A 72,089-nucleotide genomic window follows, 5' to 3' on the forward strand; every position below is an offset into this window, starting at 1 on the left:
CCATTCTTTGTTTTGTTTTGTGATAATTAGCAAATGCTGACATGCTAACATTACAAACTAAGACGGTGAACATGGGGAACATGATTCCTGATGCCAAAACATCCGCTCGTTAACATTCTCACCTTGAGTACAAATATTACAAAAATAATAATTGAAAATAAAATAAATACTTTCTGCATAGTTATAACCACTTTGTTAGTTTAAGCAGAATAATTATAAAGTTACAGACTTAAATACGTTTAATTACAAAGTAATTCCATTTGGTAGATAAATTAATAAAAAAACATTTTTTTGTATGTTCAAGCAATGAATGAATGATGGCTTCCATAAACACTGCACAGTTCACACGATAAAGTTCTGAGTCTTCAGAGACGCTGAATGCCGTCGCGCTCTCCTGAAGTTCATGTTGATGTTGAAGAGAAGAAGCTGACCTCGCTACACCTGTCCAGTTGCCATGGTGACCCTGGAGAGAGACGGACAGCAGTGAGGTCAATGACATCATCTTTTGTGAAACCAGAGACGGAGCATGTCTTTCACACCCTACTTAAACTGAGACAAGGAGGGCTTTGTTACGAGGAAGGAAGAGCTGAGGAGTCACTCTGAAATAAGTCGAACCGCTTCCTGTAAGTTGACTCTCATTTGAGAGACGGAGAGTTGATTTGCGTCGATGTTTAGCTGCTTGACTCTGAAGGAGCATCACCAGAAAGAAAAAATTGGGATGTGAAATTGGATGCTGCAGAGTAGTAGCCTCAGATGGTAACAGCTTCATCCCCTTTATTTTGCATTAATAAGCAGATTAAAGATGAGCAGTACATTGTTTTTAACAAATAGTTGTACAGCAAGAAGGACAGTTTCATGTGAATATTGAAGCTGAAAAGGACTCTTTGACAATTTGTACTGAGAAGCAACATGTATATAAAGAGTTAACATTATTCATATTTAAAAGGAATAGCCAGATATTCTGGGAAATACATGTTAAGAGTGAGATGATAAGATTGATGCCACCTGCAAAGGAGATAAGCAGCTGAGGCTCGTTGGCTTAACTAACTTATCACGAACAGAAAGAAAGTGAGTAGACGTATTTCCTAAAACTATTCTTTTAATCCAGTGACTTGATTTTTCCCAGAGCTTTCAGTAACATAGTGATAGTGATTTCCAAGCATTCATTAACTGTTTTAAATGCTTCACAAATATAGTTGTTGACAAATACATTAACAATAACTTAAAAATGGCCTTATGCCAACTTACAGCTAAATTAATGTGTGATATAAATGATGTAATTGTTTGTATACTTAGCAATATGACATAGGTGGGCTAAACGAGTCACCGGAGTGAGAGTAGGTGTGATGAAGGCAGTGACCTTACCGGGGTCTACCTGCGGCCCTCAGAGGGGCAGCAGGGGCCACAGCTCTGGTTCAGATCCTTCTCCCCTTCAGAAGTGAGCGTGGTCTGAATGAGCTCTCTGCCGGCTCCCGGAGTCAGACACCTAAACACAAAACACACACACAAATATATATAAACACACCCTCGTGCCTATTAAACACATACACTTTATAAAACATTCATAAACACACACCAGAACACACACACCACACCTTGCAGGCCTGCCTGCAGACACTGAAAGACACGCACACACACACACACACACAGACACACACACGCAGGGCCACAATGAGGTGTATTTACACTCTGACGCATGTGTTCCGGCCTGTGTTTGCATTAATGGGAAGGTGTTTGGCACCTTTGATAAGGACGGTGAGTTGATCATTGCCGTGTGGCACAGTGTTCGCCGGCATGGTCGGCATCGAGGTGTCTATAAGACGTGCTCTTCTGACCTCTAGTGCTGGAACGTGGTGCCGTTTTTCCTTATAAACATTGTTTTGTGGTAAGTTACCAAGCACTTTACACTTGTCAGGGACTTACATACAATATTGAGGTACTTTCACGGTTAGGCCGAAGACGTCATGAGGGTTTCTGTTAGTGGGTCACTGTGAGTATCTAAGTGGTAGTTCTTTGAAAGATCTTTGAGCAGTCTTGGATATGCAATTTGTCTATCACCTTGTACTTCTGACTCTGCTCCTTCCTTGCAACGAATAAATGTTCCTGTTTTAATGATTTTACTCTGAGGGGTCGAGTGAACTTTTCTAACAAATGTCTTGTAAATATTACTTAACATGTAAGCTTTTATGTATTATCTTATCTTTAAAAGCTCATTTTATCGTTGTAAAAGTGTTGAATGTCTATTGGATATCACATGTAGCTCATCTGTAACATTAAAGCGCATGAAACCACACCAGAGAGTTCTTCTTATACTTCTTGTATCTACTATACATATTTACCAGGATACTCCTGTATCAGCTGATATGTATTATGAGCTGTGGTATTCTTTTTTTAATTCTTTTTTATACTTGACATTTTATTTAATTATTTCTACAACAGAAACAACAACAAGCAGGTAAATGGGTAAAACAAATAAGATATAATAATAAACCAAAACAATCTTAACAACCGATGAAATAACTTATTAAAGAGTTTAAAAAATATATTAGTTTTGTGTTACATTTGCAATGTAATGTATTTATTTACTATTTTTTTAATTAAAGGAATAGTTAGACATTTTGACACATTTTTTTATTTGCCTTTATTGAGAGAGTTTGATTAATGCCAATCCAATATCTAAATGTTATTAAATATAAAACTACAGCCGGAAGCTACTTAACTTAGCTCAGCAGAAAGTCTGGAAACATCCTGGCTCTGCCGATGGAAACAAATGGACTAAAACGTCTTAATCTCACTAATTAGCACAGGTTGTTGTTTAATTCCTACAAAATAAAACAATTTGAAATAACAATTTCTGATTTTACTGTTCATTAAATACTAAAGACGTTAGCTGTCAACGTAACCGTGAATGCTTTCCCCCTCAACTGTATCCCATCAGAGCTGAACCGGTTTTACCTTTGGACAAAGTGGGTACCAGTTGAAGCGCTGGGAGTCCTTGTCCTCAAATCTCCAGCCGTCCAGCGGGACGAGGACCTCACCAAGAAACACCTTCCTTCTCAGGGTTTCTGAATGCCACACAGAGACCTGCAGTCTCTTTCCAAACAGCAGGTGGCTCTCTATGTGATGCTTTCAAGAACAAGACAAAGACCTGTGTTCAATTTGAGCACGATGTGACACAAATGGATTGTCACAACAGCTGAAGTAAATGAATGTGTCTCTTTACCTTTAAAACTTCATTATAAACGGGATCCGTTGTGTTTTTCTTCACTGTCGTCTTCATTTTGCCGCTCTTTCCCGGCATGATGTAGAGTTTGACATATCTACACAAAGAATTAACACGGTGCTGAGGTTTTGATGGAGAATCCTTCAACAAAAAAAGGTTATACTAAACAAGACGCAGATAGTTATGTTTATTATCCTTACGGGTGACACTTCCTTCTCTTGGTGTCTCCGTAGGAGAGATTTCTGCAGGCGCCGACAGTGATTTCTAGACAGGAGGCGTTGGTGTTGAAGGCCAGAGCCAATTCCAGCTCTCCTGCTATGCTGATGCTCTCGAAGAGCCCGCAGTCGGTGCTGATGCTGCTACCGCTGCTGCCCTGAAGGGGTGACATGTTCAAATTAGATTTTTAAAAGGGCAGACAGACACTATCTTAGGGGCATTCACAGGAGCACACAACAGAACAAGAGATTTAGTCTTTGCAGCTCAGATGCTGAAATGATCTTAAAATAAATCATGGTTCAGTACTCGCACTTTTGACTATATCCTGCCTTTTTACTTAAATGCTATGACTTACTTAACTATGAGTAATCTATAACACTGTCATATTTCACACGACACAGGATGCTGCTTGGGGACTTATTTTATAGTCTATCTCAGAATCAGCTTCTTCTTACTCTCTTTCCTCCAGAGTACTCAGAACCGCAGGACGTTTCTTCTTCCGCCCCGGTGGAGGAGCCTTCATGGTCACTGTCTTTGCTTTTCTTAAACAGGTTTGGAAGACTGGGTCCTTTGAAGAGCTGGAAAAAAAGGATTATTTCTTAACTGAAAGTTATTTCCTCGAAGCACCCATGGGGATAAATATAATTCTTAGATGACTTTAAGCTCCTTTGATAGCCTTGGTCAGTGGTCTCATCGGCCTATTTGGATTATGAAAAAGTTCATCTCGACTCAGTTAAAAGCAGAATAATTAAGGTGAGGGATTTAGGTCGTGTTTGTTGCAACATGCTTGTAAGTACTTAACAAGATTTGTTGGACATTAAAGGTGGAAAGGCCTCTTTAAGACCCGAGTGCTGAAGGATTCATTTTGTAGTTGCAGCTGACTTACATAACAAGATTTCTTGATGTCAGTGTCAGAGAGGCTCTTTTGGGTGCTGTAGTTGAAGCCCGACGCTCTCTGGTTGTTGTCCACTCTCAGCCGGTCTCCTCGCACATCGCTCTGAGACGTGGAAATCTCTGCAGTGAGAAAAGAGAAGTCAAGCACTATTCTCAGAGGGCAAAAAAATAACACAAAGAAAGAAACACAAAAATCTATTTTGAGAAAGCATGTCCGTCCACTGCTTGGACAATTTGAAAAGCTACAAAGTTAGTTTTTTGCAATGTTGCTACCTGTGACTATGAACATGCACAACTCCTGCTGGTGCAGTCAGGGTTGTGAGCTAGTACATTTCCACTGTGGTTATTATTGCGTGTGTTATGACCTCATCGTATATGCTGTGATTACATCCAGAGGAAGTCATGCTGCTACTTCTAAGAAATGCCTCACCAAGACGCACACCGGCAATACTTGAAGTTTAGTGTTGTTGAGCAATCCTGATCAAAGTCAATCATTAGTGAAAAGAGAACACAATGACGCATACACTTACTTCTAATATGGCTGGTGAAGGACATCATTAGATTTTCCATAGATTTATTTAAAATTTTTGAGTTTTTGAAATCCTGCAGATTAAAACACAACTTTAATCAAAGCTCAGTTGATGTATTTTTACACTTTTTACTATAATAATAATAATAATAATCATAATAATAATAATGCTGGATACATGACAGTATTTACCCCAGATCTGCTCAAACACTGAAACTCCAAGAAGGGTGGAGGAGTGGGAGGAACAACTGATATATGACTGAAAAATATGAAGCAAAATGATTGTTTTGAACGCTTGATAAAGATACTTGAACATAAAACACAAAGCAACAAACATGTTAAGATTACTCGTACCTCAGCACGTTGTAGGTCTTTAATATTTTCTCCCCAACCATCTCATATTTGTCTGTAAAGAACATTCAAATCATTAATAAAACATAGTAACACACGTGAAAGCCAAACGTTTCCAAACTGTCACAGAGATGTTTGGAGGACAAGTCGTACAGTTAACTTCCCTGTGACTGTGAACAAAGAAAGTCTTTAAACACGCTCTAATGTGGCCAAATGTGACACATGAGAGAGTATGATGTAAAGATGATAAAACACATTGGAGCATTTAAATGTAAGATTTCCAGACACAGAAAATTGCTTCTTATAATAATTTACCACATTGTCAATACTGAATAATTCAATAACTTGTAATCCCCAAATATAAACAGCTTCAACAAACACCAACCGGATCATCTATATTTTATGAACAAATGCAGTTAAACTGGATAATATCAAGGGAGCATCAATATTTAATAACAATGAATTTTATTTAAAAAAGGAGACTACAAGTAAATACAGGAGTGGAAACAAACCCGTGGTGACTGGAAACTTCTTGGCCCTCTGCTCCAGGAACCACTCTCCGGACCTGAACTTCACGTCCCTGTGAAGAAGAGAAATACATGATTACATATTTACATTGTTAGCTTCCACACTTACTTCATTCATATTAACATATCGCACGCACAGCTATGTTCATGACTGTATTATCATTTTAAGGTTACAGTATCTCTTTTTGCTTGAGTTTTCTTCAGATATTCTATGTCATTTGAGAAGGATGACAGACTTGTTTTGTGTATTAAACCTGAAATAACTGGATGTTTTGGCTAATTGAGGCAGCAGAAACAAGTTATAAACACAACATTAGCATCTTTTAAGTTGATATGATGAACATTGTAAAAAACAGTTGCTTATGTACAGATCTGGAGCATATAGATCACTCATTTGAAGTTGATATGATTCTGAGTCCATTATTCACTTTCTTTTAGCTCGGATTTTAGTCTCCACCAACATCTGATGGTAAAGTCCGCATACAGGTGTTGGTGGAGCTAATGCTCCACCATGCTCACCAGATAGTCTCTAACTGTGCCTGTCTGCTGCTTGGTGCATTGTTGTTGCTGAAAACAGCTGTTTACTGCATTGGAAAAGCTGCAGAGAGTGAACCAAAACATTAAAGCTACAGAGATTCATAAACCCATATGGAGCCTCAGATTCAGCTAATAATGATATGAGGGTGTCCACATTTGATACTTTGTTGTAATAAATATATTGACAATAAATCCACTTCAAATAAACGTAGTTCAAAGTGGCCACATGCATACCTCTCCACAGTTTTAAACACAGCGTAAGCCAGAAAGTGAGTGTTAACAACTGGAGACAGAAGGCATCTTGTCCAGTGATCTGAGCGCCATTAAGTCACACATCTCTTAGGTCACGCAGAGTGGGGAGCTCTCACCTGTAGGCGTGGCAGACCGTGCACTTCCAGCCCGTCGCTCCCACGCCCACGCGGCACTTGCTGCAGATGCGGTGGCTGCAGCCGAGACACACGGCGCCGCAGTTCCACCACTTCCCCAGCGGCCTCTGGCAGCGCGCGCAGGTCCGCTCGCTGTACTGCCGGGAGAGCCTCTTAGCGCCTCTCCTGCGCAGCTCCTGCAGCTCATACTTCATCCTCCTGAGGTGCAGATGGAGGGCAGCGCACGGGTTAAAGATATTTTCAATTTGCAAAAAATCCTTTCTTTACAATTTGATATCCAGACTATAATTTACTGAAAGACTCAGTGGAACCCAAATGCTTTTCTTAAAGGAAATTATATATATATATATATATATATATATATATATATATATATATATATATATATATATATATATATATATATATATATATATATATATATAATATATAATATTCTTTTTGACAAATACTAGTAATAGTAAGACAGATGTTTTTCTTCACCTAGTTTTTTGTTGGTCTCATGATGATTGATAAGTAGTTAGTAAGTAGCTATGGACGTGGTATTTAAAAAAGACTCACCTTATCCTGTCCTCTTCAATAGTACGCAGCTGTTTGTCTCTCCGGAGAACCTCCAGGACTCTTTCTCTCTCCAGAGCTTCAAGCGAACTTAAATCCATCTTTAAAAATCGGTCTCAGTCTGATCGTCTGTGTCACTCTCACAGGTCCTCTTCTCTCTGCCTCTCGCTGCTTCACCGGCTGCTTTTGGGTTCCTGTCTCCGCCTCCTGTCCTCTTTAACCCTCCCCTCACTGGACCCAGACCTCCTCTTTAAGTCCTCCGGAGCTGAGACACTAATCATAAAAAACAGTAAGATTGTAAATGTTATTCAACAGTGAGTCCTGTTCTTGATTATTATCTCCACGGAGAACCCCGTCCACGTCAGAGCCGGATATAGACCTCCGGATCAGATAGTTGTAGTCTTTTCACTTGAGTGAAACTGTGGGGAAACCCTCTTCTGATATTCTTTTCTCCAGAGGCGAGTTAAAAACTACAAGTTTGCAGTTTGCGACCTGATGACGCAGACAGTTAGTCTGCCAGAATAATATCAGTTGTGATGACATTTGAAACAATATACCCGGAAATACTTATGAACAATATGTTAAAATCCAAATCCTGATTTTCTCAAACTACTCATGTCCTTATCTTGACTTCCTGTCAGCATCACAAGGTTTGTTTCCCCTCATTATTCAGCATCTCTCCTGGCAAATCACCACCCATTCCTCAGCTGCAAGGGGAGCAGTGATGCTTCACTGATGGCAGAGCTGCACACCAAACCAAATGCCAAGCCTTGCATTATTGATGGCTGACGTGCGTCTGTGTTCTAGTTTCCTCCTTTCCTGTTTTTTTGCAGGTCAGTAGACTTCAGTTCTTATTTGGCTTCAGTCATCACCTGAAGTCAAACATTTTGTGAATAATAAATTCGGTCTGTTTTTGCACAGTGTAAATCCAGATCTGAATTCTTTATTTTAGAGGTATAGTTTGGACTTTTTCTTTTGAACCAATTAGAAGAGAACATTAAGACTACTCTCCCATAATAATGGTATCAACCTTTCCTTTCCTCATGACAAAAAAATCTAATAAATGTGTTTCCCAAAATGTCAAACTCCTATTGACGTCATAAGAGGGACTCATTTTCAAACATCTTAATTGAGGCCACACCGCTTTTCCTTTCAGCAGCAGACTAGTGAAGCGTGGTGGGGAGGAGAGGAAGCGGCCAGCTGAATAGCTGGATGCCAGCCTGTGTTGATAGATAAGAGCCCGTCCTTGTTACTGTCCAGAGCTGCCGGGAGGCTGGAGAAAACAATCAGCGTCAGCTGTAATTACGCCTCGTGGCTCGCAGAGGGACACAGCTGTTATCGGCCCTCTGCTGACGTGCACCATGCCTGAAGGGATTCTCTCAAGTTGTAAATAGAAATGAGCGAAGATGTGAAATATGCTCACAGAGGAAGCGTGTGATGCAGTGGACATTTCATTGTATTTCATTTGAAGTAGCAACGGCTCTCTGTTTGACAGTTTCGTAAGAGGCTTTTACTTGTATAGAAAAGCATCATCACTGCAAGCTATTTCCCACACGCCTGTGCCTGCAAGCATGATAATACAGACGGTGGTTTAGTGGAGACTGGGTTCACATCCGAGAAGCGAGGGTGGGAGCCCATATCAGCTCGTCGCGGCAGTGACAGCAATAGACACCTGACTGATTATTACATTGGGACCCAAATATGGAGTCTGAAAGTCGTGAGAAAGCCCAAACCAGTCACAAGGTCTCTGATACGTTTCCCATCCAGAGCACAGTTTCCTGGAAGACCTGTGTGAGCGGCTGCATACCTCAAGTCAGCTCTGGCAGCGTGTCACATGCAGGCTCATCACCACAAGCAAATTCCAAATTAAAACTCAACGACTGTCATTGTCACCACATGACTGAGGTCCTATACTTAAGAGGAAATTACCTGCTCTTCCGAAACTTGATGAGGTCACACAAACCACCGGTTTGAGCATATGAGTCTCAAACAACCTTGCAGCAATTTCTTGTCATGGTTTTGACTTCTGTAAAACTCTTAAAGCCCCATAGTGGGTTTCCAAGTTCTCGCCAGCACATCACGAACATTTCACATCATGCAAGTCAAAAACGGAAACGTTTCATTTCATTCTCGCTGTCGCGCTGCATGAAAGATGGATGCAATCACACATGAAACAAATAAAGTTATCTAACAAGACCTCAAGTTTTCCTCCACATGTCCAGATGTGTATGTCTCTCAGTCAACATGTGACAGAACAATGCAGAATATCAATACACCTCACACAGTCAGCAACAGAGACGAGGAACTTAGTTTCCTCATTACAGCGACAGTCACTGTGGACTTTTCCTTTGACGATGACTTAACTGTGCGCTGCGATTACAAAACATTGACTCAACACTACCACGTTGTTGCTAAATCTCAACTGGAACATCACTTGATAAAAACCAAATAAACCCCAAAGGGAAGTCATGTCCAGTTTGTGACCTGAGAAGGTCACGACAGAGTTGAAGTGGTGCAGAGCAGAGAGCTGCAGGATCTTACCTTCAGTACCAAAGTGGTCAACATGAGGAAGTGGCAGATTTTATCCACATAGGAACCCATCTAGAGCGTGGTTTCCTTCCTTTTTGAGTTCACTCGACAGCTGAAATCTAGGGCGGGCCAACAGAGAACCTGCTGGTTGGTTATTTCTCACATTTTGTTAGATACTTTATACAGAAAGTGTTTTTGTGCAGCCCTGATCTCTGTGTGGTGGGTAAGGAATAAATAATACAAGTCACAAGGTCAGTGGAGAAGAGTTTTTATAGGAAATTGTGTATTTGACCGTGGTTGTGATTTCCTACAATACCAAAAACCAACCTGGAATACATGATGGAGATGACAACATGTGTTGAAGGTTTTTTTATTTTCCTCAAACTACCTGCTGACCTTAAACTTTTGTTGTAAAGATAAAAAGATTGAACAGAATTGGTGTTGATCCCAGAAATAATTTCATCTTCACACATGCACACAAGCACACGCACACACACACACACACACACACACACACACACACACACACACACACACACACACACACACACACACACACACACACACACACTACTGGGCCCAGACCGCTCTCCTCTTGTCCAGCATAAAGTAAATATTAAAGTCCAGCAGCAGCTTTTCAACCAACAGCTACAACTAATTCACGTGCAGAATGATACGAAGAGCAAAACGGCCACGAAAGAATGCCGAATTACCAGAAATAAGACATTAATAGCTACAAAGAGACATTAGAAATGAAAAAAAGGTGAAAAAAAACAACCTTTAAATTGAAAACAAGCACAGAATTACTCAAAACAACCTCAAAACGATGCAGTTTGCAGTCATTTAGTCTCTTTCAGTTTGGGGGCATTGCTCCTATGTACGAGAGGCGGAAGGCCTGTAACATGTCAGTACATAGGGGCAAACATGTGTTATCATCCATCCAAGCATCCAGTTAACACACACACTCAAAACTGTGTAATTATCCAAAAAATGGCATTAACCAAAAATTCAAATAAAATTTAAAAAAAATCACAAAATACTAAAAATAACATTGGTGTCATATAAAGAAAATACTAAAATAACAACCATGAACAAAGGATGACAACATCTGGCAGGCTTCTTTTTGTATAGCAGGAGTGATTTTTTAATTCTTAGGTGTTTTTGAGGCTGCTACATGCAGCTGTCCAGATGTTGTGCCAGCAGACACAACTGTTTCCAGATTGTCGTATGTTTCTTGATGTGCCCCTGCCAATAAAAGCAATTGTAGTATAAATAGATTTGTCTTTCATCAATAAATGTTTCTTTTCCCTTTTATTTTGTTCCCATCTGAGGAAACACTTTGGAGCCACTCAGCAGATGTGACGCCATCTTTGGTTAAGAGCTGCAGAGCTCGAAAGCTATAAAACCATCCATGAAAAAAACATCCACAAAAACAAATATACAGCTATCACACATTAACTAATTATACATTTTGGGGAATCAGACATATCACAAAAAACCCAGATGGACTCAATTTGGTTTGAACACAAGGAACTTTTACCAGCGAGGCACCCGTTAACTGTGTCCACGTGGACTGAGGCCTGTGGCGCAGACCAATATGGCTTCCATTGGAAATTAAAGCTTCATTTGATAATGTCTCCGATTTTACGCAGTCTGTAGCAACGTCTTGAGCTGTAGCGTCTCTTCCACTGATAACCGGTCGTGGTAGAAGCTCAGTCCTGCCAGGAGCTCGATGTCTCGGACCCGCGCTGTGTGAAACTGCAGCCAATCTTCCACCCACGTCAAGTCTGACCCGCTCTGAGAGGAAAGTAGAAAAAAAGTAGAAAATCAGAACAAATAAAATGATCAATGTGTTTTTTCCTCTGTAGGGTCTGTCGGTGTGTTTCTACAGACGTAGCTGATGTGTATGAACGTGTAGGATAAAAGTGTGTAACTCACAGCACAGCTCTCAGTGTGGTCAGGTCTGTGAGGCAGGATGAAGGACTTGGCCTGCAGGGGACCCTCGCAGTCAACGGGGCCGAAGGTCGAGTTCCCACAGCCGGTCAGGATCAGGAAGTAATGTGTCGGGACGCGCACTTTATTCCTGAAAACATGAGATTTCTGTTTTTTAAAAACTCCTTTACAGTAAATATTCATTTTAAGTCATGTGTGTGTTTATATGCAGCTTAAGCGGAAGTTCATTCATTCATAATCTCTCAGAGTTATCACAGGGAGAAATAAAGACTGTCAGCTGATTGTGGGCTTTTAATTTAAATGAACCAACCAGATTCTGCGTCGTTTCCTGAAGCCCATCCCATTGTTGCTGTCAAACTTAAAAAATCAACTCCTCTCTGCTGCTGCCAGTTGTCATTTCAGCTCAAATTGGATGCTCGGCAAGGCAAGTTTATCCTAGTTTCACCTCCAGTCTGCTCCTCATGCATCAGAGTAGGATTGCAGCAACTCCCTTCATCATCACCACCACTAGTGTCTGGAATTGTTCCTTATCTGACCTCATCATCGCTGCCACTCGATTATCTTATCAGATGTAATGCATATGTTACACATTATTGTTAAACTCTGATGAAGTATCTCCTGATTGAAATGACGTCACTACTATTTTTGGATGCATCCCGAATCGATCACCTGACGTGTGTGCTGACTCACCCTGAGACTGCTATGAGCGCATCAACATTTCCATCAAAGTCTTCATCAAATATCGGCCCGCTCATGACGTTAACTCCGTTCAGCTGTTGTGAATATTTTGGAAGAAGGACATCATGGACATGGATCCAAACATCTGGGAAATTAAACACAAGAACCTTTCCTTTATCCAAAGTCACCACACAACCGATGATACTGTCGTCATTAGAGAGAAGCTCTAAATTTAAAACAATAAACCTATCGGCTTATTAACAAGTGTTTTATTGTTTGTTTCATCTTTACTAAACACAACTGTAAAAACAAGACCAAACCTCATAGAGGTTCACATAGTGTAGGCACAGGGATGAGCCACCAGGGGGCAGCATCGGTTAGCTAATTCATATATCGGCCTCAATAGTACATGGACAGGATTTTCCTCCCAATGGGACCTCACACTAGTGAGAGAGAGTTTCCATCTATAGCGTGGGTGGTCCCAGTGGAAACCCGACCAGAGCTGTGGTGTCTGAAACACTCTTATTTTTATATATTAATCACTTAACACAATCTACAAGTCACGACAGCAGACCACCTTAAAAGTGAATCTTAATGTGAAGAAAACTTCAGGGCCTACAGTCAGAGGGCAGAAGTATTAACTCTTGAAATGTTCCTCTAAACAAACCCTTTGGTTATGCTTTTGACTAAGAGCTTGACTAAATTAAAGTACAGTAGTGCCATATAATCACAGTGGTCAGATCTTCAGACTCCTTTTGTGTCTTTTTAAGAACCAAAAGTATAGCCTGTTTTTAAAAAAAAAGTATAATATTGAGCAATACAAATGTCTCAAGAGAACTGAACAAACCACAATACCTGCACTCGGAAAATAAGAGCAAACTAAACAGAGCATGACATAATGTCTAGTTGTGATCCAGACAATCTCTTCAAGTTCACTAGTTAATTAAATTGTTCAGCTCTCATTCAGTTGGCAAATGAACCCTTCTGACAATCCTGGAATTCAACATTAACTCGTGCATCACCGTGATTCCCATCTAAATCTAGAAAACAGGAGCAGATAGAGGTTTGGAAGACTGACTCACCTTTAAATGCAGGGAACATTGGTGCCATGTTGCTAGTGATTAGAGAGTCTGCCTCGGGTCCGTTGGCACTTAGATCTAAAGAGAGAAAATGAGAAGTGAAGTAAAATTTAATGTGTTTGCAATTTGGGTAAAGACTTAAAACATTCAGTGGATGTTGTAAAAGTCTGATGTGTTCTGTGAAGAGAAGCACTAAAGATACTTCACATGTTGGTGGAGATAAATATAAAGAGGTAAAGTCATTCACAGCTGAAACTAATGTTTCTTTGCATTAAGTGTTAACCTACCTGATTATATTCAATCATTCTGTTCATGGATTTTCTCTAAATATGTCAAGAAACACTGAAAAATCACATCACACGAATTTCCGTAATCGTCACAACTCAAATTTCCTTTAACTGCACAAATCTGAGCTATAAGGAAAATATAAAGCTAATTGTGGTAAATCCAACTTTCTCACAGCTGTTTCAGAGCTTTTACTTCTCTCTTTCAGTCAGTCACTTCCTTTTGTGGAGTTACCTGAAGCCTGAATTACATACAAAACATGCGGTGAGTCTACAGCGTCTCGATACGGGGGATGGGACTCTCTCTACTGTTGCAGACAGAAAAAACGGCTGCATTTTTACATGAGAATGTGGCTCTGAAACACGTCAACTTGAATTCAACACCCAGCCGGGGACGGCGTGCTATGACCCCCCTCCACCACTTTCATACATACATAGTCACTAAAGCACACACATGCACACACACGCACACACACGCACACACACACACACACACACTCACTGGGGGGATGCAGCAGGCCGAAGGACAGAACTTGGTTGTTTGTGTCGCTACACGGGCTGGCGGACGATGGGATGCGCACGTCAGCACGAAGACATTCCTCCAACGCCGGGCTCAGGGGTCGCACTCTGGTCTGAGAGAGAGGATCAGTGAGAGGTTGACGCTTGGGAGTGTTGCGCAAGATCACTTGGCTTGGTTTTGCTTCGTCAGTGTCAGCGAGGACACTGTTTCTGTTTACAGAGAGTTCCTGATTGTCTAAAGACAATCTCAGCTGACTCTCTATGACATGTCATAGAAGAAAATTACATTATAAATAAATAAAATGTCCAATTGATAGTGCTGAATGAAAGGTCACATGTCCTAATTTATTAGTGTTCATACTCTGAGGAAAATAAAATATTTAAAAAAAAAAAACGTCCACTTGTTGTTGAGATATTTTACTCTGGACCGAAGTGGTGGTGGCATGGTTAAAAATGTAAAAAATAGTTTACAGGCGGGCATACTATTTCAAATCAATGGGGAATAAATCACTATCCAGTGATACACTAAGATTTATGTGTGTTTAAATGGAGAGTTTATTCAAAGGACATTGCCACTCTAAATGCTATCAGTTTATATACAGTAGCTCTTTACAGGAAACTTGTGTAAAAATATAAGAAAATCAGAGACAACGTATCCGATTACAGGCAGAAAAATAAAGCATGAAAAGAACTGCATATTTACAAACATCCTATATTTGGAAGAATATAAATGGAGCATGGCCTCACGCTTTTCATTGACCAATTGATTTTCTAGTGGGCAAATTAGCTTGAAGCTAGTCTCATATAGAGTTGTTAACTCTGACAAGCTGTGAAATTGAAATTTTTCGTGGGAGTACCAGTGGGTTGAGCAAAATACAGATTAAAAAACAACAATCTAAACCATGATTACTTCAAGACAAAATGAAAGCTTGAGTACAACCCTATTCAATTTGTACTCTGCCTGGATGAAAACAAATCCTCAGTAGCTCCATCATTTAGGTGGCATAGTGCAAACACTGTAAACTCTCCCGGGAATGTGCCACTCTGCCTGAAGTCATGATTTACACTGAACCTCAACCGCATAATGAGAAAGACAAGAAGAATTTGAGCCAACAAGAGCACAGAAGATGAGTCACAGCTGCTTATAGAGAAAGGGTTGAGATCCTCAGAAACAATCTCCTGCCATGCCTCAACCACAGATGAAATACAGCCGGGATCGCTCCACTGTACATGCTATGTTTAGAGATAAAAGACTCACCAGAGGCCGGATGGTGTACGACACCCACAGGGGCATGATGCGGTCTTTGCTGTATCCGTTGAGGTAGTTGGATTGGTGGAGGAGACAAAAGCTGGCGCCTGGTTGGACGACTCGAGGGGTACCAAAGGGATGGTGGAGGCGACGTAAACTGGCTTTGACACCTAAAAAGGGACAATGCATAAACATCACGCAAAGTTTTCTAAAAAAAAAATGAAGAAAAAAAAAAACAATACTCACTGGAATCAGTTGATATGAGAGCTCTGTTCAATTCGGTCTCCTACAAATAAATTATTGTCAGTATGCTTTTGGTAAATACATTCAAATCAACACTTTCACTCTACAGTGTATAAAGCCCGGCACGTTTTTAAATATCTGCACTAGGAAGGATCTGATCTGAGTATTTGTCAACTTGAGGGTAGCATAAGTGTAACTGGTAACTTGACTTTGAGAGAAATTAATACTAATTTATGTATTTTATTTCACTACATTTTAAATCATCTGCATCAATAAAAGCCCACGGAGAGGGAAGTATTAACTGTAACAGGAAAAATGTTACGAAATGAGTCCACAGCCATGTAAGCGGTTCTGTGAGGCAATACATGGTGGATACACTGTGGTTTGAGCTTAATGCTAACATCAGCACATGCTAACTTGCTGACATGTATTTTTTTTGCAAGAAAATAAAAGGCCATCTTCGAACAGCATAAAAAAAATCACTCTGGCCATGCTGACGTGATGTTACGAAAGCAATGTTCAACATATTAGCATGCTAACTTTTCCTAATTAGAACACAACACAAAAAACATCGTTAGCTTTGTAGGTATTTAGTATCAAAACATTTTGAACTGATAAAGCACTTTAAAAAATAAATAAATTACAATTCATCCTGACGGGATAATGAATGTGTGTATTTCTGTATTCCTGATAGGAGCTGAGATATTTACACCGGATAAATGAAAACTCAGCATCATTTATCCTCTGGGATCATTAATATCTTCATCAAATGTCATGATAATGCATTCAAAAGCTTTTGACAAGCACCGCCATGACCCCACTAATGTGTTGGTACATACCGCTGTCTTGTTCCGGGACGTACAGGAGCACTGCAGGTCGTCAGCGGGGACAGGGTCGATGGCCTCACAGAGCATGTCATGGGAGAGCTGTGCTGGGTGGACCGGCTGGTGGACGGGACTCTTCAGAAGGTGGTTCAGACTGCCGTGAGTGCCATTGTTTGGAGCGGGACGAATACCGAGAAGATCTAGAGGAGAATGAGAGAACAACTGTACATTATTTTTGACAACCTTTTCATGAACTTAGTCATCTTTACTGACAGTTAAAATAATACTTAATGATATCATTATAAAGTCACAATACAAGGATTTGGTGACACCACTACAATGATGGAACAAGTAACATGAGCGATCACACCAATTTCAAAGCACTATATTAAAGCTAAACAAAGCAAGAAAGTTGTCTTTATATAAGGTTTCGTAAGTCACACGTAACGGCCTATAATTTAATCATATTATCTGAACAAATTACTTGGAAGGGAAACTGTGTACAATGATCATCATCTGTCTTTTGCTAACATGTAACCTACTAGATTTTGGAGAGCTTCTGTACTCGGTGCTACTTTGACCTTGTCGTCCATGTTCTGTGTGTTACTTTGTGGCTTGAACACCTGGGTTCAACTGATCGTCATCAGATTGTGTTAGTTCCTCTTTTTGAGGACATCTGGTTGATGTGGCTGCTCTTTATTTTCTGTTGCTCTTTTTTTCCAAGGCACCAAACAAACTGAAATTCGCTGGAATTCGGGGAAGAACACCTGTTTCCTTCTCTGAACTGTTTTTACAGCGTTGGAAGATTTCAGCAATTGGATGGCAAATCATTTACCTCCAAGTTCCATGAGGCTGTGATTATCCTCAAGATCCCAACAGGTCATTTTATCCAGTGACGTAAAGTGTAAACAAATGTGAAATGGCTGCTATGGGCACGAGCATCATCACACACAATTGTACTTTAACTCACTCCACTCAGAAGGTTCTCAGTCTTGGAAAAAGCATAATTTGGGTATGACAGGAAAACTGTTCAATGTGCTGTCATATTAAAATAAACAATTTAGGTGGGAGACTCGTGGGTAAATATATAACCCATTTTATTTTATAAAGTATTCATTTAAATATGAATAGAAAAGACTAAAGAAGGGATAAAGTACTCTTTCCTTACCACACATGAGGTTATATATTTCAATGCTTTCAAAAGGAGGCACAACGGTGTTTTCTTTAAATCCTGGACCATAACCAATGAAGATTGCCTGAAAAAAAAGTAGATACACATTACCATATTGACATTTATGCATTTATTTGGAGACATTTGCAAATGAGAAAGTACAGAAGACCATTGTGCCCGCCAAGGCAAGCTTGATTTAATCAAGCAAAACTCGTTCTTTAAATAACACGATGTCAAACACGTAAATATTTGAAATGAACTAAAGTGAAGTGACCTTATACAACCTTGAACATTATTCTAGGAAACATGTTGGTTGGGTGGGTTTGGGGATATTTGCAGGTGAGTAAACTCACACTTTTCCCAGATCTTTTTCTTAGAAAAGTCAGCACCTCTTAAGCTAATTTAACCAGGTCAAACTCCACAGTAAACGATATACGGAAACATCCACCGACGCCTTGTGATGACTAAAATGAAGGCGGACAGACACGGACACATTTCCAAATTAGGCCAACTCCATTCATAGCAGAGAATGTGAAGGAGGAAAGTGACTTCTAAAAACAACAGTAACTACTGTGCTCAAGTAGAGTTTTAGAGCTCCACAGTATTTGTACAGCAAATACAGAAATGTATCTTTTATTTAGACTCAACATTAACTCCAAAATCCAGTGACACCAGTGGTCAATCTGCTGCACCCTTGTTGTAGAGCATCTAGTATAATAAATACACTTTCTCCTCTGCTAAGGTCTCTGATCTGAACTACATCTGAAACACTTGTTCTTGAGTAAAATATCTTCATACTCTTTAATGTATCTCTGTTTTCTGGAGTTTACGTCCGACAAGTTAACAACTAAAGCTTCAGGCCTTTCAGACCCTCTTGTTTTTCAGGATTTGGGATATTTTGAAAAGCATGCACATCACGGATGAACACATGCGTCTTTCCTTCCTCTGACCTGCATGTTGTCGAAGAGGTTATCTGAGCCGTGGAATCCACCGGTGCAATACTTGAGTTCCTGCCGGTTACTGTCGAGATAGAACAGAAACATTTTATCTGAGGAGTTAAAGTGGAAGGAATAAAGGGTCAAAGCCACCAAAACACTGACAGTTCTTGACAAGTGTTTTCCTCGAATATTCGACTTCATGGTCAGGCGAATCAAAATCTATATAAGCTGAAGAGCAGGCCATATCGCATGCAGACTGCATTCTTCAGCCTGAAACAATTTCCAATGATTACATGGTTGCTATCCATCAAACGAGTTGTACAACTCTTCTCCAACATAAACGCCTCATTCATTATAAATGATGACTAACACTAATTACTGTAAATGCTTTAACTTCTGTGTGGTCAAAGAACACTTTTTTCTCCAAACCCCAAACATTTACATTCATAAACACACTCTGGAAACTTCCAGTGCATATAAACTGTTAACCGTGTTAACTGTGAGATGTGATGACAAGCACCGTGGCTTTATGTTTATATTATTTAATCTTTGCATTTTAGTCTTCTCCCAAGCTAAATAAATAGTCTCAGGTCATCCTTTGTTTACTAACTTTGTCCTTAAATTTTAAGATTGCCATTCAATTAAATGTGCGCTAAAGGTAGGTTTGCAAGCCTGCTGCACTTTAAATTATCATAAAAAATGTAATTAATGGAACACAAATAACCCGTTAGTTATTAAAAGTTACTTTTCTTCCTTGCAGTCAGTCAGAAAGCGTTTTTTTGCTGACAGGCCCTTCTTGCCACTAAATACAGAGTATTGCATTGTATGTTTTGAAAACAATAAAAGAACCGTGTAATCTTAAAAATAAATCAGATGGGTCAGCTCTCTGGCATTTCAGCTATTTTTCGGCTATTTGTATGCTCCAGTTAGACGTTTTCAGCTTCTTTATGCCATCCCTGACAAAGTTTGACAACCTCACAGTGAACTCTGCGGCCTGATGGGTGACTTACAGCGCAGCCTGCCACCCCTGCTTCATGTAGAGGTGTCCTCTCTCTATGCGTTTGTTGTTAGCAAAGTGCATCCTTTTGGGGAGGTTTTCTTTGAGGTACGGCCTCATCGGTTGGTCAGCGGTCCTGCACTTCAGAACAGACACAGCAGAGGACAGTCAACCCACAGCACAGGGGGAAGGCGATTGTTTGACGTGAGGCCAAGCAAGCAGATAATTTTTCTTTCTTCTTATAAACACAAAAGTCACATGTGGAATACTTTGCATACCGACAGTTTCTTCATCAGACCATCGTAGTCAACTGAGGAGGGAAACACAGGGAAATGGTCAGCCACACTGGTTACAGACAAACTGACACTGAGTGATTCTGCAAAGCTGCAAGAAGAGGAAGTTGGGCGTTATCGTCATTCACTTACAGGAATAGAAATCCTCTGGGAGGCGACGGGGTCTGATGCGAGCAGCCGCGCCTTGGATGACGGCAAAGTCATCGGTTTTGTTCAAGTAGGTCGACACATATGCTGCCTTCTCACATGAAGCCTCCTCCATGCCTGTGAAAAATACATTATTTTGTCCTCAATCTTTCTATTCATATATATGGTGAAGCTTTGTGTTTACATATGTAAAGACTTGACAAATCTAGCCGTGAAATATGTGAAGTTGAGCACCAAAATCCATGCTTCTGTTGTTTCATGCTAATGTTTTTCCTTGGAGGGACACACATGTTCATCAAGTCAGAAATGCACTTCATTTTTCAAATATGTGAACACTAATAAGTCCTCCTTGTTCCTTGTGCTAAACTACACTCGAAACAGCACAACAAAATGAATAGCTTCTTTTTGAAATGATGTCTTTGATGAAGATAACTGGGCATCGCCCCTGAACCACGCATTCCAGCACATTTTTCTTTAATATACCTAATTACAAGACTAACATATGGTCTCCAGATGTCCAGAGAAACTTCTTGTCACAGAATATCCTGCTTACATAACACTGAGAACAGTTTTTACCAGTTTACTCACATATAACACTCTAGTTTACTGGAGTTTACTCATATAGACCAAGCAATTGAAGTCTCTAAAGTCCTCCTCACTGGCACGAGCTTTAAAACGGTGATACATCGCACTACTCTGTAAACACAGATATCTAGAAGGGATGACCTGAGTCTGTGTGGATGCAAATGCATAGCTTTAAAAACACACACAAAGAAAAAGACTGAAAGGGACAGAACATACATGTTCCTCTAAATTGCTTAATGTTTTGTCATTGTACATTTTAAGGAATGTAAGGAAATGTATGGAGTTCACTTTTATATTGATGATCGTTTAGTCAACTTTTTGAGAAAACTGTATTGTGAGACGACGCTCTGAAGTGTCTCATAGCATGTGTGCAGGCTCACCGTGGTCTGATAGGATTATAATGTTGACACAGTGGTGCAGGTTTCTCGTCGTCAGGCCATCCATCAGCATGCCCATAATCTTGTCCACATTTTCCAAGGCCTCAACGACCTGAAGGCACAACAGCATTTACAGCGCTCACAGATGTCTCCGGCCCGAGAACAATAGTCAGGGAAACTGTAGGTCCATCCTGTAAACACCTCAACAATAACTTGCTTCACCAAATAAATAATAAGCACATTCAATGGACTAAAACGACTTTGTCAGCATGGTTCATAATATTAATTTTGTCCGGCTATTGTTTCCAAGGATGAAGTATCACCTTCATAGATGTACTTGTTCTGGTAATCAACAACCAGCTTATAGTTGCAGGTTTAATGTTTAGCGACAGACTAACCTGCCTGCTTACGGGTCCATAGAGATGTCCTGTTGTGTCAGGTTCATCCAGGTACAACGTGTAGAAGTCTGGTCTAAAATTACACAGACAACAGTTCAGTGAGATGTTCACTGGGTTTTGATGGCGACTCACAACATCACATGTTTCAATGATAATGAAGAACGTGTGATACCTTTCTCCTTGGGGTAAACTCAGCCATTCAAACAGGGTTGTCACTCTCTGCTCAAAATTAATCTTCCTGTTTACAAAAAAAACACAATATTATGTATGAACATATTAAAACGCCACTATACTAAAGTATGCTATTGATATTCTTGTCATGACTTTAGAACAAACCGGCATCACTCTTACTTGTCATACTGCTTGTATAAGTCTGGGAAAGTGCCGTTGATTCTTACATCCGAGCCCGGCCAGAAGAAGGTTCCTGCTTTTAGTTTCTGACGCATGGCAGTGATCCAGACCTGAGAGGAGGAGAGAGGGGAGGAGACGAGAGAGAAGGAGAGGAGAAGAGGAGAGGAGGAGATAAAATAATAGAAAAGAGATGGAAGGGAAGGGTAGAATGGAAAAAAGAAAGAAAATTAGAAGCGATAAGAGGAAAGGAGAGGATATGAAAGGAAAAGTGATAAAGTAAGTGGAGAGGAGGTGAAAAAAGAGGACATGGGAGAAAAGAAAAGGAGAATAAATGAAAAGGAAAGGAGAGGATATGAAAGAAAAAAGATATGAAAGAAGAGGAGACAAAAGAAAAGGAGAGGAAAATAAAATAAAAGAATAAATACAAAACAAGATGAGATGAGGGACTAAACTGTAGCAGACTAATACCTCATTCATAAATCTCATCACAACAGTGTTAGTCCATTAGGATAAAAGAGTAATCACTCACAGCCCAGCCAAGACTGATGGAAATATAACTGCATATGTTGATGTTTAATCAATACCAATACTCATTACTGATTTGCAGGTAGAAGTGTTGTAAACATGCGTTGGCTGATGCACTTAGTTGTGTTGGTTCATTATGAAAGAACTCATTCCTGGAGTCATCACTCATTTTTTTTCTCCTTGACTCCTGGAAAGTCATGCGGCTGCTGCATGGATTATTTTCTAGAGGCCTGTCACTCAGTTGAGGAATGAGATTTAAGAGACCTCCCATTTAAACTGGAACCATAACACATCTAAACAATCACAAGCTGTCATTTTGCCCCAGCATAATCCATAATTATATCCAGAGACTCATTCCTGCACATGGGGGAGCAGAATCTCAGCGATGAAAATCTATCCACAGTGCTTTATATGCTTTACTCAAGACAAGTGCCTCCTCCTGATTCATGTTTAGGTTTTCCACAAAATTAGGGTGTGTTATATTTTACAGAAAAATACTTTCTGGCTCAGAATCTCCATGAACTGCCGGCTGTGGCCCTGATGAAGAAACACTTAATTTCACTAATGGGGTGTTATTAGGTGACAGTTTTGGACCAATATTCACTGAACAGTACATTTCCACCCTTGCACACAATATCAAGGTTGCACATATTTACTTACAGGTTCTCCTTGGTACCATTTTGGGTTGTATTTCTCATCAGTTTTCAAGCTGAAGAAAGTGTTTTGAGTCACATCGTACATCTTGTTGTCCACAATTCCATGAGACTCAGGATAAAGACCCTGAAGGAAAAAAAAAGTCAAGGTAAGATGTTTCTATTTTGTGGCGGAGAGGATTTAAAGTGTTTGCGTCCCTTATCTTATGTAAAACTGGTAACAAGCTGGATATTTAAATTGCATGGTTTGTTTTCGACCAAGAGAGGTAAAAGCCGCTCTGTAAGTCCCTCAGCTCTGCTGCTGCTCTTCACCAGAAGCAAACATAAGCCATTAAACCTCCACTGTAACTTCTGCGTACTGTGAAGAGACACTGAAGGAAATGCACCAATTTCACTTAAGTTTCTTTTTTATTTACTTTCCAAATTGGCATATTGCACATTCTACCTGACATTATGTATTTGTCAGCTGTAGTTATTTTTCAGGTTGGAATTTTACATTAAATATATAAGATAAGCTTGTACAATGCATTACATTGTTAAAGGTTAAAACAATGGTTTCCAACCATTTTTGACTTGTGAGCTCTTACAGAAGAAGCAGTTTCTACTAGTTTTGTTTGTTGAGTCAATGAAATGCAGCAGAAAACCTTGGTGTTCCTCAGCTGCCTTATGAACAAAACAACGAGAAACAGTCATGGCTGCTCGTGATGGAGGCATGAAAGATGAATGCAGATGGGGAAGCTGCCCGTGGATGAAGCCACACTCGAAACAGCTGTGATCTCTCATTTAGAAACAGTCAATACAATTCAGTAAATATCCATGTATTTATATTCACACCATAAATAAACAAATGTCAATTGGATGGTATTTTGGATGAGAAATAATGAAAAATATATACTTAATTGGTTTCATAATCATTACGAAACCACCATAAGAGGCCTCAACTTTAATTAAAATAGGCTTCAACACGTCCAATAAATCAACCGCCGACTCCGTGACCAGAACAGACTTACAGTCACGATGCTGTAGTGGTTGGGGAACGTCTTTGTGGGATAAACAGCCCTTAAGTATGGCGTCGATGTTCCGTTGTTTCCTGCAACACGGTAAAGTTCAGTCACACGGGATGCTTCGTCAACCGTGACGGACTGAGGAGTCAACACTGTCTGTGACTTACGTAACTTGTCCATGACAGGAAGGTGGCTTTTGTGATCATTAAGGTACTGCGACCTGAAACCGTCCAAGGACACCAGGATGAGCGGTGGCCTGGAGAAACTGTGTGGGAAGACCGAGAGGAAGAAAGATGCTTTAAGTGGACACTGAGGTGCTTTTGTGAATGGGGAAACAGAATAATTACTCAGCAGGAGACACGGATATCTTTGGCACCAGGAGTGTAGCAGCGGTGTTGTACAGTAGGTCTGTGTAGAGAATACAAAGCAGCTCTTTGACTGAACGGGCAAGAGGAAGAAAAGTTAAGTCACCGACCACACAAACACACAGAGGAGGAAAACAGGAAGAGACTACAGATGCTCAATAAAAGACTAAGAGATGTCTGTTGCATGGCCCTTCTCATTGGGAGCACTATGCACTACAGTAATGTAATTATCTGCAAGAGTTATAGGTTAATACGTTACAATGTGTGATTAGTTATACAACTATATAAGGTTAGGTATTGAATATCAACCAGAAGTATCGAGTCAAGTGATGCAGGATGTCGTGAAATGATGTGTCATGTCGATACACACAAAGATTGTCGATATAGATATCTAATTGGAGCATGAAACCATAACAGAATTTATATAATTATATAATAATACACAATAAATGTGTACAAAAGTGTGCTTTATCAACAGCAACAGAGACAAACTTAAGACAGTGAGTGACGTTGAGATGAAAATACAGACATTTATTTTGTTAAAGTTACTTTTAAACCCCAAATAGCTTCGATGGAGCCACAGGTTTTCTTTTCCATAGTGTAATGGGTCTGTCTGGGGTGACTCCCTTACCAAAGCAGAAGCACACACACACACACACACACACACACACACACACCAACACATGCTCGATTACTCAGAGTCATAAGCCTGGTTTCCATAGAAACTGTTTTTTTCTCCCAAAAACCAAGATCGTCATAAATAAAAGAATCATGTGTTTGGGTTATTGACACGCTGCTAAAAGACAGACAGTGACAGACAAGCCTTTTTATTTTTCTCTGTGGTCAGTTTAACTTCCACTACTGGGAACAATGGGCTCAACTCAGGAAAACTGTGGGAGTTACAGATGAAAAGCTTCATTCTCAGCACCAAAACATGCTGGGAGAGCAGCGGAGCTGCTGTAATCCAAACTAGGCCAGCTGAGATTTGAGGTATTGTTCTCTCTAAAACCCCATCGGGTCTCACAGAGTACACAGAACAAGAGTATTGTCTTACCCAGGTGGACACCGTGGATGTTGAAGTTCCTGATCTGCTGCCTGCAGCCAGAGCTCACCGTCAGCTGGAAAAGAGGAGTGTTCAGTCAATAAAAGAGGCACATTATTAAGAAGAATATTTATTCTGACCTGGATCTGGAGTAACACACAACACTGAAAGCAGGGGAAAAAGTGGTCCTTGGGTTACTGTCAGACCGGCCCACTCAATCATGGCACGTTGCCCACTCAATACATCGCACCAATTTGCCTGGAGGGACACATGGAATAAAATCATACTGGCTATTGCAACACTCCAAGGTAGGTATAGTTTGGTAGAATAATATGCTTAACTCTGGGCTACTATCAGATGGTTATACATTTAACTACAGAGCCTTAAGGAATGAACTTCAGCAAAGAAAGACCACACCATAAAGAAACTGGAAACAGAGGGTTTAATTAGTATGAACTATAATGTAGAAATCAACAGAACAGAACATATGATAGGGTGTGAACAGTGGTATCAATAGTGTTGCATGTTGGGTGTGTGTGTGTGTGTGTGTGTGTGTGTGTGTGTGTGTGTGTGTGTGTGCGTGTGTGTTTGGTGTTGAAGATGCACAACACCTTGCGGCTTTGTCGGCAAGCTAGTGGCGCAAGTGTTGACGGTCTAGAGTGATTGACATTTAATAACACATAAAACAAAGTTAGACTGATGGAAGAGATTAGATGAATAGAGAAGATGAAAAACCATGAGTGTGACTACAGATCACGAGGAGTAGTGTAAGTGTCAATCTGTGATTAGTGACTTTAGGTATTAGAGTACATTTTCACATTAACGTGTAGTGGGCCGGTATTGGACAGGCCCGAACCCGTCGGCCCACTCGCTGTGGCCAGCCCACCCTGACTGAAACACCAGCCTTAAAAAAGACGAAAGAACCAGACTGTTGGAAGACAAAGGGTGTTAGGACTGAGCCGAGACACATTATAGGCCGCGGAAAATATCCAATCATTTTTTGAAAAACCTTTATTTTATCAGGATATTTTCCCACTGAGATTCAAAATGTCTTCAGGACCAAGACGTCAGCATAACAAGTTTCAAACAACATACTTCAAACAAAACAGTAAAACATTAACAGCATATGCCAAGACTTATATAAGTGATTAGTGTACAATGGCAAAAAAAAATCATATGTATTTCCTCTTAAAAGAAAAAAAGGGCAACTTGCTAACGTGAAAACGCTCTCTAAATGGCTCATTATGGCCTTTTAAAAGTTCCTCTGTCGACCCTGTTTTGATGAAAAACTCATCAGCCGTTTACACTTCAAACAAGTTAAAAAGGCGAAGACAAAAAGCTGTTAATTTAAACGTTGGCAGAAGATCTTGTCGATTCAACAGAGAAAATATGTTTTCAAGGTCATTATTGCCAAATCAAATTGGATTATTAGGTCGTTCCAGTGGATTACAAGAGGAAGCGAAAGCAGCAATGCCACATTGTCGTCAACAGTTTCGTCCCAGAAAGAGACTGAATGTTTCCTCTGTGCTTTGTGGCCAGTGAAGTATTTCCACTGTTTTTGGAAGGAGAAGAGAGCAAAATTCTGCGAACCACATGAATATGTTGCATAAAAGCATAAATGGATAACACACACAGACAGACTCCATGAACACAGACTACACACTGGACATCACATTTTTTACATCAGATTGTGTGCTTGAGAGGATTGTTTTCATGCAACAAAACCTGGAGAAAAAACAGTAAAACTGCTTCTTTTTTTTTTAAAGGTGTGACCGCTTCAAATTTATCAATTGAGGTCATCACTATCTTTGACTCATTTAAGAAACCTAATCAGAATTACAGCACCTAATGTACATATCCTTTTTAACCAACAGTACACATCCAGCAGATGCACCAGCACTTATCTGGGGTCGTGCTTCTGACAACATTACAAATGTAAAGCCAATATTTACTCTTCTTTTAGCTCTTCACCGAGAAAATATCTGGCTCTCAAGCTGCCAAAAACTCCACTAAGTTTGCTAGCGAGGTGTTAACAGTGTCAGCCTGCAGAGTCAGTGGTGTTTGGTTAATCGCTTCACAAAATGTCTCTTTTCTCTTTCTGTAAATCCTGAATTATATTTTTTGTTAACTGAACTTTAACGGTTACCTAAATGTTTACGGTCAACTGTGAGTTTGGGCGGCCAGCTGACCCCATTTATCATGTGCAACACTACCTGATCATTAACTCTGTGAGGAGCTAGCACAGCAATACCATAGTGAGTTCAGAGTTCACTGGACAAAACCTTTGTTTCCAAAGAATGAGGTCTGAATCATGCATTTAACCTTTATCCTCCTCGTGATTTAACAACATGGTGAAGGTGAACAGTTTATATAGTCCACAGCTCACTATATTAAGACATATCCAGAAAAAAGAAACACAACATTTTGGATGTAAGGAGGATGCTGTGTTTTTGGTGACTATCATATATAAAACTAGTGCTTCTGCATTAAAGTGTGATTTCAAAGTAAATCTTCAAGTATTTGTTAGTACTTGGAACACAAACCTAATACAAATATTATTATTACTATTATTTTCTCCAGAGCAGAAACAGACTCAAGAACATTCCCACTGTAAAAGTAAGTTTCCTGTAAGCAGGAAGCTTTCCAGCAACTGTTCTCCAAAAACAATCCGTCAACTCTGCTGCTAACTGGACACATGGCAGAGGGAGTCTTAGCATGTCGGTGAGAAAGCTCCTCCTCGCTGCCTCTCGAGGCCAGCAGTGTGGTTTGGACCGAACTCAGGGATGCTCCGTCTCAGGAGACAAGTTGCTGTGGTCTGTAATCCACGGGAAAACCCACTTTCAGCAATTTATACAACCTACTGCGAGCCTCTAGGAAGAAGTAGAGTCCTGGGTTATTTTCATCTCTTTTAATCTGCATCCAAAGGCCTGACCAAGAAAGCGGCGTTAAGATGTACGTTCCAACAAAGCTGCATATGTGAAAAACAGCTAAATAAGAGTCAGGGTGAGGGCAGAGTCAAGATTTATTCTTCCCATATGGCTTTCATGTTCGCTGGGTGGGAAATATAAGTTAAAGGGGAATGCCACAGCAGAGAGCACACCCCGCCCAGGCTGGCGACAGTTACCCACACACAGTCACCACCGCTGCCCCCGAAATGGAAGAGGCGTGTTTCAGCACAGCGGTTTGCAACAAAGAGCATACTGCACCGCTGCCCACGTCCAACCAGAGGGAATGTATAGCTGCAGAAGACATGCCAACCTCGGGTGAACATTCCTTTCTCGCTTAAATGTGTGTTTACGACAGTGGGTAAAAAAAAAACAACCTGGATTGCACCAGCCTGACAGAAACACATCCTGTGAGCAACTCATGGTTTCAGTAGATATAACATTCACCGTTGTAGCTCTCTTTCCCCCGACTGGCTGCCTGGTAACATGACCCTCCTTCACTGCTGCTCTAAATACTTCCAGATCTGTGTACACTTTCTGGGAGCTTAAACAGCAGGGCCGTCCCGTCACTGTGAGGCTCGCAATGACAGGACAACTTCCAACTTGTGTTTTCAGCAGCCTTTCCTGAATAGGGGCTCCAAAATATAACCCGAGTGAGTTATTTCTGTCTGCCTCTCTTGTTGCAACCAACATATCTTCATTCACTCTCTGTGTGTTGTGAATGAAGATCATGGTTCAAAGAAAGCTCAGTCAGAAAATATAATGTGTTAATATTAAAGTGAATGTTTTAAAATGAATGTTTTTAGATTTGGGTATAAAATTGTATCTCTGAGATTAGCAATCTATGTGAATGGGGCTCAACAGTGTGTACCTATTTATTGGACAGATTTATAAGGCCCACATTTGTATGTTGTTATATGATTAACTTCACAGTCATTTAGATGGCAGTTTTATTTCTCTTCTGAAAAACAAGATAATCCTGATGGAAAGTGCTTTCTAGTGTCCATCGATCAGACCAGTTAGATTAATGTTTAACAGCAGAGTGCTCAACAACATCACCATAAATCAAGAACTAAAGACAATAAAATGTATGTGACACACATTCATAATAAAGGCTTGCTGTCTAACAAGGGGGGCGCCAAATTCAGAACTATAAAACATCTGGATTGTAGTAATAATTTAATGTATTTTTTGTATTTCTCACAAAAGATCACCTTGAGGATCCTTTTTGTCTAAAAATGGCTTCATTGCACTTCTTAAATTAGACTAAATAACATTAATTTTCAAAACAGATTAAAACACATGGTCTCGTTGTAAAATCAAGACAGTGAAATATGAATCAGTGCTTACCATTTCCATCACTGCTCTTTCTCCGTGAAAGCACCACGGCCAGGATGACCACCAGTAAGCACAGCAGCAACACCTGAAACCCAGAGAACAAATGTCAGGATGTTTGTTGAAGTTCCCCAAGATAACAGTCCATAATTAACATGGAGCTGGACTGTCAGCAAACATGACCACACATGTTTAAATTGAACTTTGACAAAACTCCATAATCGAGTCTCTTTGTTGCATAATGATCAACAATTTTCTTAAAATAATGAGCTATTGTTACAAATGATCGCCAACCAACATTTTACCCGGCAGCTGTTATTACCTTCAAATGTAATGGAAGTGAAAACTGAATAATCAATCTTTAAATGATGCATCGAAAACGGCTCATTCTACAGGCACTCTTTCCTTGTGACCATAATGCAAACACACTGCAACCGACTTCTGGCTCCTTGACAGAAGCCACAAATCAGCAAATTTAGAGGGAACAACAACAGAAAGCTTGCTCTAAGTGTTTAGTTTTTTTTTAATCCACCCTGTCATTACTGTTTAGGGATGGACAATGTTTGTTGCTCGGTCCATACTGAAATATTTCAACAGCTATTAGATGATTTGCCATAAAATTCAGGATGAAATTCCACGTCGCAGGAGTCGCTAATGCCCATCCCAGCTGTCACCCTGGACAGGTCACCAGTTTAGTGCAGGGCACATATAGAGACAGACGACCATTCACACCTACGGGGAATTCTTTAGAGTCTCCAACGCTGCCCGGGGACAACATGCTGACTCCTCACAGAAGGACCGCCGGGGGTCAAACCCAGGCGGTCCTGGCAGTGAGGTGACAGTGCTAGTCACTAATGTAATTCGCATAATCCTCAGACGAGCTTTTTGCTTACTAGGTAGCAAATGCAAAAATGATAATCTGAGATGCTGACCATGGCAAAACATTAACATTAGTAAACATCAGCTTGTGAGCATCTTAGCATGCTGTTGTTAGCATTTCGCTCAAAGCACCAGTGTGGCTCACGGCCTCTCAGAGCCAGGAACAAGACTTTTAGTGTTATTTATTTTATTTGTCCATTCTTTGATTCATTCATTATTTGTACTTGTTTTTCGGGGAGAGTTCAAGATGGACTCCATATTCCTCGCTCGGTCTTGCAGCGCTGAGCGAGGGTGGAACTGTAATTTATTTCTAGAACCCTGTCCAGTGTAAACAAATCATTTCCACCTTCCCCCATACTCCATCTTCCACTGTCCAAATGTTGGTCTTGGCCATCTGTAATTGAAAAGTGAAAGAAGGACGTATGTCTAGCTGCTTCTTCATCAGATGTTTGACTCCTATCTGCTCACGGGTAAGAAGGGTTTGTAGCTTGAGGGCTGTTTCAAAGAAGTCAGTGTCTGTGTATTTAGAGAGGTGGGTGTTCAGTGGCTGCTTATTTTGAAGCCCTCTGCAACACCTACACCCGGCCTTCAGCGGTTAACATGGTCGTTTAATTAGTGTGGAGTTTGAAGGCAGTGCTTTGAAAAAGTGTTTAATCAATCTTACCATCTTGTGAACCCTCATTTTTATCCTGGCACCACTTACTGGGTCCCGACCGGATGACTACGAGCTGATTCAGAAAGTGGAACTGTAAACGCTTCCTCGTCACATGACATTGACTCCTCTCCTCTCTTTTTACATAAACATTTTAAAAATAAAATTGTTTTATTATCAATGTAATTGTGCTAATAGCTCAATATATCATTTCATCATGATGAAATATTATTATTTCATATCATATAAAATGATTGCCTAGACACACTTAAAATGTATTTATAACAAAGCATATTTATCTTTTCTGCCCTCCTCTTTTCACTCGTGTTGAAATATATTGGTTTCCACTTAAACATGCAGAATACAAATCCAACAGATACTCACTTCTTGTTGTTGATATACACAGGGAACACGTTATGTTGTGGCTTATATGTCCTTCTTTTAAGACAAATCTATCCTATGACTTAACAATAGATTACATACGTTCAAGATGTACTCATTCATGTCATTTAATTTAAAGATTAGTAGTATAATCTGTAGTAGTGCAGCAGTCAGTCTTAAAAGCAGGATTCACCCTTGAGTAATCCATTTAGTTTAATCCACATAAACAATAATTCCTAGATGGGTATGAAGATATGCTGCTACGTGTGCGTGGAGTCTGTGCATTATTTTCTCCAGCTTTAGATGGAGAGAGAGAGGCCTGGATTGGACAAGGCACTTGGGAAAGACGTGGTTTTCGTGGGTTGTGAAAGTAAACAGTCTGTCTGGTGGAAAACCTTCTCGTCTGACTACCTTCAGTTTTGTCTCTATTGTCGACACAGTAAAGACCTGATCAGACGGCTGGGAGTCTAAATGAAACTAAGACAGCACAACAACGTCCACACGACAAATAAAGGCATACAAAATGTCTTTGACGAGTCTGAAAAACAAATGAGTCGTCCTGATGTTTGAGTAAAAAGAGTTGTGCTTTCTTTTCTGTCTTTAGCCCCAAGATGTTGCTAACATCCATTCGTAATATCTTAAACAACTGCAGTGCATCTAGTCCCAACATTGCAACTACAAACAGCTGTACAGTGGCTGATGTATGGCAGGAAAGAGTATATTATTGTCTAGACTTTCCTACATGTGTATTTAATTAGTGCCAAGCAGACAGCAGCTGTAAATAGTGCCTGTGGTTTTAGCTGCAGTTTGCTAGTAAATAGTTTAAAAGGTGTGTTAACTGTCTGATGACTTCTGTCTGTACAGGTTATATTTTAGCGGATCAATCCTTTATTGTCATTTTTTTTTACTGTAAAGTAACATGTTTTTTTTCTTCAAATACAGCCCTGACCACAGCCAATTAAAGGCAACATATACTACATACACTGAGTTATTGAATTATGCTTTTAGTCTCCCTGCAAAGCCCCAAATGTATCCCAGATTTACTTCCTCTGTGGAGTATTTGTAGTTTGTCTCGATGCGTCAAGGAGCTGTGCACAGACAATGAAGGCCGCTGTTGTCTCTGAGACTTTTTCCTCTGTGACAAGAATAAAATACGTCATTCCACTTTCCAAGCTGATTCTCATCCACGAGCTGGATAGAGACAGGAAATGAGAAGACTGACTTTCAGTATTTGCTTCTGAAATCCTCGGCTGGCTGTAGGGTGGACACGTTTATCCAAATAACCTTAAAGTGTCAAAGATATTTGCTATATTACTTTTTCTGCTAGTATATTACCTTAGCGCTGGGTAACAATGTTACAACAGACAAAAACTGCAACGTCCAGTTCATTAGCCAATAAAAATAAAATCTATTAGTCGTTAACATTTTTGAAGCCAAAATGCCAAAAGTGTCATGGTTCAGGGGTTTTCTGCTTGTCTTAGTCTTAAATTAGAGTAAATTGAACATTTTGGGGCTTTGAACACGAACAAGCTGTTAGAGGAAAACATCTTGGGCTGTTGGATATAGTTATCGACATTTTTTCATTGTTCTGACATTTTATAAATATATATTGCTTATAAAACAATTAATTATTAATCCAAAAAATAATGAGGATACTAGTGAGTAATGTAAATTATCCAGTTGCATCTCTAAAACTTAACTTTCCCTTTCCTTCCATTCCTCTGAATTCCTGCCAGTTAACTATTGCATTGCTCTCAGACTGTCAGCTGAAACTTTGCTTTGGTCGTAAAGCTCCATGTTGAATATTAATAACTCTGATCATCTCCACCTGCAGAGACACTTCTGGCCTCTGTCTTCTTGCACTGGAGTGAAAACATTTGGTTTGCACACTCACACTGGCAGTCTCCACTCTCTGACAGCTGTGGATTACACGAAGAGTAAACAATGTGGACCTGCGACTGTGTGTTTGGACGCCCGGTGATTAATGACCTCTTTAGTCTATGTCAAAATAAATGTGGAAAAACTTCCCATTCAAACCAAATCGACATCTTCAAAAGTCTTATTTGGTGTTACTCCAAAACTGAAAGATTTGCAGTGTACAATCATATTTGACAAAGAAAATCAGCAACTTTTTTTAATTTAAGAGACTGGTGAATAGAAAATGTTTAGCACTTTTTCAATATGTTTTATTGAAATATGACTGAAACCATGAATTAATTATCAAATTAATATGTTTTGTTGGTGATCGACTAATCGTCCCAGCTCTAACATCCACTATAAACTCTAAATATAATAAAGTTTATAGACCCATTTCAAGTTTATAGACACATTTTATGGTCCTACAGTAACACCATAATGCCTTTTAAAGATACAAATAGCACTAAGATGAACATATAAAGTTGACTGAGCACAGCACAGGCACTAGAAAGCTGATTTTCATAATAAAGGTAAAAGGTGCGGCAAGATAAAAAAAACAAAAAAAAAACAAGCTGCAACGTTGTACTGTAAAAGTGTGAAAGTGAATAACAACATGTGGCCTTCAAATACTATTTGCAGTGTAGAGTTAGAGAAGAGTTAGGTGGCCAGACATGCAGGTATGTATGGAGGTATAGCTTCATTGAACGTACCCCAGTAATGACTTTACACTTATTCCTCTTCTTTCCCCGTTCAGTGTTTCTCCCTTGACTCTCCAGCTCTGGTGCCCCAAACAAAGACGCAGCCTGTTCAGCAGAGGGGTCCTCTCCTTTGGTTACGTCCATGCTGCTGAGCGCGGAGAACTCCTGCCAGTGTTTTCCAGCAGGGACTGAAGGGCAGGCAGAGCTTCACCCTGCTGAGGAGCATGTGCTGCTGTGCGGGATATGACCCCTCGGGCTCAAGTGTGGCACCGCCTCGTTTCTTGACGTCTCCAAGTTTACAAAGCAGCAGCGTGATTGATCTAAGAGAGACTCAGTGGCTGCGAGACTGATTTAAAAAAAAAAAAAAGAAAAAAAAAGAAGCAGAGCTGACCTCAACAGTCTGCTATTTTGGCTGAAGTGTAATTTTTTTTTCTCCAGTGAATTCTGCTGTTCATTAACTTTTTCGAAGGGAGTCAGAGCTACAATAGAAGAAGACAAAACCAAGACAAACTCATTCAGGATATTTGTGCCTCAAAAGTGTGAATCACGTTGTGATTTCTGAGCTGCGAGATGAGAACACAGTAAGTTAAAATCAGTCAAATAGCTGTTTCGGAACTTCAATAAAAACGGACTGTGGAGCGGCTGGATGCTACCGCCACCTGGTGGTCAGACCTGAGAGGTGCGCTGCAGGATCCGACCGAGTGCACAGGTCAATAAGGTCTTGCTTGGACAGTTGAGTCGCAATAAAAAATGAATTTAGCACAGTCTGAGCTAGAGAGCAAATGAATCAATTGTGAGTACACAGAAAAAAAGTTAATCCACCTCCATCTATGAAGCTCACTGATTGACACTTAATATCTAGTTTGTGTAATTCACAACGGCATTATTATTCACGACATTTTATTGGGGTTATATGTAAGATATTTAGTTGTATGTCACATAAGAAGAGAAGAGAAGGAGTCCATTAGGGAAGTTGGAATCAATTAATATAGCACTTTTACAAGAAAAACCCCCATAAAAAAAACATCATTATCATTATTTTCATCATATTATAATCATCAAAACGGTTAATTTTCTTTCTGTTAATTATATATAATTGAACAGTTTGATCTGTAATTTACATTGTGTTATCATATCCTGCAGGTAGCCTTCATATCCATAGGCTTACAAAGTATTAATAGTTGTATTACAATCCATCAACATTGAGTTTCAGTCTAGTTGCCTACTTTGATGCTAATGGTTGAACAAATAGTTTGATCAACTGACAGAAATACCAGCATGACATCGCTACAACGCTTCTAAACTATATCAACCATATATAACAGTTTTGAGCTTCAAGTCATATTTCCAGCAGCTTTTCTATACCCTTAGAAAATGTCAAGTTGTTATCATGAACAATATTGAAGGCAGAGCACTGACACTTAACATCAATTATGAATATGTATGAAGTTTGCTTCTTTTCTGTCAGTTATTATAAAAGTGATATCTCATTTTAATGCACAAGCCTACTCAGTTCTGCAAAAAACTTTATGTTAAAGCTTCATATAGTCTTTTGAACTTTCTGCGAGGAAAAAACAGGTTTTCATGCTTCACACCCTCAACCAGTTACTTGGTAATCTAGTGTGTGTTCTTCCTGGCTAGTTCTGACAATTTAGATTAAAGTGAGTTCTTGATCTTTGGTGCCTTTCTTGTTGCTGGATGCCTCTATAAGAAGCAGCTGTAGCTTTTGAACTGTTTGTTTGGTTTTTAATTTACTTGTATTAATGTATTCCTACTGGGAATTCCATGATTTACTTCTGTTGCTAACTGTTGGCCTACGATGAGGAAACATGTCAGTGCTAACCTTCTCTGAGAGTCACTCGTGTTACTCAATGTCACAAAACTAGTCAATTCCTAATTATTTGACCTTTCCCCCATGTCTACTTGTCTGCCACACAATACATCTTATGACCTATGTGAATGTATATCTTGTTTGACAATGTGCTGTTTCTGTCTAAATGTTAGACGTTTGTATACATGATCCATAAATCAGGAGACATCCGTGTCGGTGATATTTCAAACGTCATTAAAACATCTTTGCATTCTGTAAGTTTGCAGTACAAAAGCATCCACAAGATGGTAATGTTGTGACACCAATAAAGTAACGATAACTCCCTCTAGAGATATTTTCCTGAAGCTAGAAATGCTATTAATATAACATAATACTGCTCCTGGTCCCTGACAGCTTTAACACAGGCGTATTTCAGCTCTGTGAGGTCCAGGTTCCCTTCAGATGCAGTTGTGTCATGTGGTGTGATAATGGAGATCACATGTGGCTGGAACTCCTGACCTCTACCCTCTGCTCTGTCCTCAACCCATAAACAGCCCAGGGTCAACTCTCTTTCTCTCCCTGTGAATGTGTGTCTGCATATCTGCCTGTATTATATATGTTTGTGTGCCTGAATATGAAAATAAACCCGTTTTTTTGTTGTTATTGCAAGGCTGTCAGTGCTTGTCTGTGTGTTTTTGTTTCTGGTTGCGGTTATAGTGACTGTGGGACACAGTGTGTGTGTGTGTGTGTGTGTGTGTGTGTGTGTGTGTGTGTGTGTGTGTGCGCGCGCTGCTCAGTGAACTGCGTGTAGCTCGGCAGAGTGTCTCCCTACAGCTGTCCCCAACACAGCTGGACTTCCCAGTATGACCTTTTAATGTTGACTTACACATGTAGCACTTACTGTCCTCATCAAATCTTCATCCTGACTTCTTCAAAGGTCCGTCTTTGCATGAGAGTGTCATGAAAAGTGACAAAGAAAGTATAAAAAAAGATATACTATATATGAGGAGAACAAAACCCTCACAATGCCCCTACCCAGTTTCCCCCAGGGCGCTTCAAAGTAAAATAACACAAGTTTGTCCTCACAGTATATGACATATATACTGTTTCATATATATGTAGCATATTCTGCTTCTGCTTGTTTCAGCACTGCTTGTTCCAGGCTGGCTATTATTTATGGTAAAGTCCAGAAAATGTCCATTAATAAACAAAGCACCCAAAACAAACACTTAATATTGAACCTGTTTTTATGTGCAACAAGTGACAGCAACAATTGAAGCATTCTTTAGCAGTAATACAGTCTTCCCTCTGAGTCTGGCGCTTTAAAATCCCCATGATTCAAAGCCCTCAAAGCAACATTTGAAGTGAAGTACAGTTGCTTGAACCCAGACGGAGCCACGTCTTATGAATAATAGATTTCATCAGCTGACAGTCGTCCCCATGAGATTTACTGTAGGTGCTTGTAAATCTGCCATGCATTATTTATGAAACATGACACAACCCTCAGCACATTGTATTGAAGGCTTCTGTCGTCTCAGACATAACTGTCACTGGCTATCTGTCTGCTGGGATTAACAGTAAAGCTGAATGTCTTTGTTCCATTTGCTTTTGTTTTTGTGCTGAAATAATGAGCACCTTTCAAAGTTAGACGTCCACTCACCCACAACAGGAAGAAAACATAGTGCTGTGTATGTGCTGATTGTTTCCAGTGAGATCTTGTTTTAAGGATGTGTGTGACAGTGAAACATTCATGCCTTTTGACAAATGCAAAGGTTTGTTTTATGTTTGTTATATTTGTTTGGAACAGCACAAATCTGACCTGCGTGTTTTATAAATATTTTTTCAGTTACTGTGCTGCATGATGTGAAAAGAAGTCCCGACAAAGCGTATTCACGCCTACATCAGTCTGTTCAGAAACATAATGGGGGAGTGTATTCTGGTACGTTATTCCTGCTAATGATGCTGTGAATATGCTGAGGTGGCGTTTGACAGTTGCTTCTCAGTTTACTTGGAATGTGAATAGTTTGGTGCCAAAATTAGATATCATTTTGTGTTTGTATCCTTTGTCATGTATCCGTTTTTGGCATAGCATCTTGTTTGTGTTGTGAGGGAAAGCAAAATACCCTTAAACCTGAGATTAATGAAACACACATTTGGATGTCATAAAACACTTGTCAACAAGAAAGGGAATAGATTCCCCTCAAACAATCAGGACACGTTGTGTGAAAAGGTAACAACTGCACACTGGTCAAGTGATATAGCACTTACACACATTGTGTTTTTCTGGCTTGATTATTGTTTGGATTGCATATTGTCTAGTGTGTAGTGTGATACATATACTGTTTTGTGACAGAATAAAATGAAGCCCGCCTCCTTGTTTTATTTATATGTATCTATCTATTTTTAGAAATGTCCCCCAGTGTGCAGCGAGCAGCAGGACCCCACATCCCCGCAGTGGAGTGACAGTGTGGGGCCCGTACTGGCAGACAGAGTTGACCACGTCTCTCCACACATGAATATCAGTGGAGGAGTTCTGGTCAGTGCGTCTGCTGCAAACATCTTCAATCCGGGATTAAATTCTATCACGCGGCCTGCCGACCCTGATCAGGAGTAATACCTGTAACCTTTTTTGTTTTATTTTTCCTACTACGGCTTCTTCAGTCCTCTTTGTTCCTAACCTGCATTTGGTTTAAGCCAAATGATTCCATCCCATCGGCTTTTCCCAAAAGCAGCAGTAGTCTTAAGGTCGCGTGAAGGTTTTACAGCCTGGAATGACGAACCAACCTGACTGTGTAGCTACACAAGGATATTTGTTGGGATACAGTTTAAAGAGGTGTTTCTTTAACGTGACCTCTGAATATTTTGTGATGCTATTTAAAAAAAAGCAGCATGCTGAACTTGTTTGCCATGAGAGGGAAAACAGGACAGCAGTGCAATCACTTGCAAACAGAAATCAAGCCAAAAAATGTGGCTCAATACAATCCCCTGTGACCAGTGCAATGCATGTGGAATATCTCAGTAAAAGTATGTGAAACGTAGAGAACGTGGAAGGAAATTGACAGCCAGACTGTGGGAACAGAGGTCAATAAAAACACAGGCTATCCCACCTCTAAACATAAAGCCAGTATCAAACTACCAGGCTTAGATTTTACAGAAAAACTAATCGGGTTTGTGTCTTATCCTCCTTTTTTTCCAAACCTAACTGAGTAATTTTGTTCCCTAAACCGAACCAAACTGATTCTGAAAAGAGATAAATAATATTTAAAAAAGTTTCCAGAAGATAATAAGTTAACTAAGTGAAAACATTTGTTTCTCACAGAACTCTAACCCCAATCTCTTGGGTAAAAGTCCTGCATTTGCCCCATTCATCAACCACTACTACACTTTTTTCTTCTTCTATACAACTAGTACTATTACTACTAAATCTAGTAGTAATAGTACTATTACTACTAGATCTAGTACTATAACTACTAAATCTAGTAGTAATAGTACTAACTAAATACTAAATCGCTTTGGCTCGCTGACTATTGCTAAATCAAGTAGCATATTCAACTTGGATGGGTGGATAGTCGAATAACTACAGTGTGACTCATCCCATGCAGTTCAAATAGACACGCAATATTCAATTTCACATTCATTGGAAAAACAAAGTGTGTGTGAAGGAGACAGAAGTTGTTTTTCTGTTGGATTAAGAGTAGACTGCATGACAAGTATCTTTCAGAATAATGTGGAAATGAGCACTGCAGTGAAACAGCTGACTTTACAATGTTTTCTAAAATTCAGCACACTGTTGGAAACATAAACATTATGAAAATATAAGCGTATTCAACTTGAAACCAACTCTTTAAGCTTCCTCTTTTTCATCTGATTTTTAAGCCAAATCAGTTATGAAAACTCTGGGTTTAATGTGGTGGTTGAATCAGAAATGCATGAGTAACTACATATATATATATATATTTAATACAATATATATGTTTGTTGTTGAACAGCAAGGAAACAGTAATAAAACAATATGGAGACAATAACTTGCTTGCTTTGGGGAGCGTTTCTCTACACTTCATCAACTTCTCAGCAACAACACTTGTGATTTGAGCCAGTACAGCTGGACACAAGACAAACAAATAATCATTAGCATCCATCAATATTAGCGATTATCAATCAAATCTTTTTAAATTTAGCAATATTAAACTTCATTTTTATATGTAAAAAAGATTGAGAGCATTGTCTTCAAACTGAGAACTAGATTGTAGGTTTCAAAAAGTGGAAAAGATAATGGCTTCCTCATATATATGAAACACATACATTATTGCTAATAATCTGTACTTTTAACATATATAGTTATTTCTTTCCAAATTGAAACTGTATTCCAACCATTCATTTACATAGATGCAATATGAACTCTGCATGTTTGGGTCAGCGTTTCAAACAAGAACAATTTGATTTACAGATATATAATAATAAGAGCCGAAGATCAAACTGTCGACGACGACCAGCTTTATCCATACAATTCTCATATTATTGTACATCTAAATGATAGCAAAGCAATAATCCCTGTTGTAATTTTCATAGCCATGAATTATATATCTAATTGTAAAATGAGGTATGTTCATGTTAGTATTTCCCTGACACAGTTTATTGTTGTGCCCTCTGAAGGTGTCCTTATTGGCCCATTATTTATAAGTATATGGTGTTTTATGTGCCATAAATCCGTGACCTCTCTCACTTTAGGTACGATGAAGGTCATGCTGTCAATGTTGATTTCAGGTCCACGGGAGGAAAAGCTGGTGACAGGGTCGGTAATCACTGCTGAAATATTCTTATAGAGAGACACGTGTTATGTAATATCACAACAGCCATGTGACAGTGTTCATTAGAGTAGATGGTGTTATTGCAGGCAGCAGCGACGACAGAGACTGAGACAGACTGTGGATGACAGGTCACAAGTAGATGTATTCGTCTCACTCTGTGGAACAAATGTGTCCTTGGAGCAGCAGAGGAGTGGATGTTGACAAAATTCAACCGGCATTTATTTTGATAATCAATCGTTTAAGGGATTTTTAAAAAGCAAAATATCTGCACCTTATCTAGTGTCACTTCTGAATTGTGAGGATTTTCTCCTTTTCTTTGTCTCATGTGATAGTTAACAATAAATCTTTGGATATTGGATTGTTGATCAGACCAAACAAGACATTTGAAGACGTCCTCTTCGGCTCTGTGCAATAGAAAACTACCAATTTAATGGAAATTTATATTTGGAAGCCACTTGCTCAATAATACTAGACATATTTGTATACTGCATAAATTACAGGGGTACATTTTGTATTGGTGCACATGGAATTGGCAACATTTAGAAAAATATTAATAATAACTATGGTTTGAGTATGTAGATGGAAAAAAAGTGAAATAAAAAGTATACCTTATACATACTACAATTGTAATTCTTTAGTAACACGTTGATGGACTGGCTGTAAAAGCAGTGATACAGTAGAAAGAGTCTCCAGCTCGCTCCAGTATCAGATCTGCCAGGTTGCACTGAGTGCTTGGGGCTAAATGCTACATCAGCATGGTAACTGTTATGAAATAGACGTAGTCTCTGTAACGTGACACATAGGTTTCTGAAGAGCAGTCGTAGATGGCTCTGGCCGTCGCCATCTTGGCAGTGACGAGCCAGTCTTATCCTATAAGAAAGGGTATTGCTTTCTTTTATTTTTGTTTATTTGACAATAGCTCTATTGATATCTATCCATCCACATTTTCCATGAGAATGAAATGAATATTTGACATCTTTCTTATATGTTGCCTGTTTAAAAAAGGTCCATCACCATAAGTAAATACAGTATTTTGCTGTTAGGATACAGTATATTACAGTATAAAATCAGCACTGGGATACTTAGCAAGCCATAGTTTGACAGGTTTATCATTTCTCTAATTAGACAAAAATGTATTTGTAACCTCTCAGATACACATATTAAATTCTGAAATTAGCCAATTTCATGAATAATGATTTTAAGTTTGACCCCTCACTCACATGGTCCAGTGGCACAACTCAACTGTATCAACATGGCCAAATGTCCTACAGGTGAAGACACATGAACCAGAACCAACCAGTCGGGTTACCACTCTCACTGCTCTCTTACTTTCCCAGTAACATCTTTGTTACTGTACTTCACCGTCGGCCATCCTCTCATCCTGAGAAGCAGGTGTGTCGCACTCATCGGGATGCCGAAGCAAAGAAACAGATTCACCGCTAATTGGAGGGATGTTTGGAATAATTATCAAATGACAGCAGGAGCAGCAGCTGAGTAACAGAGGCAAATGTTGTGAAAATGAAAGACTTTAATTGAATGTCAGCAGGAATCTAGAGGCCACATGGAACCTTGTGTAATGAGATGTAAGCAGCTGAAGGGCACCCCTCTCAGGATGCAGAGGGTGGGGTGCAGACTGGGGGAGATGGTGGGAGGGATGGGATGACCCCTGTCTCCCTGGAATTGCCTTAATGATGTCCTCATATCACGGCTTTATGTAATGTGCTCTCCAGTAATGTTTAGTCAGCCTTAAACACCTCAAGCCCTGCCGACGGTGCAAGACATGACATGACACTGTGTGAGTGTTTGTACTTTGTATCAACTGTGTGTACATGTATACATACTGTATATGTTGGAGTTATTTTTTCCCTGGGTCGTCTCAAAATCAATGTATGTTTTATAGGATGGTACTTTCAGTTTGCTACACTGAGGAAAATGAACTGTGAATTTGTAAGCGGGACATTCATGACAGAGCGAGTCACAATATGATTGATCAATTATCAGGGATACAGATACAGATTTATTTAGCAGAAGAAAAAACTAGATTTGTTCATAGTATTTGAGGACATTTGCATATTTTCACTTTTTTCTTCAAGCTCAGTTAGAGTCACACATGGTGCCTGGTGACCTGCTGTATCTATTGTTTCTCTCCTCTTGTTTGCTGACTGTCTGCATAGCCCAGTGGACACATTTTAGAAGAGTGAGTTATAAAACCAAAGGCCAGTTCATATGAGAGGCGATGAATCACAGCAAAAAACATAGTTTAGAGATGCACAAGTATTGATTGATACTTATTATGTCTGCTGGGTTTCCCGTCTTCTTGACTCATGTACTCTCAGATGAAAGTCTCAAGTCAAATCTATGTTTAGTTTCCAGACAACTATTTGAAAGCTACAGCGCATGAATAAAACCACCTTCATTGTATTTTTCCACAGTGGGTAGTGCACTTTTGGGAACTTTAGTTATGCAGCAGTGGACTTTTCGGAGGTTTTCAATATAGGTACAAAGTACATTAAAGCTTTGACTTCAATGTGGACTTACCAGGATCTCCAAAATTGCAGTAATGAGGGTTTAGGTTCAATCCCCAGTTCAAACAGCCGGGGGTCTGAACCTGCCACCGGAGAATTGTGTCTGATGGTCCAGTGGCTTGCTGGATGTTTTTGCGCTCGTAAGGATGTAACGGTGATTAGTTACACAGCGGAGGATACTCAACGAACTGACCGGCCTCCAGCTGATGCCCTGCAGACCAAAGGCCAACACAAAACACACACATGTGGGTCCCGGTGTTTCTTCGATGCACAGGGGACCGAACGATCACTTGAGAGTTACATGAAGCCAAAGTCACAGCTGGATTCTGTTTCTATTCTATGCGGAAAACATTTTTCTCATGAAGTGGTTCATCCTTTGTATTGAGGGCAGCTTGTTCATCATGAGAGTAATATCTTTTAGAGTGTCACCACTGGAACTGTAGAATTTAAAAGGAAGGTTTTAATATGTTTCTTGATCTTATTAAACTTAAAAAAAACAACAACAATGAATAACACCTATCGCCTTAGCTAAAGCCTTATATATCTTATTTCTCCAAAGAGCTTTAATGTTGTTCAAAACCATCCAGCATGCACTGTTCATGCATTATGATGCATGCACTGTTCATGCATTATGATGAACATGGGTACTGAAGAGCTTGTTAAGTTCATCCCACATACGTAATCCTGCTCAAGTCATTTCTTCAGCACCAAATGTGTTAATCCACAGCTGACCACACCTGTTTCTGTTTGAGTAACATTTGATAAAAACTGCAGTATCGAAGAACTTACTGAGACATTTTTGTAATTAAAGCAAAGTGCTTTGGTAGCAACTAACTAGGTTGGATTTTCCTGAAAAAGGTTCCTGTAAAAACAAATTTATAATTGATAATAGTTATACTATTTACATTTTCTTTCTCTTTTTTTGTGCATGTTTAAGATCTTTTACTATCATAAGTAATACTTTTATATTTGCACACACAAACACACACACACACACACACACACACACACACACACACACACACACACACACACACATATATATATATATATGTATATATATATATATATATATATATATATATATATATATATGTATATATATATGTATATATATATATATATATATATATATATATATATATATATATATATATATGTATATATATATATATATATATATATATATATATATATATATATATACACTCACTGAACTGTATACAATAAATAAGCCTTTTTCGGGGCATTGATGCTATTTATGCTATTTATAACGCCCAAAGAACATTTTATGAAAGGCTGTGTTTTTGATCAAAGTGTCATAGATTAATTGATGTATTGATCTGGCCGAGGCCTGCAGCACTCCCGTTAGTGAAGGGAGGACTTATGCGGGCTCAGTCACAGTCGACTTGACTGACCTGGTTATTGAAGCTAGATCTATTTTTGGCCGGGCTCACGGTGTGCAACGATTGAAGAGATTGGCCAGAATCTATCAGTCAAAGATAGAGCAAGTGAGATGCAGTGCTGATGTCACTGGTTATAAACTTGTTTTAGGTAGTAAGCACGTGTGGAATACTCAATGAAAATATTAAATTATTACTCAAAAGTAATACAAAATGAATTCTACTTTATTCTACTTCAAAGACAGGTCGAGCAAAGCTATGTAAATAATGTTGATGTGTGCAAAAGAAAGCATTTGTTTGGGAGGATAAATCTACAATAATGAAGCAAAACAATGTAATCTTGTTGAGATTGACTTGACCTCTTCAAAGTGTCCTTGTCAAACAGTGGCTCCGTCTCTTACTGACATACAAAGCATCAGAGAACCACTGACTGGAAACCAGTGACACTGAAGGTCTTAAAATTTGGCCCCAGTCTGACTTTCACTTGACATTTAGTCTTTCTGCATCAAGTCATCATCATCATGTTCCTGAGATTCACTACACACATACAACACACATAAAGACACAATATGAGGTTTGAGTATTTTTACTATCAAGTTTAAAAAAATGGCTTCTAGTTTTGCCCTGATGCACAGGGGAAAGATAAGTTCAAGGAGCGGATGTTTGAGAGTCCCATGGAGCCAAAAGTAACAGCTGGGTTCTGTATACATTTAGTGGTGAGTCATGATGAGAGTTTCTTTTTTATTTGAAAAAACAAAAACCTTCTCACAGCAGTGCATGTGAATGAATATTAAGGCTTTTTACCCCCAGCTGCTCTGCTCAAGTAGCTCAGTGGTCACCAAAACAAAGCTGCTATAGTCCGACATCACAGGAAATCATGATTTCACTCTTAAAAGCAAGTTTATGTTGTATCCTACTGAGAAGTGACCTCCCTGACGTGTGATACTTTTTTGGCCAAGTTGTGGCTAAGTTTTAGTCAGAAAATGTATGTATTCATAGCTCAAGGTGGTATCTTAAAATACCCTTTTTGTGAGTAGTACATGTATTAATTAATTAATAATTAAAACAAGGGAAAAAATGGCTTCCGTGATTTATATATATGTATATATATATATATATATATATATATATATATATATATATATATATATATATATATATATATGTATGTATATATATATATATATATATATATATATATATATATATATATATATATACACACATCTATATATACATATATATACATATATATATATATATACATACATATATATATATATATATATATATATATATATATATATTAATGTACTAATACACTAACAACAGTAAACAAAGGTAATTTATTATGCAAAGTAATAGCAATAATACATTTGTTATTGTTTTAATGGCACTGTTATTTGTTTATGAGTTATTTGTTGATCATGGTAAAGAATGGAGTTAATTAAAGGAATTACATTTTGGGGCTTTAAGACTTGTTGCTGTCTAATTTATGTATTAAAAGATGATGAAAGAGCAGATATACTGTATTACTGCAACATGCTCATACAGAAAAGTTGTACGGGATGTTTACACTCATGTCCCCCAAGACTAAGAATAAATAATCTCTACCACTGCAGCTAAAATATGACAACATTCAAATGCGTACTTGAATCTTTACAGTACTGGAAATATTCCGATCTTTAAAGATTGTAAAAAGTACAATACGTACTGTAGTGGGGTAGAAGTATTAAGTATCCTAAGTACCCTACAATTGTAATTTAGTAGCAGGCCACTTGAGTAAATGTACTTGGTAACAACCCCAAACTGGTCCAATCTGTATTTCTTTTGCGGTGAGGGTTGAAGTGGGATTCACACAAGGTTTCCTCTGAGATGGGAGGCAGATGGGGTGCATTTGGGGTGGGTGGAGGTGGGAGGGGGTCCGCCAGTGCGAGGGAGGGCAGTAAGCGAGGGGGGCGTGGTGCTGAATGAACAGCTCCCCGGCTCATAAAGTAATCAGAGAGCTTCTCTGCTCCGTCAGAGCAGCACAGCCATGAGCCAGCCGAGCTCCCCGTCCTCCAGACCCGCGCCCACACTCCGCCCGTCCCCCTGACACGCACCACACCACCATGAAGAGGCAAAACGTGAGGACCCTCGCCCTCATCATCTGCACCTTCACCTACCTGATAGTCGGCGCCGCGATCTTCGACGCGCTGGAATCCCGCAAGGAGACGACGCAGCGGAACGAGCTGGACCTGTTGAAGGCGCAGCTGCTCCAGACCTTCAACCTGTCCACGGAGGACTTTGACGAGCTGGAGAAGGTGGTGCTGGACCTGAAGCCGCACAAAGCCGGGGTGCAGTGGAAATTCGCCGGCTCGTTTTACTTCGCCATCACTGTCATCACCACCATAGGTAAGACCCTGAGTTCATGTCTCGGAACTTTGGTTTTGATTTTACTGCAACGCCCCTCAAAAAAAGTTGATATTCGGTTTCTGATTAATTTGAGGCCAGAGTCATGCCTGTAAACCCAGAAACACGCTGTTAGCCAGATGTTTTAACACCACGTCAAGGCTAAGTCCTAAAAGCAACATAGCAGATACCACAACCATAAATACTTATAGGATCATTATATTAGTTATACAGATTGAGGATAATTATGAACTCAGTACTAGCTCACAACAGGTGGCAACACATTCCCATATGTTTCAATCAGATATCCTTTCTTGATTATTAGATATTCACGAAAATAAAAGTAACAATACAAACTATTGCATTAGAAATAAAAAATCCTGCATTAAAAAACATTAATATTGCTATACATATTCAAAAAGTACTCATCATGCAGAAACATGGCAGCAGTGAGTGTTTTATTATTATTTATTAGCCAATATTGTTTTAATGCTACATATCATTTTGCTGTTGTAGTTTGTTTGCTTACAGTCTTGTATCAGCCTACTGTGCAGTCTAATCAATAATGATGCATCTTATTTTACAAGATTGTCATATTGTTTTTGTACAATTTGAACCGCAGCAGCACACCTGACAAATATTTCAAAATGTATAATAAATGGAGAAGTATAAATGTAAATACTCAAAAAAAGTATAGGTATCACTGATTTTTACTTCAGTACAGCTGCTGAAGACAAAGAACATGCTTATAGGTACATAACACACAATATGATATGCCATAATGATAGCATGGAGGAAATACCATACAATTGCATATTATTCATAAACTCAACAGGTGCACTCCTCCAACTGTATTATAATAATATATCATAAACGATTACACGGCTGATAACATGGCATTAAAAATACAATAAATTAGATAATTGTACATAATTTGAGTTGAGTTTGTCACATCAGCGTGGAGTTTGAAGCCTCTTTATTGCAAAGTTAACATTGTGTGCATTGCTTCATGGAGACTCCACAGATATGAAACCCTTTTATTTATTTAACCAAACAATCATCATCAGAGCGTTTTGAGCATTTGAAGGCATTGCAGCATTGAAAGGGGTTGCATCAGAGTTAAAATGGCAGGTTTATTAAGGACAAGCTTCTCTCCAAATGCAAAATTCTGCTGCTCATAACCAAGGGTTGTTTTTGGAGAAGATGCTCCAGGAAACTTAAAATATGAGATACTCATTTGCCTCTTCTCATGTGTTCTTACTCATTATCTCTGCTCTAAAGGGTCCTGCAACACCACAAGGCTCCCAGCTCTTTACTCGCTTTATCACACAGCCCTCAATCTGAGTCTGTTTGTTATTTAATTTCAACTTCACTCTGCTCTTTGCATAACACTCTTTCCAAGGAGCAACAACTCCAGCCTTGATTTATTCAGACATGTTAAATATAAGAAAAGTATTCTTTGTTTACCTTTGTCCGTTTAAAATGCCGACCTTTAAACTATATGCAAGTTTTGCCAGGATCAGCGTCCACTGGTGGCAATTACAGTCATTGGATTTGAATTTGCCATCATGAACTACTGGTCACACCAGACTGAAGTGCCAAAACACTTGAGCGTATTGACTTGAAAAATATTGCATTTTACTGCTTATAAATTCAGCTATGTATTTGTAAGAGAGATATTGTATTTTTATTTTTTATTAAAGTCTCACATTCTCGCTTTAACATCTCCTTTTCATCGCTTAAGAAGTCGTCCTTATCAGCTCCTATCTGTGTCTTGCTCCTGTGTTTAGTGGCCGGGGCAGTCGTCAGTAGTGACCTGTGACTTGTAACCCTGTTAGATGGAGGCGGCTAATTGTTCACTAACCCAGGCCCGGGTGTCTGTAACCGCATTCTGTAATTGTGAGCCCAGAGGCTGCGACACACAGTGATTGGCGTTTCAGCCTGCCATTAAGTATTAATGACAACACCAGACCCTCGCTTTTCCGTTGTCCTCCTGGCACACCACATTAACACTGAAGATACTGTACGGTACACTCAATATCATGCAGCCATGACTTGCAGGGAGGTCCACATGCTGAACCTTTGAAGCTTTTATTTGTAATTCATTAATATTTTTCTCAGGATAAAAGAGAAGATACAATTATGTATGTCACCAACCAAAGTTAAGAATAGACATGCACCTCTTATTTCCTGGCATATTATTTGAAATTAGTCATGGAGTCATTTTAAAAATGAGGCTTCAGGACATTCAGATCTAACTCAGGAGCTCTTCCCCGAGGGACCAAAGTGGTAATGATGTGAAAACATGACATGATGTTCTTTGTAGGAAAAAAAAGTAAAACAGTAGTTTAAGTCAGTCGGAAGCCGACTCTTTTGAAATTCACATTGTATATAACACACTGGGTGTCCATTTGAGAACACATCATTTCCTGGGAAGCTATGTGACCAAATATACACATTTTCTATTTCTAAAACGCACAACCCCCCAGTGGAAACCAACTGACACAAGACCAGATCTGGCCCAAGCGTGCTCTACTAATAATTTAACATAAGTGAAGGAGGGAGGCGAAGCCACAATCAGTCATCACTTTCCACAGAGGAAAGGGGAGGCAGAGGGCAGGGTGTCTATTTACTCACCAAGTGTGGAGGAGGGGGAACAGATGTGACGTTTGTAAGAAACATCACAAGGGGAAAATAAATGAGAAAGCACTTTCAAGATGGAAGAAGTAGATAAAGTCTGGGGCTCAGGAAGGTCTCCTCCTGGGTACAAACTCAACGAACCACCTCCAGGCGTGCATATCTTGTCATTACTTCATACGCTAATGACATACTGACCGCGCAGGCTGCTGTTCAAGGTTAACTACAGACCACACAGAGGACACATGACACACTGTCTTAAATAAGACATGGCTCATATCTTCTTTGTGTTATGTGATGTGCTGCACAGCATCTGATAAGGGCAGGAGCATGTTGTGTTATTCTATCCATACATGTCATTTTGTGTAACTCACAATATCATATTTCAACATATGCATGTTCACACAAACTTAAAAGTCAAATTACACACACAAAACAAATTGTTTTACTCACTTGTGGTAGTATCAGACTATGCATCAAGGTGTACGTGGCTGTTACATTTGTTCTAACACCCCCAATATGATGGAGGTGACACATGATCTCTTTCCAGAAACAGACTTCCCTATTTACAGAATGAATTGGAACAACTTTCTTGCAAAAGAATTGTCATCATTCATCACTCATCATTGGATGAGTGTGCATCTCAGAATTAAAGTCGGATGCCAACGTTCAGTGCCAATGAAGTCGTTTTTGCAGAAGGTAAGGGAGTCGTGGTCATGCGAGTATGTCTGACGTTAACTTTGGTGGTTCAGTTTAGTAACAATTCGTTAGCAACATTAGCATATTGTACCATTAGTTACCTTATTTAACATTACTATACAGCTTTAAATACATTACACAGTCTGTCCTTTGGTATAATTCGTAGTTGACATGTGCAGGTATTGCAGGAAACGAATTATCCACTATTGAGTATTTTGAACTCATGTTGACACAGTTGTGTTTAATACAGTATTTCAACAACACATTTAAAAGGGTCGGGTCACACAAATCCAAAAGAAAAGAATATCAGTAGTTTATCGTTTTGCCTAGCAAAGCAGCTTTCGTTTTGTTCGTCCAAGACTTTAGATATCTGTCTCTGTGATTTCAATCAACTATAATGGAGGTGGACGGGATTTTAGTCTAATTAACTACTTTCTAGTCTTTCAAAAAAAGTCTGTGTTCTGGGGATTATCCAGATTAATAAGGACACTGATTGTTGATAACATTTTTAAATAATAGTAGTTTTTCAAAGGAAGTTCCCCGACAACCAAAACAGTTCGATGTCACCAGGAGTAAGTGAGACACTATGTCTTCATAATTCGGGTAAAGTCTAACCAATCTAGTTCATTAACCTTGTGGCGAAAAACTCATGCAAAAGATTACTTTTTGGCTTCTGACCTATTGTCTAATATCTAATCCCTGAAGTCATTATCCTTCCTCTTCGGCTCATAAACAAAACATTTTTTAGACAGGACCCTTTAAAGTCCCCATATGGTTGTGGTTAGAGTAAAAATCCCTCCTGGATTTTTATTATTGTGAATCACCTCTTGTTAAATACTTTATGTTCAAAGATCATTTGGCATTTCGCAGATTCGGTAGACATGACCTCAGTGTTTTCCATAGAAGAGCTCATCGTTTGTAGTCTGCGAGACTTCATAGAGGTAGTAACACATGCATTCAGGCCATGCAATCCACACGGTTATAATCCCACCAGATAGCATCCAGTCAGTGTTAAAGCCTTGGACTCTGTGAGGAGAGTCTGCTGGTTGGTTTGCGGGCATCACTCCTCCATCCTTTTAAAAGTGGCTTGGATCAGAGAGCTGAAGCCCTTCCAGCTCTGTCACCAGCAGTGCATCAGTTGTTGATGTACTGGAAAGCTACCAAGTGTGGAAGCACATCAGTGTGTGAATGTGCAGCAGGCTGTGGCTGAAAAAGCGCAGCAACTCCTCTCTGAATCAATGCATCTAATGTTTCTATGTGTGGACTTGCAATGAATACAATATCTGATCATTTTTCTATTTTTATGTGGACTTTGATTTGGCGCCTGACATGTGAATCATTTACAGCCGTTGAATCATTAGAGGTCAGATCCTGAATTATTAATGGTAATTACTTACATTAGTATCATCATTATTATTCAGTCAGCTTAAGTAAGTGGTTGAGTGCACCAAGAATATAACTCTTGCTAGTCACATGGACTCCTATCGTCACCAGACAGACAGACAGGAGATGGACACTTCAGCACCTCTCAGAGAGCGTCGACAAGGTGACTGCTGCATTGCACTCAGTCACCTAGTTATATATTGGCATCATTAGTGCTACAATAGAGATGCTTCAATGGTATGAAGCATCTCTTCCTCTGTATGAAGGTATGGGGTGAAAGTGCTTTTAGTTAAAGCATATGTCCAATATATAGACGTATATGTGCTTTGGTTACATTTTGGTTACATTTGGAAGTATTGCATTAGGAAAGCTCAATTGAAATTGCCAAAATTGCCAAAACTTGGGGTGGTTTTTGCCTTTGTCCAAAAACAGTTGATGCGCTCTGTGGATTAGGGAAATGCCTTTGCTGAAGAAGTCCTAACACTGAGAACAATTAACTCACATAACTGATCAGCTGCTTCTGCACTCGTCGTCTTGCTTGGATATTCTCATAATGTGCAAAAGCTTGTCTTTGTCTCCGGACAGCGTGAGTGTAATACTAGCTGACATGAAAGGACTTTTCAAAATTGCCCAATTGAAACTATTTCCTGAGGGCCTCGCTACATATTGCTCTCATAGATGAGTTAGATGACCAAACTGACTTGTTTTGTTTCCAGATGGCGAGCGCTACTTCTTTTACTCTGTTTGGTGGATTACAGACATGCTGAGCCTATCGTGCCAACTTCTGACCAATCTTTGCTGGAGCCCAGTTTATTCGCTCCAAACCAGATGATGGAAAGGTGCTTTATCTGCACTTCTCTCTTTTTTGTGCAATAATCGTGAAGCTCATTTAGCATTTGCTTGACAATTGATTGGAAACATGACTAATGACACCTCAAAAACTCATTAAAATAAAAAATAATTAAAATGTATTAAAATTGTATGTGCTTCATGCAGCCTATCTGTAATCAGCCAGAGCTGTTTCAGTTTACAGTTTAATTGAATTGGGGATTTGATCGAGGCTATGCCGTGTTTTAAGTGATTTGGGAGATATGATAACCGTAACTCTCTCTAGTGCTTACAAGGACCCTAAAACTACCTTGCATAACCCAATGTTGTTCTTTGCAGTGAACCACATCATGCAGACACACTGAGATGTAATGTGACATGAAGCTGTTGTTGTAGAAATTGCATACAAGAAAACAAAGATAACTTTGTTTTTTTTTAAAATTACATGAAATACTTTAAACAGGTTTTAAGAACCCAAATTACACAGGACAAGTTGCACATTACATTTATGTGCATGTCTACAATATGTTAATCAAGACAGAACAGTGGGCAGTCATTGAGTCAGAGCAGCCTCAAGCTGAGAGGACGACTAATGGTTGATTGACTCTTTGTGTGATTTGCCCCTCTCACAGTTTGTGTCACTAAGGTTACAAGAAGATCACAAACTTCAAAATAAAGACGATAAGTGTCCGGCTAAGTTAGACACACTGGTCATGGGAGGTGAAGGAGGAAGGGACGGAGGGATGGGCACTTCATGTCTAATTTGAAACAATACTGAGCAAGTTGACATGCTGGCAGGTGTTAAAACTCAGAAATAACCCAGAAATGTTAATCTACTGTAATTATTATAAATGTCATTGAGGTAAGATGTGCCAGGTCGTGTCAAGTGTGCTGCTCTCTGGATGGAGTGCTCATCCACTGCTCATCAGGGTCGTTGTTTACAACCTTTTTGGCTTCTTACCGTGTTGAATGACAAAAGCGGGGTGGCGGGGTGAGAGGCGCCGCGGGGTGAGAGGCGCCGCGGGGCGGACAGCAGAGAGTTTAGCTGCTGCTTCTGCTGCTGAGAGGACCCTGTTTTACAGTGAGATTAGCGTGAAGGGGATTTGGGAATATTTCACGTGAATTTTGTACCATATGTCTCTGCAACTGCTGCTAAATTTAGAATCGGAAAAATACACAAATTAGCCGCACCGATATTTAATCTTGTTTGTGCTTCCTTTTTCCATGAACATGTGACACTGGGAAGGTATAAAAAAAGGGGAAAAAAATGTTTTACCAATAACATTTGGAGGTTTCCGACATTTTGTGAGTGTATAATGTGATTTGGGTTTTAAATCCCACCACTGAATTGTATATCTTTCACAGAAGGATCGAGGTGTACAACACGATAAAGGGAACCTTTCATAAGCTGTGGTCCTGGAGAAAAAGAAAAAACACAACTTTGTGCCACCTGATCCGGTCAGAAGGGATAACTCAGACCACGGGCCCTACACGCTCACGAGAAGGGAAGATGTAAAATGTCGGGGTGTGAAGTGCAGATGCTTCGAGTGTGTCGTTATTCTTTGCTTCATGATGAAGGAACTGCTTCTTTGACTTCCTCAAGGGTGAAATTGGATTAAAATGGAAAATGTTATGTAAATTTCATTGAAAAACACTTAATGATTTTGAATGAAAATGTATAAATATAGTTTAATAGGAAAAGTTTAATTCAATGGGACTTTTCACAATTGTGCAGTGTTGCTATATGGCAATATATATATATATATATATATATATATATATTCTTATTTATGCTTATTTATCAACTTGCATCCTTGTGACCCCTTGAACTTGTACTCTTATTTTACCTTAAATAACCGTCCATCATCACGCTGTGGTGAAGGCAAATTGACTGTGATTACGTAAGACAATTCAACACTGTTATAGCAACGGCACTCATTTGCCGTCATCATTAAACATATCTCAACATTGACTTTCACCATATTGGACCCGAGCACCCACACACACATCCACTAACCTCCACTTTGATAAAAAATACATAACCTGTAATTCACACCATGAAGAAGGATCCTGATGGATTTTCCATGGTCATTGTTTCCATGGTGCAACGAAATGTGTTGTAAACATGTCATGGTCATTTCACGTATCTGTGTTGACAGATTGGATGCTTATCCTCTCACCATGTACTGGTAGAGGTTACCTATTGGCCAAAAGCCTTGTAGTTATTTTTGTTGACACCTTATATCAGACAATAATTATAAAGGAGATGAATGTAACTTTTAACTTTGTTGATTTGTTCAACAAAGTTCTCTCAAGTTCCTGAGTTTACAAAGTTGACCTGAATGAGCAATCAACTTAAATGAAGACGGCAGTTCTCCGGTAAAGTGTATTTTAATGGGATCTTTGTTTTCGTTATCATATGTACTGGAGTCACTCAATAGGATAAATATTACAGCGCTACCCAGGGAAGTAAAACACACCAACACCTCCATCAGCGAACAGCTATATAAATAATTAGACACAAAGCAAACAAATCCCTGCGTGTCAAAGTGTTTATTGGATCTTGCACGTTATTTCCAGCACTTGCGACATTCAGGCTCTTTAATTAAAAGCTCCTGAACAATATTGCTGGGATTTTAACATCAAAGGCCCAAACTTCACTGAGCTGTAGGCCCAAAGTGAGTGCTCAGAGAGAAATGTAAAAACATCCACAGCTATTATTGGCTGAGAGCTTGTTGCTGTTCAGGATCTGAAAGAGTAACGTCTGAGAAAGTTGACAGAAAGGACTCTCATTGCTGCTGCTGCTCCGTTCACATGACCAGCGAATGTTTACTTATTGTACGTCTGCTTTATGCTCCGCTGCCTCAATGGAAAGTTGAACGCTTGCCTGACTCACTAAACAAAACATGACATTGTATTTATTCGACTTCATAATCCAGCGGGGGCTGACTGGAGTTTAACCAAATAAAATAGTACACAGCAGTGAGATCTGAAACTCTTTCACGTGAAGTTTCCTACTGATTATCTTCCAAAGTATAAATATACACTGAATGACATGTCTCTGGTATACTGTGGCAAACTGACTCCTGTGAGGTTTATTTGCCCAAAAATGAGAACCCCTTTCACTATTTTCCTCTGAATAGCCTATAATCTCATGTCCTGGAATACTAAATGATGTGGCTATGTACAACGCAGAGCTTTTAGTGTTGGCTGGACACAGTCGTTCGATTAATGTCCTCATTATTCCAGTTGGAAATTTGAGATGTGTCTCAGTGATTTTCTGTGGTATTCAAGTGCAGATTTGCAGATTTGTTTCCGACTGACGGTGTAAACCTTAAAACTATTATCACAAAACTATAGTTTATTTGAAAAAGCTAAACAATTGCACAAAAAAACAGCTGAACACTGTAATGCAAGCATTACCGAAACCAAAGTTTGTTTGTTTGGGAACTATTTTCAGCAGTGGATTAACACACATTTGGTTCTCTCCTGAGTATTTACAGCAGCAGGACACCGATGTGGATCAACTCTAATCAAAGTAGAGTGCCCATGTGCATATAAGGTGTCACATGTTTTAGTGGAGGTCGAAGATCAATTCATTGTTGGTCATTTTACTAGACATTATATATCATTTTGTGTGCTCAATCTAAAGTTTTGTCCATGTCCAGTAACAAAGATCATAAGTCTGAAGACTAAAACACAAAGGAAAATGAGGCTGTGAAAGTGTCATGGTGTGTTGATTTAGGCTGTGTCACTGTGTTTCTTCTCTTGACCTGAAAAGGAAAGGTATTGGAAACTTGTTCCGTGTCCAGACAGCTCAGCTGGGAAGTGATTCCAGGAACAATACTGGGAACAACTTATTGTTGCTCTTTGCTTCTGCAGCAGAGTACGCCGCGAGAGAGAAGCTTTACAAGGAAGGTTCAAGAGGTTTTTTAAAAAAACTTTTTGAAACTTTGACTTGGCAGGTTCTAATCATTCGGTCTGAATATTCCCATTGCTTATACTTGTTGTCAGGAAGAGTGGAACGAGTGGACCTTCAGGTAACCAAAACGTGAGGAAAAATCTAAGATATAACTAAGAGTGAACTGAAACCAGTACTTAAACACAAACTATTCTGATGGGGGTATAAAGTGCAGGTAGAGATATTCACAGAAGCCCAGGTGAAGGGAATGAGGTGAATATGAAGGAGAAAACCACTGGGAAGGCTAGTCCAGAAAAGGTGTTTTTATTTTGGCAAAGAAGAAAAAGGCTGTAAAGGACCGCAGAAGGAAAAACACAGCAAACAGAAAAGCTAGAAAAGAAACTCCATCCAGTAAAACAATTGTGCTACAAGAATGGATGAAGTTGGGTCAGGAGGGTGCAGGTATCAAAACACCCTGACCTGAGCGTCACAGAGTGTGCACTGATCATGTTTTATTATGTTTGGTCTGATGAATAGCCTCAATGGTTTGTATGAATTATAACTGTGGGCACAGCCACTCGAGGCAGCTTCGACGGCTCACATTTTGCATTATTTACTAATATAACTTATGTTTATTGACAATTCCTTTAGGCCCACCTCCATCTACCAATGGATTGGCTGAAGTATGTTAAACTTTAGTAAACCTAGGTTTTCTTTGGTTGACTACATCCCTAGTATGTAAAAGTCACGACAGTAATCCTTGTCAGACGTAGAAACATTTCCGTGTGACAAGAATGATGTCAGCATACTATTTATTATTTTCTTCTGTTAAATCAGTTGGTCACGTTTGAGGCGCTGCTTGTTTCTTTTCAGTCAAACGTGGCAACACTGCCTCCAGCTCACTAATTAAAGTCACATTTTTGACTTAACAATATGTCTTACCAGAGATTTAGGCTTTCAGATATTAAATGTTTTCTATTGTCAACACTAGAACACTGCTGCAGTTCATTGACTATGCAAGCATTAATCTAAAACACCCATGCAAAACATTTCATATGAATTGACTGAATGGACGTGCATTGTGGAGAATGCACCGACAAAAGCATCGAGACGTTTCTCTCAATGATGCTTCGAAGACACATGTAATGACCCTCACTGAGCCGCAAATTGTCTGTTTATTTCTTCGAGAAATGTCTGAATGCTGATGGGGAATTTGCAACACAAAGCTCATTAAGTGTACATTGGTATGCGTGTGGTGTGTATCTGTGTGTCCTTGTATGTTTGGCTGCATTTGAACTCTTTTCACCCTCTTCAATAAGCCTTAGAGCTACCATATAGCGCCACAATAGTGATTTATTTATAATTCCACAGCACCACTAATACAAACAAACAGCTCAGTGCAAGGCAAATTTCTGAGAACCAATATTTGAAAAATGGACAAATAACACTGCTTTAAAGGGGAGACAACAAACTAAATAACTACCCTCTGCTGCAATAAAAAGACGATAAACCGCCCGTCACACAACCACACCAGAGAAACTCTCCCTGAGGAACTCACAATGTCATGAAACACAGCTCTCGCACACATTTCTCTCAGACAGGAGGGCGGTTTACACCAGTGTTGATTATGTGCCCAAAGCACTGAGCTGTCTCCCTTCCCAGCACAAAGACATGGTGGAGGAGCCTCAGTAGCCTTCTCTGCCTCACTACATACAAAAGAAAAATCTTTCCACATCATGGAAAGGCTCTAAACTTTGAGGTGAGAGCCAAGCAGCTAATACTGTATGTTTATGGCTCTCGCACAGAACAGAACGCTTTCATTGCTGTCCTTATCATAACAACCTGAAGTGATTCTCTCACAACTCACTGGCTCCTGACGGCTCCAACCGCCTCCTTGTGTTAACCCGGGTGCTGTGTATTCACATTACGCTACTCCAACTGGCTCGGAGCAGTGGAATAACTTGGTCGGACAGTGCAAAGCCACCATGGCCCGCACGGCATATACAGTATACTGTCTCTCAGGGGAATATGTTTTCTAATTTCTTTCCAGCATCTGCTTAATCTCTCAACAAGCCAACCTGGATGAAGTGGACTGTCACACACTGGGGCCTAATGATAATAACAATAACAATGATAGGTGAGTTGTGTTTACCCCCGAGGGCTGCTATCAGAGTGCGAGCTTATGAGTACACATTTAATATCCATACGAAGAAAAACACAAGCGCCCTGTGACAACCTTGGGCTAAAACAACAGGCTGCTAAGCTATTTTCTATGGAATAATCCTAATATCACAGCTGTCAGTGTGAGGTGACTGCTGCTCATTCACCTGCCGGTTGTATGGTGGAAAACAGTGCTAGATGTATTTATTGTTCATGGCAAGTGGCTCCGGTGGGTACTAAAGCGATCTGATTGGTCATAGATGCATTCGAGCAATTGTGTTGAGCAATAATGGCACCGCCTGCCATGTTCTTTTTTAAGTTTTTTTGTATCAGCAAGGAGAGTTTTCATCGGAAACTCAATAGAAAACTTACTCGAGAAAGAATCAGTGCAGGATTCCCAAAAACTTTGTTGATACTGGAAAGTTCTGCACCTTGCAATTTACGCCTAATGCCAACATCTGGTGGCAATGAAGGAAGTAGTGTTACTTTACGATGAAACGATTGGTGATATGCGTCAGGAAGTCCAGTTTGAGTCCATAAATTTAAATACTTATTTTATTTTTATAATATTATAAGTGAGGATTTTAAGAAATATGCAAAGTTCTAATGAATCCATTGAATCTTTTGTTTCCGACAATTGTGAGGTTACCAGTAGAAATACAGTGTTAATATTACAGAGTAGCAAGAAAAAATGGTTTGAACGCTCAGCTCTTTTTATTTGTTTCAAGACTACAATTTTTCATAGAAACCAGTAAAACAACGTGAAGAGAGAAAACGTGTGCTGTCATATTTAAACTATTACCGTGTCTCCTCTCTCTCTATGAAGGCTGACTCTTCCCCTCGCATCAGAGTGTGGCCGTTCAGAACAACAATAACAATGTTTGCCTTCTGCCGTGGTTAGATAACGCGTTGTATGAACGAGACTCAACCCGAAGGGTGTGGAGGTGGGGGTTGGTGCGTTCGCGTTTCATGCAGAGGGCTGAAGTTGCATCACAGTCCAACCACGTTGCTTTTTTATTAACCATATCCAAAACCTTTTCCCTAAATGTTTTAATGGTCTATTTCAACAAAAGTATCTTTCTGTACAACTAAATTGCATTTTAAAATTACGCTTTAGGGGAAGCATAATTCCTCTTGGACAACAGTCACAGTAGTGTTGTAAATTGAGACTAAACAGACCAGAAACAAAACACATGAAAGTACTTAATAAGGTTTAGCCAAAAAAAAATCATTGTTTGACTTTAACCTAACATAATATTATTTACGGAAGTCAAACTTTTGGTTTCTCATGAGACACAAACAGCGTCATCAGGTCATCCCGACCATCAACGCCCCGGCGCAGACATCGATTAGATATCGATTTGTGATACGTAAAATAAACATAATCCGGGAGAAATTACGTTTCCCCTCAAAATGTCATTGAAATGCAGATTCATTGTATGGAAACAGAATTTAACCAGGCTGTTTGTTTGGTATGACCCAAACTGTTCTCTAACCCTAACCATGCCATAGTTGCCACGTCCAGATACTGAACATTTCAAAACACTGACGTTTGTCACACTGTTGGGTCTTGCAAAAGCGTCAAAAATCCATATTCTTGTCTGGTGATGTCACTGGGTGTTTTAATGAGTGGACCCAAATGCAGAAAACAAGGGTTCTAAAATAAAGTTTGTCAACAAAAACAAAACAGGCTTCAAAAAAATCACTGGATCAAGCTCAGGAACAGGAATCAAAACCGGGATTAAAAACTGGCATAGGACCAAACAGGTAACACAACAAGTAACACACAATGCGATCCAACAAGGGGACAGGAGACAAACAGGGTTTTAACACAAGGGGAAGGTGATTGGACACAGCAGGAAACAATCTGGGTCCAGAGCAGACAATCAACAGACAATGACAGCGTCAGGAAGTGCAGAAAACACAGAGGACACACAAGATAAGGACTTCAAAATAAAACAGGAAACAAGACAAACCTATCGTGACAGGTGAAAAGGTTGCATGGATTCTTATTTGTGATTGTCGGTATACTGTTGTCTTGTTATTCCCATCAGTAATGAAGAATGTCCTCTTAGTCACAGAAAGTTAATTCATCTTTGCCCAATGTTGGTTCAATATGTTTGTTCCAGTAAGCTGTATATAACGTAATCGACTAATAAATAGACTTTTTACTGTGAAAAAGTTTTACAGAGACAATCGGTATGTTTTCCTCTTTCCATTTTTGGTCATATTCGATTGAAAAGGCCTCTGAGTAATCCTATGTATTTGTTTATACTACACTAATAAGGCAATATATCCTACTTTGGAGTAAAGCAAATGCAAAGCAGGGAGCTTTTGAACTCCTTCTTTGGTGTTTGAACAGAAAGACATTTAGCTTGCCAGTAATCCTACCGGCAACCGTTGGAGCATTAAAGAGTCATGATATTCATGGTCTTTGGTTACTGCACTCTGTGTAACCCTTCTGGGAGAAAAAAAACACAGTAAATGTCCTCTAGTTTTAAAATGAAAAGATGCAAATGTATGAAATCTAATTCACTCTTCATGTACATACAACGCTTGTGTTTTTGCCTCAGAGAAATTAAAACAGCAAATAATAACTGCTGTGAGCCACAAGATGAGTTTCAACACAATCCTTTGTTGAATTTATATTAGAGACATTGTTACTGTGTCATGATGTAATGAATCAGTGGGACAGTCTGGCTGTTTGGGCTCATAATGAATATCGGGGTGGAACATTGAGTGAAGTGACATTTGCGTGTCCTTATTATAGTGGTTTTATCCTCCAGACTGTCTCAGTTGGCCACAAATGAAATATCACAGAATAACTGAAAGTTAAGACACCCTTCGGAACAAAAGAACCCAATTACAAACATTTTCCTGACACGTCGGTATGCACAACATTCATGATTATAAATGTTACTTGACCTGCTTGGTATTTAAGTGAAATAAATTAAAATAACAATGTCACTGATGTACTAAACCTTATCCGGCCACTTCTCCAAGTAGGTTAAAACAAATGCTAGGGGTGTATTTGCAGATACTGTGTGACCCAGTCTGGTAAGGTGAACCCGCAGATGGAGCGGAGGTGGAGCTGACGCTCCCTGTCTGTCTGCTCCTGCCATATGGGCAGCCTGAGGCACTGGTTACCTCACCAAGGTGACAAGGAGACCCGGCGCACAGTCGAAACTGGATAGTCATTCACACTGAGTTCGGCCAAAGTTATAACACTCTACAAGGTTCAATTAGGAGTTTGTCCACATGTGCAGCAAATGTTAGCAGATAAAATTATGCACTGACAAAAAACAGCAGCCAAGGTCTTTAAGGATGAACAGTAACTCTGCTTGTAATGGAGACTTTTACCTTAGAAATACCCAAAAGCATGTGACATTGACTTAATTGCCTCTTCAACATTGTTACACTTTACTTCAATGTGCAATGTGTCATTTTTGGCCACCTGCTCCAAACAAATAGCGGGCAGCATTTCATCCCAATATTGGGTCTACACAATCTAAATTTCAGTACTGCGCAAAATTTGACCAATGCGCTGAAACTATTAATAAATTAAATGCTTTGTAATCATAACATGTGACATTGGCCAATAGTTTACACTAGCCACCCATATTTTATGGCACTAATATGGAGTTGTACGGTCTGTGTACGCTTTGATAGTTTGTTTGAACTACTTCGCCAGGAAGAGAGCGGGTTGCTCCAGAAACAGACCTCCAGTTAGCAGCGCCGGGAGTCACTGCGGGTTGATGTCACTGGTTCTACTCTGAACTGTTTAATGGCAGCAACAGAAAGTTTGCTGATCAGTTGGGGAGTTGGGGCGTTCAGGTCTATGATTAGATCCAGCATTTCCCCTGCATGGATTTGAGCTAAATGCTCACCGCTAAGTAAAGGTACGTCTCCCTGAGCTGTCACTCTCTTCCTTTCTGGTGGAAGGGAGGCTGAGACAAGATAAGAGTTATTTCTGCCACTTTGGATTTAATCTAAGAAACAGACCCTGTACTTTACATGTGGTTAACGATCCCTCCAGCTCTACTTGGTCCTCTCATGTTGGACTAATGACAGACTGGACGCTTACAAGATAAGTGGTGTAACAGGAGAGTTGTGTTGCAACAGAACGGGCTGCAGCTGGTCAGTTAGCTCCTTTCATTAGATACCTCTGCAACACAATACATAGACGCCTTTGACTGCCACCGCTTCACATTCTGGCGATAATGTTAGCCCATTTTATTAAATGTTGACATCAGAAATTCTGGCTGAATCTTACAAATTGCATCTTTAATGTCTGCATGGAAGTTTGGGGAAATACAGCAAAAGCACAACAAATTTTATAGATATTTTGCAAAAATGAATGTATTGCTTTTGAAGCTGCTCGGGTCTCCATTTCAAGGCATCAAGGCCATGCTGTAAAAGACAGCTAAGGCGCTCCTACGTGAAGTCAACTAGCGTTCATTGTTTGCTATTTTATAAATTTTGCAGTTTAACAATAAAATAATATGAACATAAACAACAGACAACGTTATGTTCAGTACAGAGCAGGATCAGCACTGCAGTTAAGGGGTTCACGTAACACCTTAATAGGATCCATTACTTGATTTAATTGCATTTGGTCATTAAGCTAGGTGCCAGCATTAGCCTCATGCACAATGTGACATATGATATCTTTACAACGTGGCAACAGGACCAGTCAGGCAGCTCAGCCAGGACATTGATGGGCACTCATGTCACCAGTAGAAAGCCATTGTCAAAGGGCCACACAAACTCTTCGTATTGATGTGTGCACTGTGTGCTACATATATATATACATATATATATATATATATATATATATATATATATATATATATATATATATATATATATATATATATATATACAACAATGTCACAGCTTGACTAGCTTGTCTTTTAGAAATTAAGGCTAATTCGACTAAAACTGACATTCTGACAGAACGTTGCACACTTAGCGTTTCTGAGTGTTTTAATTACAGGTTGTCCATATTTATTTAGATTGTTGGTAATGCATCCAACTACACAGCAGCTTCTAGGAATTTTTAAGACCCATTTTTCTCACAGATGAGAGAGAAAAAAGGCACCTTCATGCAATACAAGGTTAATGGAAAGCGCTGAATGGTTTTCCCCTCCGGTGTTAATTGTGCTCTGTCTCGCTGCAGTTGTCGAAGAATGAAAAAGAAGCCCGTTCTCTTCGGTGGACAAAACACATCATGTACACACTGTTTTCTAATTGTTCTCAAACATTGGCATTGCAGTTTATTGTTATTCATCAATGGGTTAATAAATTGATCTCTTTGGACTATTCTATAACCACAACATAAGAATGACAAGGATACCGTGCGATGTGTACAGGATGTAATTTCAGTTTACATTTTTCAATCAGAATTATTTGTGTTATCCGGCACTGATGTTTATCATTGTGCCTATGTGTGTTCTTCTCATTTAATCCAGAGTTGTTTTCCATATTGTCTTCCTTTTTGCTGTGTAAACTGATCCGTGCGTGTTATGCGGTGCCTCCCCTTTAGCCAACACATGTCAGTTTAGGACAGCATCTGTTCCCTGAGAGCAGCTGAACGAGCTGAACCGGGGCCAGAGCGTGTACGCATATCAGAGGAATCAGGTGTCAGAGGCAGGTGACTGGGCTGTGGAGGCTGTAAAGAAAGAACAAATACATCTCACTTAGACTGATGGTACAGAGAAATATAGAGAGAAAGGAGGGTGGGAAGTCAGAACTGGAAATAATATAAATGTGGGTGAGAGAAAAGAAGCAGCAGAGATAGCGAGACATGCAGCATCTATTTTTAAAAAGAGCATTCAACTGAATAAAACATTATGGGGCTGCAGTCCAAATTACCAGAAATCACAAGGCAGGCGCAAAATAACTATGTCAAATTATAGCAGACTTGTCACATACGCTTTGTTTTTTAATTACACCAAGCTGGATTATTTCCACATATAATGTAACATATGCTGGACCCCAAAGACCCCCTCCAGTGTGTCAGGAGTAACAACCATAAAATGTTGTGTATGCTCTACAATATCAGCTGTCTCTTCCCCATCTCGTGTGTGCAAAAACAAAACGCTTGTTTGGAGTGCAGATGGATCAGAGGCAGTTAATAGTGTGTGAACCACACTTGCCCCAGTTCCTAGCCTTGATGTAAGTGTGTCTCTGCTCTTTTTATAATCCACAGAAAATTATCCTCATCATCATCATCAGCGACATCTGTGACTAATTATGCCCACTGTAGTCTTGGCAAGTGCTTCCCAAATGTGTTGTCTCACATACTCCGACAGCCCTGTCGGATTAACTCCTTCATGTCCCTAATTTGTTCATAATAATTTAATTTTAAACTGAATAATTATGTTCAATCAATTACACAGTACTCTCAATATTTAGTTCAATTTTGTCAAGTTTGCTTATAGGTTACAGTGAAAGAGTGAAAGTTCAACTATTTCTAACATATATTCATACAATTTGGCAATATAAAACATGTATCTACTTGCTATTGCAACACTTTTAATTACTGTTACCATAAAGCAAGGTATGCTTTAGGGCGGGGCTACCTTGTGATTGACCACAACGCTCAGGAAGTTGTATGTGTTTTTGTCTGACAAGGAGTGTGTTCATAAGAGTTTCCAATCAATTCTGGTGGCAAAAACTTAAGATGGTGCCAAAATGTCGCACTCAAGACTTTAAAACTCAAGCCAATCGGTTTGTCTACGACTACGTCCATTTCTTATGTACATTTCCAAACACAGATTTGTCCCTCTTATAATACGTCACCTAACTTAGTTAGCGGCAAACCTGCATGTCCTGCCTCACAGTTGTGTGGGCTGTATATTCAAACTTTCATACTTTTCGTAGCTAGCCGAAGTACGATCTGCGAACGAGAACAACCTGAAATATGCCAACGCAATCCATCCGTCCATTATCTGAACCGCTTATCCTCATTAGGGTCGCGGGGCGCTGGAGCCGATCCCAGCTGTCAACGGGCGAAGGCAGTTTACACCCTGGACAATGCAATCCATTAGTTATAAATATGTATTCTAATGATCTATAACTTTTAGCGGTCTACTTGAACCATTCAATTATTAATATTTTAATGTATCTGCTCTCTTGCTAACTGTTGTGTTCAGGTGTTAAGCTACATTAATGTGGATCAATTTTTTTCAAATAGTAATTCTATTCTCCATTTGTTGGAGAATGAAGCTACTCCACAATCTTTCCACGTACCTCTGGATGGGGATCACTGTCAGGCTCATTATGGAGTTGGTCATAAGATAATCGGGTACCAATGTAATCAGCAATCATGTTGTTATTCTGTGTACCTCTGCTCGTTTTGACATCATGTTGTTATTATTCTTGGCAGACTGTTTAGTATGCCCTCTTGCTTTTAGCATCTATTCCCAGAAGAAACTATTTCCAATTCCAGTATTGTATTATACATGTTATCACTTTCTCTCTCTCTCTCCTTTTCCCTTCTTGACCACACATGCACTCTTTTAAAGTAGAAAGTCAAAATGGAGCACTTGAAACTGATATGTCTGTTATGTGAGTTGACCTCCTAAAAGCCTGGAAAGAAATTGGAGTCCCTACATTAGCAATGACTACAAATTAAAGACTTCCTACCAACTAGATCCGGTTCAAAAACTTTGAATGTGGCTTCTATAATGGATATTGTTATGGATTTACTACATTGTGAAGCATGAGTTATGTATAAAAAAAGTTTTTCCTTCACTTTCTTTTATATGTCCTCCTCCTGTTCCTCCTCCTCCTCCTCCTCCTCCTCCTCCTCCTCCTTCTCCTCTTCCTGTTCCTCCTCCTCCTCTTCCTCCTCGTCCTCCTCTGCTCTCTCGTTGTGTATAGTATCTGTATGTAAACCCCGTTTTGGTCCAGCTGTGTTGTGAGTTTTAAAACGAGTCCATATCAACTGTGTATTAGGTACATAAATCATGTGATTTATTTAATTAGCTAACCCCCCCAAAGATCTCACACTCTGCTTGGAATGCCTTGCTAACTGACCTCATGGAAAACTGCGGCCTGCCAAGGTTTCCTCTCATATCCCCTAAAAAGGAACCTAAGGAGTACTTTTAGAAATAGACCCTGATAGGGATTTTTTTTTTCCACAGTGAAAGTAAAATACAAGACTAAGATGGTCTGACACACACAGACACAGAGTGTTGCTTTTGATGGAAATTCTCCTTCAGATAACGTGTAAATAAATGCGCGTGATGATTCGAGAGGTTTTATTACCACACAGGTACATTCAGGGAACAGAGTTACAGCTCACTGATGGCTGGTTGCTTTGGTCTTCAGGCTTGCGATGCTTTAATGTTTGGGCCTCAGCTGTGAGCTGGACGAGAGCACATGCTCCGAGGCCCGATTTGGAGCCCACGCAGGGGTAACCGAGTTAAAGTGAACCCAGACAGACGCTTTGCCATTGCGCTGCCTCCTCTGGTGTTACATCGGATGGCTTGAGATGAACACATCCCGTATCCCACGCGTTCTCTTCTGTTGTACCGGCTGGACAGGCTCGTCGTTCACTGTCAGGGCTTATAATGAAAAATTGATTAGGGAGATTATTCTTACTATTTTACAGTCTGCTGACAGCAGCAACAGAGTGATGTCAAGTTGATACAGCTGTACTGAATATAACAAAAATATATCCCTGCAAATATTCTGATCGGTTCAAAAGTGCAGAAATGATTGATGTCAAAAATCCTTTAAAGGAGCCACCTATCTTAATTGTGAACATGATGAATGAACTGCATTTATGACAGGAACTGACGACCGTCAGCTACCATGCCAGACGCTGGCCTAACCTTCAACACAATACTGGTTTGGTGTGGTTTTTGGACGCCGAAGCCTAAACCCTCGGCCAAGCAATTGCTCCAAACTGGCCCACACTCCAAAAGGGCGTTGGGAATAATAAAGAGAGTAGCATGATGTTGTTTTCATGCAGCAAAAACTACTGAACCAGAAATGATTTGTGCAGTTTATACCTGCAATTTTGGCGGGACGGGAAGTACAAAAGTGGTTGAAATTATAATCTTCTTCTTTAACCCATTTTTGTTTGTGTCGCTGGTCAGTCCTGTGCGTTGTCTGCTATCCCACAATGCCTAGCGAAGCAAATTGTTCATGGCACTTTGAAAGCAAACAGGTGCAAACTTTGCATCAGTCAGTCTTTAGGGAGAAGGTTGGGGTAGAGTATATCTTCAACAACAGTTTTGTTTGAACCATCATCTTTCTCTTACTTTAGCCAATTAGTTTTATTCGCATAAACCTAACCGAACCTAAACTATAGAGGTAGCGAATGAGAAAAAGGACAAACAACCAGTTTTGTAATTTCTGTAAGTCTGGTGCATTAAGGCCTAATGTTAAACAAAATGTCTGTTTTTATTGTTTCAGGACAAATAAACTTAATTAACTGATGGCACTAACATACAGGCTACCATACCTTACGGCCTCACTGAATGTTACTGCATTGAGATGATTGAATTAGCTGAAATAATCCATAGAAAACAAATGAGGAAACTATGACTCTCTTTTCTGAAAGTATAATTGCACTCATTGACTTTATATATGACTATTGTTTCCCGAACAAAGCGTATTCCTTAAGTTCTCACAGACATTACACAGCAGCTGTCAGCAAGGCCTTGTGGGTCAAAAGCCGAACGGAGGCGGGAGGACCGGAGTTTGTGTTTGAGAGCCTGAATAAACAATCACGGGGTCGTCTGGAGTTTGAGGTGTCTGTGAGTGAGAATTGATGGGGTGGAGGGATGGATTTCACATTCGAGATGGAGATGTGACATCATTCGTGGGACATACAGGATCATAGTCAACTTTTGATGAAACATCTTCTGGTGTTATCTTTCTTGTTACCTTAATGCTAACAAGTGGACGAGAGTTACAGTGTGTTGGCTCGTGTAATGATGTCTTTGGCCAGACGCAGCTGGAGATGAAAGGGAGCTGTGGAGACGGCATGCTGGGAGGCAGAGTGGCCCGGTGCCAAGCGGTTTATTTGCACGGTTGTACAGAACATTACTCAATCTGCGCAGCTTTTTGGAGATGGCGTAAATGCGGATGAAAGTCACGTCACTCTGGGATGGCTGCTCGGGCCACCTGTACAGTGGAGAACTAGGCTGGCCATATACGGCTGAACGTTTTGATTCTGCGTAACACCTCTGAGCACACTTCAGCAATGCAGGAGGATTTTGTTTACGAACCACTACAGTGATACACACCGACAGTCTTATTAGGTGACATATTTCCGACTCAGGACACCGTAATTACAATCATTTGGAAATAATCTAGATACCTTGCTCATCATTTGTACAAATTTCCCCATAATTCACATATATTTGGTCAACTAAACATCATTTATTTTATGCACAACAGCAACCAACACTTTGAGAATGTTTTCCGTAAAGTAATTAAGCACATGAGATGCTATCCGATCCTTACACAAAGACAAACAGTATCCACTCGGTACTGTTTTCACCTCTGCCTCTCAGTCTGGAGTGAAACCCTGCACCACACGCTCTCAACTCTCAACACACACACACACACACACACACACACACACACACACACACACACACACACACACACACACTGATGAGTGTATTATACAGCGTGACACTGGTTGGTCTCCAGGGTGCAGAGATGTCTGAGGACATTATAAGTCACCACTGAACCCCAGAGAGCAACGCTTCCACCAGCGTTTCTGTTGCTGTGTCCACATCCTGAAGTCTCCTCTGTGGAGACTTTTGTTCGATGTATTTAACATGTAACATGCTATGTTTCATAGCGTGGTTTGTAATCCCTATGGTGTGCACATATTTATATTTCATGTTGTATATTTCCAATCTTAAAACACTTATTTAACCTTTGTGCTTTCTGATGTTTCTTATTTTGACTCACAAATGGGTTTCAAAAGCGTCTCCTTTTTTATTTTTAGAAATTCCTAATAAATTAGCCCTGATCTAGATAATCCTGCCTGATTGATGTGATGGGACTTGATGAATAGGTTGTGCTCCACCTTGTTGGCGAGAACATATTGTGCCTGATAATCAATGGAAATGTAATTGAGTGACAGAGAGCTGGAGCCCTGACAGGCCCATTATGCCTTTCTTTGATGTATTTTCAAAGCCTGCGTCATTAATCAGTATAATGAAGGTGATGCTGTGTTTTAGAGGTAGCTACCACGAGGAAGGGACTATACAGACACACTGAGCTGAGCTGACTGTCTTATTAGGAGGCAAACTAGCAATCACAGCACCAAAGGGTGAAACAATATCCAGCATCAATGATATTATTTGCATTGCTACAGATGAGCACAGTCAGAAAATGACATTGAATTAGAAAATCTGAATAAAGGTGAATGTGGCACATAATTGAATAAAGATGTGTGTCCATCTGCTGGGATGAATGCGAGGATTAAAAATGGTGAAATTAGAGGTTGAAAATTTACATTAAAGACTTGAAATTGTATTAGCAATGTTTTAGAATGGCAAAGATATTGCATGGAAATATTTATGCTCTCTGTGAAATGATTTGTTTGAATCATTTAATATAGTCTATTGCTAGAGGCTTTAGGATTGGCTGTAAATTATGATTCTGTAATGAGAGGCAGCAGCGAGGAGGGAATTACAGTTCAGAGCATGGTGCACCTGTGTTCTGCTGACATGTGGAAGCCCAAGCCTCGCCTGCTTGTCACTTTTGCCTAATAGGTCTTTCAAAAGCTCTTATTGCCTTTCAATGTTGTGCAATTTTCATTTTTCCTTTCAAATGATAATTACAGAAATTAGGTTATGAGACAATTAGCCTCGGGTTGTGGCAAAGTCTTTGATTTTCCTTTTATGTGTTGCAACAATTCTAACACAAATTGAGAAACGGAGCTAAGTTTAGAGGGGATTACTGTTTCCTGATGGCCTGTAATTTCCCAGATGTCTTCTCTATGTTTTCCCCCTATCTACACGTGAAGTATGGGCAAATAGTTGCATCCCACGTATTGACTGTGCTTCATCTTCAGCCACTGCAAGATTCCACGCTTCTCCAGATGTCAATCAAACCTCTTTGGTCGATTGTTTATTTCACCTTTCGGAGCGGTGAGGCTGCACTTCTCCTCTGCCAGTGGCAATGACTGTAATCCATGTCAACAGAGCGAGTGGCCCTGATGGCGTTCCCCTGCGTGCCAGGAAAAGCCGTGGAGACGTCCCTGTCTCATGATAACTTTGTCACTGCTGCGGGGGAGCGGGTGAGGCGAGGAGAGGGGAGGAAGAGTTTGTCATGCGGGCCTCTCCACTCACACACACGGCGGCGGGAGCGCTGGAGCTTGTCGCCTCCAGCTCCTGCGTTTGCCGTTGACGAGCACCGCTGTCACTCCAGTCGTCCCCACGTCTCGATAAGCTGCTCCCTGCTGCTGACAGCTACTGACAGGCCTGCAGCTCATCCCGTGTGCTCACCTGAACACAATGTCCTGCTCTTTTTGTAATGAATGAATGGTCAACAAGTGGATTTACCCTATTTACTCACAAGCGTGTACTTATAAAATATTACGTACTTCTTAGAGTAAAATTTTAAATGAGAAACAACACAATCTTCCTCTTAACATTTTAAAATACACTCAGGGGTTTTGCTTCTATACTTGAGACACATTGTGTCTGGTATGAGCAGTAGGTTATGGTAGCCATAATTAACCAATGTTATTAATAATTATTTTTAATGGAAGCATGTTTGTATGTGAAAAGACACAATAAATAATATTACCAAATATGACTTGGCGTGACCAAAATGTATCTGCACTTCAACTTCAAACATATGCTAGTCCAAACACAGGACTGTAATGTTCTCTGGGATATGATATGGAAAAGATGATGGTTCTGTGTAAATGGGACTTTTATAATGGGAAAAACATGTCGGACTTCATACACTAGGGGTCAATGCTGGGTACCTTTGGCTGCTTGTCAACACATTGGATAGGTTCCCTGATGAGAGGCAAATGATGGAACACAAATCAACACTGAAAATGTGTTTTCTTATCAAAGAGTATTTTTTTATTGGATTCAGCGAGGAGTCAAGTCAGAAATAAATACTTGTGCAAGATTGAACTAAATGTAATTTGGAATTATAATATTCTTTGGTGCAGAGCTTGAGGGGAGCCTTGTACCCTTTCAAATGGAAGTAATAATGGAAATTCTCTTCAGAGGGTTATGTTTTTAATGCATATTCATGATGGATCAATAGAGCATGTTAAAATTCACAGACCTTTGCTGAAATGTTGGAAAGC

The 72,089-nt window shown here is 39.7% G+C and overlaps 3 protein-coding genes across 3 annotated transcripts in view; 1 reads left to right on the top strand and 2 right to left on the bottom strand.

Annotated features, from left to right (window-relative positions):
* Positions 1–395: 395 nt before the first annotated feature.
* Positions 396–7,340, bottom strand: sytl3 (synaptotagmin-like 3). Its single transcript, XM_068577439.1, has 13 exons — positions 7,225–7,340; positions 6,646–6,861; positions 5,726–5,793; positions 5,217–5,268; positions 5,055–5,121; positions 4,864–4,936; positions 4,326–4,453; positions 3,895–4,017; positions 3,424–3,596; positions 3,224–3,320; positions 2,956–3,126; positions 1,366–1,486; positions 396–463 (listed from the first exon to the last, which is right to left on the bottom strand). Exons 1-12 carry the CDS (start codon positions 7,320–7,322, stop codon positions 1,433–1,435), a joined length of 1,320 nt encoding a protein of 439 aa, XP_068433540.1. The 5' UTR covers positions 7,323–7,340; the 3' UTR covers positions 396–463; positions 1,366–1,432.
* Positions 7,341–10,017: 2,677 nt separating this feature from the next.
* Positions 10,018–34,431, bottom strand: enpp1 (ectonucleotide pyrophosphatase/phosphodiesterase 1). The gene is made up of 23 exons (XM_068576856.1): positions 34,245–34,431; positions 29,721–29,793; positions 25,438–25,501; positions 24,186–24,283; positions 24,025–24,104; positions 23,022–23,141; positions 21,837–21,946; positions 21,658–21,723; positions 21,486–21,558; positions 21,091–21,199; positions 20,111–20,242; positions 19,964–19,995; positions 19,699–19,826; positions 18,701–18,770; positions 17,748–17,835; positions 16,595–16,779; positions 15,759–15,798; positions 15,522–15,682; positions 14,247–14,376; positions 13,464–13,538; positions 12,394–12,526; positions 11,689–11,833; positions 10,018–11,547 (listed from the first exon to the last, which is right to left on the bottom strand). The coding sequence occupies exons 1-23, from the start codon at positions 34,374–34,376 to the stop codon at positions 11,395–11,397; spliced, it is 2,397 nt and encodes a 798-aa protein (XP_068432957.1). The 5' UTR covers positions 34,377–34,431; the 3' UTR covers positions 10,018–11,394.
* Positions 34,432–46,889: 12,458 nt separating this feature from the next.
* kcnk3a (potassium channel, subfamily K, member 3a) overlaps positions 46,890–72,089 on the top strand; it is a 29,439-nt gene continuing 4,239 nt past the window's right edge. Inside the window, exon 1 of the mRNA XM_068577135.1 lies at positions 46,890–47,172. Within this exon, the coding sequence (XP_068433236.1) occupies positions 46,890–47,172 (283 nt within the window). The remainder of the gene's footprint in view (positions 47,173–72,089) is intronic.

The sequence above is a fragment of the Clinocottus analis genome, unplaced genomic scaffold, assembly GCF_023055335.1.
Source record: "Clinocottus analis isolate CAN_PGR_092001 unplaced genomic scaffold, fCliAna1.0.p SCAF_15, whole genome shotgun sequence".
NCBI lineage: Eukaryota > Metazoa > Chordata > Actinopteri > Perciformes > Cottidae > Clinocottus > Clinocottus analis.

Bases quoted from the DNA above. Each gene is read 5' to 3' on its own strand.
- enpp1 (XM_068576856.1), bottom strand. From the start codon at position 34,376: ATGGACGTAACCAAAGGAGAGGACCCCTCTGCTGAACAGGCTGCGTCT. The intron at 15,683-15,758 runs GTGAGTATTGTT...GTCCCTTTTTAG, and splicing joins TCTCATATCAACTGATTCCA to GTGTCAAAGCCAGTTTACGT. The intron at 11,834-12,393 runs GTGAGTCAGCAC...TCATGTTTTCAG, and splicing joins GCGCTCATAGCAGTCTCAGG to GAATAAAGTGCGCGTCCCGA.
- sytl3 (XM_068577439.1), bottom strand. From the start codon at position 7,322: ATGGATTTAAGTTCGCTTGAAGCTCTGGAGAGAGAAAGAGTCCTGGAG. The intron at 6,862-7,224 runs GTGAGTCTTTTT...TCTGCACCTCAG, and splicing joins ATTGAAGAGGACAGGATAAG to GAGGATGAAGTATGAGCTGC. The intron at 3,597-3,894 runs GTAAGAAGAAGC...TCACCCCTTCAG, and splicing joins AGTACTCTGGAGGAAAGAGA to GGCAGCAGCGGTAGCAGCAT.